The sequence below is a fragment of the Lithobates pipiens genome, unplaced genomic scaffold, assembly GCF_037356315.1.
Source record: "Lithobates pipiens isolate NorthernLeopardFrog02 unplaced genomic scaffold, aLitPip1_a1.2 Scaffold_25, whole genome shotgun sequence".
NCBI classification, from domain to species: domain Eukaryota; kingdom Metazoa; phylum Chordata; class Amphibia; order Anura; family Ranidae; genus Lithobates; species Lithobates pipiens.
In genome coordinates this window covers 116625026-116697114 of record NW_027507787.1, presented here as the reverse complement: position 1 = coordinate 116697114, position 72089 = coordinate 116625026, and the positions used below count along the sequence as shown (strand labels likewise).

Below are 72089 nucleotides of genomic sequence, written 5' to 3'. Positions count from 1 at the left end.
CCAACACATATCACTGGATTGGGGGTACCATTTATGAGTCTTGTCAGGTGTGACATACCAACAGGTAAGTACTTTATACGCGGTTTCCTGCAGTCTTGTGCTGATAGAGCATTTGTGGGCTAATATACAGGCCTTCTCCCATTGAGCGTCTGAGAAATCTATTTCTAAATCTGCCGACCACCTCTCTCTGAACCTATCTCTCGTCCCCGTCGCCAGGTGTTGCAGCCAATCGTATGCTGTAGAGGTAGTTTTTGATACCTGTTCCCCTTTAAGGCACACCGACTCCAACTCTGTAAGTTCTCTAATAAAATGTTCCCTGCGTGGTGGTTTGTTAACGAAGGATCGTATTTGAAAGTACGCCCATAGGGGCAGAGAGGGGATGTCATTATCCGACTTCAACTTCGCGAAGTCCTTCATCACCCCTTTATCAAAGCAGTGCATAGCTAAAAGTGGAAGTCGTTTGTCGGTAGGCCTTAATGTTTGATTCCCCAGTCCTGGAGCAAAGTCGGGGTTATGTTGTAGCGGAGTAAGCGGGCCTCCAGGGGAAGAGAGCATGTTTAGCTTGGACAGTTGATGAAAGATTTCCAGGGTGGTCCCTATTAAAGGGTGTTTCGTCAGTGTCGGGGGGTATGTGGCTTTCGGAATCCACGGGGAGAAAGGCAGGGGTACTGGGACTGAGTCCCTCTCTAGCGTCACCCAGTCCTTTATTGCAGCATGACAATGCCAGTCCACAATTCTCGCAATATGGGAAGCTCGGTAGTAGTTCCGAAAATTAGGTATTCCCAGTCCACCAAAACTCTTGGGTTTCATTAGTAAAGAGAATTTAATACGGGGCGTTTTATGGGCCCATATAAATCTCAGCAATATGGCCTGGAGGGATCTAAAAAAACTTTGCGGGATCCTAATGGGCAAGGCTCGAATTAGGTATAATACCCTAGGCAGGACATTCATTTTGCATGTGGCCGTTCTTCCAAACCAGGAAATAGGCTTAGTATGCCAGTGTTGTAAATCTCTGTCAATGGTCTTAAGTAGAGGCGTGAAGTTACGGGCGAAAACAGAGTCTATCTTGGGTGTTAGCCACACTCCCAAATATTTAATGGCATGGGACACCCACTTGAAGGAGCTATTCTCCATTGATCTGTGCAATATAGGAGCTGGTAGAGTAATGTTCATCGCCTCCGACTTAGAGTAATTAATCTTGAGATTAGAGATGTACCCATAGACCGATAATTCCTTCACAAGTGATGGTATAGACATGTGCGGCTCAGTAATGAAAAACAGGAGATCATCGGCATAAGCCCCCACTTTGAACTCCCTTCCTTCCACCCTGAAGCCCCGCACTGAGCTGTTAGCCAAGACTCTCCTAATAAAGGGTTCCAGGGAGATAATAAACAACAGAGGAGACAGGGGGCACCCCTGTCTCGTGCCATTCCTTATGTCTACCCTGTCCGATAAAGCACCATTGATTTTAAGTTTAGCTGAAGGATTCTGATACAGGGCTGTTATCCAGCTCATCAAACAAGGTCCCAGTCCTATGTGTCTACATGACTCAAACATGTAGTCCCAGGCTACTCTATCGAAGGCCTTCTCCGCGTCGGTAGACAGGAGAAGGCCCTCGATGTTTCGCACATGGGCAGCGTGTATCAAATCCAAGGCCTTGGTGACATTGTCCCTAGCTTCTCTACCTGGCATAAAGCCCACCTGGCTCGGTCCAATCAGTTTACTGAGGAAGGGGGACAATCTCGTTGCAATTATTTTCGCCAATATCTTAACATCTAAGTTCAACAATGAAATCGGTCTATAACTTGCGCAGTGTGTGGGGTCCTTGTCCGGTTTTGGGATGACTGCAATGTGCGCAGACAAAAATTCAGGAGGGACCCTACCACCTTTCGTCAAGGAGTTTAGCGCCGAATGTAAATGTGGGGTCAGGGTGTCCATAAATGTCTTATAGTAAATGGCTGTGTAGCCATCAGGCCCAGGGCTTTTACCCGTTTTAAGTCCTTTAATAGCTAATCTGATTTCTCCCTGGTCTATAGGGGCATCCAGTATCTCCGAGTCCTCCTTTGAAAGTGAAGGTAGACCCGATCCCTCCAAGTAGTCCCGTATGTTTTGAAGTCTCCCATTACCCATGTCAGGGGGCCTATGTTGTGGCGGGAGGTTATAGAGTTTCGAGTAGAACTCATGAAAATGTTGGGCTATAGCATCAGTCGTTCTGTCTAAACGTCCCTCCTGATTCCGAATTCCCGGGATGTCTGTCTTGGTGGTGAGGTCTCTCAATGCCCTGGCAAGTAGGCGGCCCGCTTTATCCCCCTGTCCATAATACATCTTCTTCCGCAGAAATAAAAGTCTCCTGGTCTGCAGGTCCAACGTCTGTCGGAGGGCCAACCGGGCCTCAAGAAGCTCCTTCGCTGACCTCTCCGACAGAGATTGTTTGTGAAGAGTTTCTAAACGTCGAATTGTGTGGGTAAGTCTGCTTATATCTTTCTCCCTATCTCTTTTCCTTTGTGCCCCTAATGACATCAACAACCCCCTGACCGTACATTTGTGGGCCTCCCAGATCGAAAAGGGGTCCATACCTGGGGTCACATTGTGCTCAAAAAATTCCTTCAGGGTCGATTCAATTTTGGGAAACGAAGATGGGTCAGTCAATAGGGAGGAATTCAGCCTCCACATAGGTGTCTTTTTAGGAGTATCAAAATGATTGAGGCAAATGGAAATTGGAGCGTGATCGGAAAGAGACTGAATTCCTATATGTGATTGTTGCACCCTGTGTAAGTCTCTTTGGGTAATAAATACATAGTCAATCCTAGAGTGACGGTCGTGAGGAATCGAGTAAAACGTAAAGTCTTTGTCGGATGGATGTAAGTAACGCCAGGCGTCCACTAAATCCAGGGAGTGAAGAAGAAGCTTAATGGCCTTCAGGGTATGGAAGGAAACCGCTGTCTTCCCTGTGGACGTATCCAAGAGAGGTTCCAGCGGGATATTGAAGTCACCCCCTAAAAGCAAACAGCCCGTCCCAAACTCTTCAAGCTGTCGCACCAGCGTTCTACAGAACGTCAAGTGCGAGGCGTTAGGGAAATATACATTGGCAAGCGTCGTAGGGACCCCTCCGAGGGTACCCTTAAGAAAAATAAACCTCCCCTCTGGATCCACCTTTTTGTCTGTGAGCTCAAAGGAGGCTCCTCTACTTAGTAAAATGGAGACCCCCCTGGATTTAGAAGTATCATTAGTTGCGTGGTGTGCATCTGTGAAGTAGGAGTCGGTGAGCTTAGGGACCTGACCAGTTTTGAAATGTGTCTCCTGCAGGAAGACAATGTGCGGTTTACCTTTTTTCAGTTCCCGGAGCAGGGTAGAACGCCTCTCCGGTATATTCAAGCCTTTCACGTTGTGAGACACTAACGTCGGTGACGTGCCAAGAGCTGAGTAAGCCATCTGTAGGGACAGAGAGAAATGGTAGGCTTTGCCTACAGTCACCACCTGCAAGACTCAAAGATTATTATGTTGAGACACTCCTACTATATCTGTTTTACAGCGGCCAAGAGAGGCAAGAAAGAGCTACAGAGAAGGAAATAAGGACAGAAACAGAAAAGTCAAAGTAAAATGAAGGGTTAGAGGTAACGACCCCCGGCGGCCAGTAAGTCGGCCAGGTAGGTCAAAAATCCGGCACCCGGGAGGGGAGAAAAATCCCCGCCCAGCCACCGGGCCACGTGTGGGAACAAGGGAGACACGTAGCTTCAATAGCAACCGTTGTCAGATGCAAATAAACAGTAACGGTGTGGTATACTAATAACATGTAGAAGGAAGCCAAGCCTTGGCCCCCTGTAGCTGGTATATCAAGCATATAAACATCTCTGCCATAAAAAAAAAGAGATAAAAATATATATAACTTAAACGAGTAGAACAAACATACAAGCATAAAGAGAAACTCAGCACAAAGCAGTGACCCGATAAAAATGAGAGTCGGATACCAAGAGGTGCATCCGGACAGGGAGGGGAAGACAGCCCGTTCCCCCCCCCCAAACGGCCCCCCCCGTGCAGCCTCCCCGAGCATGTGCCTCAGGGGCGAACCCCCCTCCGCCCCCCAAGTCCTAAAGGTCTCACCCACGTGTGGGTAGTAAGTGTTCGTCCATGGACAAACTGCAACAATGTGTCAACTGACTTAAAATCCCCATTGCTCAGGAGCAAATCCCGCCAACCACCTAACCAGAACTCCCGTAGTTCATGTGGGGTTCTCAGCCTTCCTTCCATAGCAGCGGGGTTGGATAGCTAGGGAAACACGACCCAGAGAGCCTTGAATACAAACCTAGAGCATGGGGAAAAAAGCCCCTGGGCGAGTTCCCAAAATCAGAAAAGTCATAGGGCCTTAGTGGTGCCAAGCTCCAGTGAAATCTGTAGTCTGGATCAAAAGGTCTCAGGGGAGTCGCGTAAAACCAAAACAAATTAGCCCAGGAAATATATGGTGAGGGCGGACCACAACAAGGGGGGGACACGATCACCGGGGACCCCAGTGCCAACAGTTAATCATCTGGTGGTGGTCTAGAAGAATGCGCTCTGCTGCGTGGGGTCCCTGCGCCCGGACCATCCTGCCAGGCTGAACGCTGCTTTTTGGCGAGGCGCTTGTCAGGTGTAGTTAGAGGAGAGTGGGGTGGACTCCTCTCTCTAGGCGGTAGGGAGAACTCCTGATACCAATCCGGGAGGTCCACAGGGTCGAGGTGTAGAGCATTGCAAAACTCTGGGAGATCGCTCGGAGTGCGGAGCAGGTATTGCTTGCCATTGTGTGTCACTGAAAGAGCAAAAGGGAAACGCCAGGTATAACGAAGATCTCTCGCTCTGAGTACATCTAGTAAGGGGCGCAAGGCTCTGCGGTTTTTCAAAGTTATCTGCGAGAGATCCTGGAACAGTTTAATGTTCTCACCGTTAAACACGATGTGGTCATTCCTGCGCGCCTTAAACATAATCTCTTCTTTTAGCGAAAAGTTCTGCAAGCAGCATATAATGTCGCGAGGTGGTTGAGCATCGGGTCCCCTAGCTCGGAGGGCTCTATGAGCCCTGACGAATTCGATGGCTGAGTCCTCGGGTCTTTCTAGCACGCTGTTGAAGACCCTCTGGAGGGCAGGCATAATCTGGTCAGCAGTCACCGTTTCCGGCACTCCACGGACCCTAATATTGTTCCGTCTCCCCCTATTGTCAAGGTCCTCCATGTGTCTATTCAGGTCAATAAAGTGTTGAGCGTGTGAAGAAGTAACTGTATCCAGTCTGAGTATTGCTCTGTCTCGGAGCTTCCCTGCAGTGTCCGCCGCGGCCATCTTTTCTGTTAGAACCAGCAGATTGGTTTTTAGGTCCGTTATGGCCGCAGAAAAGGATGCCTTGATGTCGGCAGCGAAGCCGGACATGTCTGCATATGTGAGGGGGTGATCGGGACGAGCAGATCTCCTACCGTGGTCCTCTGAGGCCGACTGAGAGTCCTCACTGAGATCCCCGTCCTCGTGCGACGGCACCATCTTGCCACCTTCCTGGGCCCGCTGCGCGGCTGTTTGTTTCTGGAAGATCTCCGAGATGGATCCTCTCGCAGACACCGCCGTGGATCTGCGGGATCGTGTGTGCTGAGACCCGCGGAACTGCTTGTTCATCCTCGCTAGGCTTTCGGCAGAGAGGTGCTAAGGGCCTCGGGCTTGACGGAGCTCCTCGTTCAGGCTGCCATCTCCGCCGCGCGCCAAGCCACGCCCCCCACTTTCTATTTCTTATTTATATTCATATATGCACCTATATAATAGTACAATATTGTAACACAACATTTTATCTATTCACTTAGAATATCTTGACGTGGAACACTTAATTTATATTTTATTATATTTCATTATTTTTAGGTGTGGCCACCTAGGGTGTGCCAAGAACCTCCTCTTCTGTTCCTCTGGTTCCCCTGGATAAACTCCAGATACTGTCAATTCTTGCAAGTCAGCGATCGATGATTCCCCCCCCCCCCCTTCTTTCCCCCAGTTTGATGGGTGGATGAAGTGGGTTAGCAGGGCAGCGGTACCGGGATGACCCTTCGAGAGAAGACACTAATTTCTTTTTCAGATTTTAATAAAAGTCTCTGGTTGAACAGTAACAGTAGGTGGAACTGGTAAATATTACTGAAATAAGGTATAATAATTAGCTAATTTGTAGGCTAAAAAACTTTTTTATTGAAAGTCTTTTTTCCTTTGACTATTTGCAGAATATACAATATAATCACCCCTTCTGCTTGGGTTTTGTCCCCCCCCCCCTGAAGAAGACCCTGGAGGTCGAAATGCATAGGGGTAGCATGGGTGCTATTTGTAGCTTTTGAAATATTGATGTATTTGTAAACTGTTCCTGTAACAATCTTTGTACCAAATGTTGCATGTTGCATATATCCTTTACCCATCGATATGCTGTAATAACATATACCAGAGTCTGTATTTTAAATTTATGACGGCGATTAAGCCTTCGAACTAATAAAATAAATATATTTTTACAAATTTATTTATGCTTCTTGTCGCTGCCTGAAAACCCCAAGGGGAACCTGTCCTTTCATTCACCACCAGCACTCTTTCCTCTGTGGGAGGAGTAGGTGCCCCTGTCCCACATATGGCCTGAGTTGAGCCCTCTGCGGTTGGTCCAGCCTTATCATAGGTGTATCATACTTGTAAGCTTTGAAATTTTAATTGATGCTCCCTGGCCATCTACCATTTCTTACTCTGCTTCTCACCCCTACCTTCTTCTTCTGTGTCTCCCCTTACTCTGAGCTTCTTGTGGATGCTCTGGGAGGAGAGGATAGAGACTGTTCTCTCCTCCCAATAGTCATCGACCGCCGTGGCTGTTGCTTTTTTTTCCTGACTGATGTTTACTCTTTTTTTTTTGGTTTTCTCTGTGTTTAGCTCCAAGATTACCTTGCGCTGTGTTTATTTTTTCTTTGATTATTACATGCACTTTGTACCACAGATCCTGTACGACAATTGATGTACATTTTTCTTTGTTCTCAATAAAAACCTTTCAACTTAAAAAAAAAAAAAAAAAAGCTTCCAACACATTCAGCTCTTTATCCGATTTTCAAGCTGTATTTTTTTTTTCAAGAACGTGCACTAAGGGCTGCTCCGATTCCTCTGATACCACAGGCTTGAAACCACCCCCCCTCCCCAAAGCCCTCTTAAATCGGCCCAGCGATTTTTTATTTTTTTTTTGGACTTAACACAGCAAAGCGTTTTTAAAACATTACAACACACTTTTTTTTTTTTGTTTATACGCCCAGTGATATCCGACCCAAGGTATTCTATATCACGTGACCCTTTAAGGGTAGACTTTTGACTAATAAGTTGCTGGAAAGATTCAGCCAGTATATTACGGTAATGTTGGCGTTAGCATAACATTCCAATCACTGTGTTTTTCTTCCTATAAAAGATACTTTGCAACCACAGATTAAGAGGGTAGATACTACTATCCTGCTAGCAGGTTGTATACGAATACAAATGGAGCAGTCCCAGTATAGTAATAGCAGTATAATAACTCAAGCACACTCACAGTCAATTTTGTTACCCTCCTTAAGCATGTTTGCTTCTCTTGTGCTGAATCCTGCTGTGTTGCTGCAATCCATATCAGTCCGTCTCTCACTGATGTGAAGGTAGGGGTCCGGTGTGGAAGCAAGGTGGGGGGGAACGGCCGGCCCGGAGATCCGCTCACTCCTTCACTCCTTACCAGTGGCGGGGGTGCGGGGATAGACCGAGCTGCTTGGGATCACGCTGTGGCATCAGGAAGGAGGCTCTTATGCCCATTCTAAACCAAGCCTCCAGCTTCTCCTCTCAACGCCACCTCGCTTGCTCCGTCCCGCCACAGTAAACGCTGGTTAGCCCCTCCCCTCAGGTGGACGCTCCGTCCTCACGTCCTACACCCGCCCATCCTCCCAAACCACACATATTGCTTTTGACACATTATTTCAACAATTCAAACTTCATTAAAAAAAATTTTAATATGTTTACATTTTTAGATTTTTGTATATATAATGCAATGTATGCACATACACATTTATATTTATTTTACCCCATCACACTTTTCACATTTTGCTTTTTACTATTATTTGTTCAGTACTAGCCTTATAAAGGTTTAGTACTTTATTACATTTTATTTTACATCACTTTATTTTCCCTTGTCACATATATATGCATTTTAGATTTTCTTTATGGGCACATCAATTATTCACAGTTGTTCTGTGTTACACATAATGTGATTTCAGGTGACCAACCAAGTTTAATTGGCTAATTAACCAATTAAAGTGAAATTTCTAATTACATGGTACACAATGAAAAAGCATTTATACTATGTTAATTTCTTACATTGAAGTGTGAAACACATTAGCTCCGGCCTGTTCCTGCTGTAGCTTGTATTTTTGTTCACAAGAATTTTTGAATAAAAGGCAAAAAATATTTTTTGGAGTGCGGCTGTCCAGATCTTCTTCCTGGGATGACAAAGGTATTTTCTTCTCCTCAGTCTTCACGAGGGAATCGGGGGGCTTCCGTAGCCAAAACTGCAATGTTTATCCTTATGACACATCACAGGAAGCACCTCCTTGGTTAACAGAGAACAGAATTAAAATTAGACTTGGGAAACTTAACATTAATAAATCACCGGGACAAGATGGCTTGCACCCGAGGGTACTTAGGGAACTCAGTCAAGAAATTGCCAGACCATTGTTCCTAATTTTTACTGACAGTCTACTGACTGGAATGGTACCAGCTGATTGAAGAAAAGCCAATAGCACCAATATTTAAAAAGGGCCCAAAATACATCCCTGGGAATTACAGACCAGTTAGCCTAACATAAATAGTATGTAAACTCTTGGAGGGGATGATAAGGGACTATATAAAAGATTGAGTAATGAGAACAGTATCATTAGCAGTAATCAGCATGGATTCATAAAGAATCGTTCTTGCCAAACCAATCTACTAACCTTTTATGAGGAGGTGAGTTGCCAGCTAGATAAAGGAAGGCTGTAAGGTCGCTTTCACACGGACGGCTGTTCTGCCACAGTTTAGCATGTTTATTTTTTTCTGTGAAATTCAAGACTCCAGGCACAGCGATTACCTACTTTTACGTGCGTTTCTGTGCACTTGCGTTCAGCTGCAGTGTCATTCCCATAACAACCCTTTTTATTTATTTATGTTTTTGGTCCCTGGAATCTACCCATGATGCATTTCAGTGCTCTGCATTTCAAACCTGTTTCTTTGTTCACTGGCTGAGTGTGTGTTGGAGTTTTGCAGGGAGAAGAGAGATCAGTTTTGTGCCTGAGATTTTTTGAAAAAGTAATGCAAATATGAGTAGTTTGTTGGCAATACTCATATTGCTGATGATGAGGATGAAGACGAGAAGAGAGATTCAGTGTAGGCGACGTCCCCATCGTTACTGGGTCCATCCCTTAACGTCCCAGCGTCTATCGATCGGCTACTTTGCCCTCATGTTCGGTAAGCTGAGAACTCACGGAGACAAGTTCCATAATTACACAAGAATGTCAGTGGCAAGCTTCGATGAACTGTTAGGACTTGTTAGAGGACGCCTGAGCAGAACCAGGACCAACATGAGAAGAAGCATTAGTGCAGAAGAATGGCTGTTACTTACTTTAAGGTAGGTTTTCCATATGTTGAACAAATGCTTAAAATTCATGTACATGCAGGTGTACCAATATTATTGTGTCACAGATCAGCTGCTGAGCTGATCTGTGTCTCAACTTTACTGCAGTGGGTCGGCTGGCATCTGTAGTCCACTGTCTGGTGTTCAGCTCTGTGCACTCTCCAGCTATGGGTGTCGACGCCCTTCACCTGTTGTCTAATATATGATTCCTTCCTGCTACTTCCTGTCCAGCCCTCATGTGCTTCTCTATGTAAACCCCTTTCAAACCTGCTACTGGTTTCTTGAGCAACGTTTGTTCCTAGCTCCCCTGTGTAATCTGTTTACCTGTCTTCTCGTGATCTGATCTTCTGTGTACCGACCCGGCTTGTTCTGATTACGTTGTCTGCAGCCCGTCCTGACCTTGGCTTACTACCTGGCTTTCCTTGCTTCATCCATCCATCCTTGTCTACAGTGTCTTCGGGTACTTCCCTGGCGAGCAGGGTGAACCCGGGGGTCGTGACCTGGGGTCAGCACGCAGCTAAGTCCAAACCTTCGTGAGAGGATCACTGGCGGAACACCAGCTGACTCTTAGATTCCACACCCTGGGGGATCCCGTGTCACCTGCTTGCCTGAGGGTTCGCTAAGTAATACCGTGACAGTTTGCTCAAGCCATGAGCGTCTCTGAGAATCGGCCATTGACCGAGCATCCAATGCAACATCTAGTTCAGAGACTTAACTCCCAGCAAGCTAATCAAGAGCAAGTAATGCTGGTTCTCCAGGATCTTGCCTCTCATCTGGATCGTCTGCAACTCGCTGCAACTTCAGCTCCTCCCGTTCCTGCTCCCGCTTCAGTTGCTCCGGTCTTACCTGCTGCACCTGGCAATCCCTGCCTGCATCTGCCATCACCACCTCGGTTCTCCGGTGGTCCTAAGGCTTGTCGGGGCTTCGTTAATCAGTGTTCCATCCACTTTGAACTTTCCAGCCACCATGTTCCTACTGATCGCACCAAAGTCGCATACATCATCTCTCTCCTCTCCGATGATGCTTTAGCTTGGGCCTCTCTACTCTGGGAATCACACGTTCCTATCCCCTCTGACCTCCAGCTCTTTTTGGATGTATTTCGGAAAACTTTTGATGAGCTTGGCAGAGCGTCTTCGTCTGCTGGGGCCCTCCTTCGTCTTCGTCAGCAAGAAATGACAGTCGGCCAATACACAGTTCGATTCCGTACGCTGGCCGCTGAACTCAAATGGAATAATGAGGCTCTTACTGCTACCTTCTGGCAAGGCCTATCTGACCGTGTCAAGGATGAACTCGCTGGACGCGCCATTCCTACCACATTGGATGACTTAATCGCATTGAGCATTCAAATTGACATTCGCTTCCAGGAACGGGCTCTGGAGAAATCCAGATCCAGTCATCCCCCGGCTGGCCGTCCAGCACAGGTAGTCCAAAGATCGGTGCAATCCTCTCCGTCTTCGACCTCTCACGTGTTGGAAGAACGTATGCAGCTTGGGCGAACCCGCCTCACTCCTGAGTAGCGTGGCTGACGCATGGGACTGGGTTTGTGCCTTTATTGTGGCGATAAGAGACATCTTCTGAACTCCTGTCCACTCCGTCCAGGACTCCAGGGTCTAGCTCACTCAGAGGGAGGTGATCTAGACTGATCCGTTAATTTTCCTCGTTTCCCTCGTTTCACCCTTCCCGTAGCTATCCGCTGGGCTCTGAATGCTTATCAACTCTCTGCATACGTGGATTCTGGTGCTGCCGGGAATTTCATTGAACAGTCTGTAGCCTCCGAGTTGGGCATCGCCTTTGTTGCCTTTGCTATGCCTCTCTCTGTGACCGCAGTAGACGGCTCCTTCTTGCCTATGACTCCAATCCGTTTTAAAACCTCTCCTATAGAGTTACGCATTGGGGCTTTGTATAGAGAGGAGATCTCTTTCCTAATATTGCCTAAATCTTCCAGTCCCATCATCCTGGGCCTCCCATGGTTGCAGAAACACTCCCCACATCTGGACTGGAATTCTGGACAAGTATTGGCTTGGAGCCCTCCATGCCAACATTGGTGTATTTCCAGGGTGCTACCTCCTTCTTCCATTCCTCTTGCTGAGACCTCCACAACTCCCATGTTGCCTGCCCAATATCAATCCTTCCAAGATGTTTTCTGCAAAAAGTCCGCCAATCGCCTTCCTCCTCATAGAGACTTTGACAGCTCCATTGAGCTTTTACCTGGGACCACTCCTCCCCATGGCCGAGTATACCCTCTATCTATCCCCGAGACACAAGCCATGTCTGAATACATTTGGGAAAACCTGCAAAAGGGTTTCATCAGGAAATCTAACTCACCTGCCGGAGCCGGGTTCTTCTTTGTAGCGAAAAAAGATGGTTCACTCCGTCCAGGCATCGACTACAGGGGTCTTAACGCCATCACCGTGAAGAACCGATACCCTCTTCCTTTAATTTCCGAACTCTTTGACAGACTGCGAGGTTCTCATATCTTTACTAAATTGGATCTTAGAGGGGCCTACAATTTAATAAGAATCCAGGAAGGAGACGAATGGATGACCGCCTTTAACACCAGGGATGGGCATTATGAGTATCTTGTGATGCCCTTCGGCTTATGCAATGCCCCAGCGGTCTTCCAAAATTTTGTTAACGAGATCTTTTGTGACCTTCTGTATGTCTGTGTTATCGTATATCTGGATGATATCCTAATTTTCTTGCCAGACTTACCTACCCATCGTCTTCACGTAAAAACTGTGCTACAGCGTCTACGGGACAATTGTCTATACGCAAAATTGGAGAAGTGTCTATTTAAACAAACACAAGTTTCATTCCTGGGCTATATAATCTCGTCACAAGGTCTCTTCATGGACCCAGCCAAACTTCGGCCCATCTCTAAATGGCCTCAGCCCTCTGGTCTTAAAGCCACCCAACGCTTTTTGGGCTTCACCAATTACTACCGCCAATTAATTCGCAACTACTCCACCTTGGTGGCTCCTATTACATCGCTCACCCACAAAGGTGCAAATGCTCGGCTCTGGTCCCCTGAAGCCATTGAAGCTTTCTGCAAACTCAAGGCAGCCTTCCTCTCTGCCCCTATTCTTCTACGCCCGGACATTACTAAACCCTTTTCTTTGGAGGTAGATGCCTCTTCTGTAGGAGTCGGGCCGTCCTACTCCAAATTCAGCAGGACAAGTCTCAACCTTGCAGATTCTTTTCCAAGAAGTTTTCTGATGCTGAGAAAAACTATACCATTGGGGACCGAGAGCTACTCGCCATTAAACTAGCTCTTCAAGAATGGCGACATCTTCTAGAGGGTTCTCCCCATTGTATTACCATCTATACTGATCATAAAAAGCTGCAGTATTTACAATCAGCAAAACGCTTGAACCCACGTCAAGCTCGCTGGGCCCTCTTTTTCGCCTGCTTCAATTTTAACATTACTTTCCGTCCAGGTGCCAAGAACCTTCAAGCCGATGCCTTGTCCAGGTCGTTTGATGTCAATGATTCAGAGAATCACCTAGATCCTGGTTCCATCATTCCTCCGCATCGTATTCTAGCCATCACTCAGCTCCAGTCTACGCAGCCTCCTCCTGGTAAAACTTTTGTAGCCCCTGCACTTCGTCCCAAACTCCTTGCTTGGGCACATGACTCCAAGTTCTCTGGAAATCCTGGCATTCCTCGTACTTGTGACCTTCTTCAGCGTCATTAATGGTGGCCTTCTCTTCGTAAGGATGTCAAGGAATACGTTCAAGCTTGTTCGGTTTGTGTACTTTCCAAATCTTCCACGTCCGCCCCTGCTGGGTTGCTTTTGCCCTTACCAGTGCCCGATGTACCTTAGCGCTGTATTGCCATGGACTTTATCTCTGATCTGCCTCCCTCAACAGGTTCTACAGTCATCTGGGTAGTGGTGGATCGGTTCTCCAAAATGTGTCACTTGATTCCTCTCCCAGGCCTACCTTCTGCTCCCAGTCTTGCCACAACTTTCATAGAAACCTGGTTTTAATTCCTTTGGAATATTGAAAATTCTCTTTTAGTTTCAAGTATATATTGACTCAGTACAACAGATAACACGAGTCCCAACCCCCCCCCCCCCCCCCCCGCCCCAAAAATACAGTATTCCTAAAGTGCTGTTAACCATTTTTTTACTTTACAGCTGGACACTGAGTGCAGTAAACAGCTCAGAAATATTTGGCTAGATGGAAAAAGTGCAAAAGATTTCTCCATGTACACTGCACTGTGTAGATGGGGTAATCTCCCACTGGGCCAAGCTTCAGTATCTTTCTAGTCGGCTCCGCTGGCTCTCAACCTAAACAATGCTTGCACCCAAACAGAATGTTCAGGTATTGTGAGAGCAAGCGGGGCCAATTAGTAAGATATGTAAGCTTGGGACAGTGGGAGATTCTTCCATCTGTACAGTTCATGTAGGTAACAATATCATTAAATTAACACAACAAGAAAGCCAGCCAGTACAGCCAGTATCCAGGCCTATCGGGGGATTAACAGGAAGTCTGGCCTCAGGCCCAACTGAGGCAATATCATTTTGGGCATTTTTTCAAAAAAATTTGCAATATGCAGCAGGATAGGATGATGTGCCTGATTTTGTAGTCAGACATATGGATTGCTGTCAAACAGGCGGAACCGGCTGGCCATTATCCCAAAGGTATTCTCAACAATTCTTCTCGCTCTGGCCAGCCGGTAGTTAAAAAAACCTCCTCTCTGGGGTGAGGGTCCTTTGGGGGAATGGCCTCATCAGGTGCTCGCCCAGACTGAACGCTTCATCAGCAATAAAGACGAACGGCAGTCCTTCCACATTGTCCGTATCAGGTGGCAATGCCAGGCCACCAGTCTGGAGACGTTGGTAAAACTCTGTCTGGGCAAAGACTTCTCCATCCAATATCTGGCCATTCTTCCCCACGTCCACATAGAAGAACTCATATAGTGCCGACAACACCGCCATTAAAAGTGATATATATGAGTCACTGGCGCAAAAAAGTATGATAAAATATAAAAATATATAATTACTATTATTTGTGTCAAAAATATCTTTAAACCTGGTTGCTGCAGTGAAAAAATACCTTCAATATGTGAAATAAAAATAAAAAAATAGGTAGTGTCAACTGTGCTACCCCAAATGTTAAATACACCACACTTTATCAAACATGGAATCAAACAAAAATTCCCCCCAAAAAATCCTAAAAAACACCAATTGTGAACAGTTTATATCGTTTAACACATACTATTCAATTGTAAACTGAAACTGACATATACTTCAATATAACTCCAATATAAACACCCAATATTGTGCATTTAATTCTATAGTGTCCTGTTTATACACTGTGACAGTATCCACAGGGGGTCCCCATGCGGGTCATCCACTGTGAATATGTTATTCCTGTGCTCTTAAATTCACATCCGTGATTGCCTGTGACTATTCCACCACTCCAGTGACAACACCACCACCACACGGATTGGCCACTCACCAGAAAATGGCACAATAACCTTAATTTTTTTTAAATTAGGTTAAAAATAGACTGTACACTCGAATTTTCTAGTGCCCATATGCTGGCACCAAGCTTTTCCTGCAGTTTGGATGGGTGTATAGATGTCGCCGCGTGTTTCCTAAACCGGCGTGCGGTGCAAGCCTCGTTTTCACTTGGCTTGCGGTTCAAGCCTCACTTTCGCCCGTACCACAAATGACATAGTGATGTAATGTAATCTCCCAGCAGCCTCTACGCGTTTCACAATAATGATTGCGTAATCAGGAAGCTCACCCACCACCATTAACACTATACTATTATACCCCTTATAGTTATAATAGTAAGACCCCGAATGGGGTGGTAGCACCTCCACAGTTGAGAAAGGCCCAATGGTTGGCAAAATGGGATGCCACAGTCTGCCATTCCTGTGGCGTTGAAGGAAACTGTAGAGTCAAAACACAAACAAAATATAAGTACTTTACTATAACATTGCATGCAGATTAAACAAAAACATGCTTGGCCAACGTCAGTATAACATTTTTTTAAGGAGTATCTAAAGACAAAAATATGAGGTCCACTTATCAGATTCCTCACCCCCTCTGATGGCCTATTGTAAAAAATGTGGGGGGGGAGGGTTTGAGGTGACTTTGGGGGCCAAAAAAAAGCCTCTGGCACTCTGCCGTAATTTAAGGACACACATAACATTTGGACACATTTTAGGGGGTGTTTTGGGTAAAGCACTACAATGGAGCTGACAAAATACATTGTTAAGTGACTAGGAAATAGGTGTATATGGGCTAGCATAGCATGCTGGGGAGGTTATGCATGTAGTCTAAAAAAGGAGCATTAAAAGATTCAAGCATGCATGAGGATAAAGGGAACATTCACAGCATATTCCAATCATGGTAATTATAGAATGATGAAATAAATGACATTAGCAAATATTAAATACATATCATTTGATGTTAAAGGATACAACTTACCCTAATATAGCCCTTCTGCAGGACCTGAACAGGTCTCTGAGAATCATGATCCCCAGAGCCTGGGGGGAGATGCCTGTCGAGAACTTGAGGTCCTGTAGACTTCTCCCAGTCACCAAGTACCGCAAGGTGGTGACGAGCCTCTGCTCCGAAATGATGGCTTGCCGCATGCAGGTCTCCTGCTTCATAATATAAGGGGTGAGCAAAGCCGACAGATGGTGAAAAACGGGGTCCGTCATCCGGAGAAAATTCCTTAAATCATCAGGATTATTCTCCTAGATCTCACACAGCAGAGGCATATGAGGGAATTGCTCACGCTGGAGTAACCAATTCTTGGTCCATGAACTCCTTCTCACCCTGTTCATGGACTGGGCTTGGGTCAAAGTATAAAACCCAACACCAAGGCCCCACACAGCACGAACTCTACAATGAGTAAGTACCCACAACATGGTTTCAAAATGGTGGGCTGGTCATAACGAACTTAGCAGAAGGCACTGAAGAACAGCAAGGCCTGTGAAGAGCAAGCTGAAAATCAGCAACGTGCAGACAAAAACGCACTGAAAAACAGATATGAACTGACTACACGCACTGAAAACCAGATACAAACCCACAAGCACAAACTGAACAGCAGTAAAACTTTCTGAAAAAGCAGGAGTCAGAAAAGCGCAAATCATCTCTAAGCAAACTTCTACTAACATGAAATTAGCAGAAGGAGCCCAAAGGGTGGCGCACTAGGTATTGAACTTCCTTTTTCTAGTCCCGTAGTTCGTGTTGTACGTCACCACGTTCTTGACGGTCGGGCTTTGGTGTGATCGTGTGTATGCAAGACAGTTTCTGTCGGAACTCCGTCGGAAAAAACTTCAGCGTTTATTCTGACAGGAAAACCAGTCGAATGTACGGGGCATTAGAATTTGTTGTGGAGTGTCTTTATTTTAATCATTATGGGCATGATGTGAAACCACCTGTATTAACCACACTTGATGTCGTACATAATTTGAAATGTCCATTACACATGCACAGACACTTTTGCTTGCAGACATGTCGGTACCTCCTGGATGAAGCACTTTTTTTATAGTGAATGTGGTGTATAGCAAATGCAATAGGTCATTATTGCCTGCTTTCTTTATATTTTTTCCTGCCATGTCATAGAAGGTGTGAAAGGACCATTATATAGGCACAGGCATTTGTGTTTATTTAAAATAAAATATAACTGCGCTACCAGAAATTCAAAATACAAGCAGCCAACATTGACAATAATACAATTGTATAAAACATAAAAACCAAAAAAATGTAGCGCTTAAAATAAAAACACCTCATGGAGAGAAGTGTTATTATAACACACAAAAAATATAAATGTAATAGATAGCGTAGCCAAGCTACACCAAATAAAGGCAAGTGCACTTAGTATAACTACACAAGTGTGAAAAAGTATTTGTGACTCGTGACATGAAAAAACAAAAAAAGTTCAAATAATGGATGTACCAAGTGGCCTGGGACTATACCAAGACCCTACGTAAGAAAAGACAATAGTCTCTATAATCCTAGATGATCACTTCATGGTAGAGAGTAGTCAAGATCTGTTGCAATACCACACGTCAAAATACCCCAGAGGTGAAGACAGCAGCTGGATGTCACCCTTCATACAGATACCACGTTATAAACAGGAAAGGTAATGGATACGCTTACCTGAAGGTGTGGACCCACACACCTTGGTGGTGAGTCATTCAGACATCAAATTGCGATAGACAGCAATTCCTTCATCCAGGTGATGTAAATCTCAGCTATGCCAATACACCATCCAATCTCGGGGTATCCAATCCCGGACGTTTTTTTGGCTCCAAGGTGGTAAAAAGGACAATCACGCCCCAATAGGTGCGTAAAAAATGCAAACAGAAAAAGAGGAAAAAAAACAAAAAGCCTCTTCATAGAGCAGATTAATCTGAGGAAATGTTTTATTAAAACAAATTTAAAAAACAAGATACATGTATGTACAAACCCACAATGAAGAAGGGTACAAAAGGGTCAAGAAAGTCTGCAGGCTATGTACCCGACATGTTTCGCAATAAACTTGCTTCAACTGCCCCAGTTGAATTAAATCTGTTTTAATAAAACATTTCCTATCGGATTAATCTGCTCTATGAAGAGGCTTTTTGTTTTTTTCCCTCTTTTTCTGTTTGCATTTTTTATGCACCTATTGGGGTGTGATTGTCCTTTTTACCACCTTGGAGCCAAAAAAACGTCCCGGATTGGATACCCCGAGATTGGATGGTGTATTGGCATAGCTGAGATTTACATCACCTGGATGGAGGAATTGCTGTCTATCGCAATTTGATGTCTGAATGACTCACCACCAAGTGATCATCTAGGATTATAGAGACTATTGTCTTTTCTTACGTAGGGTCTTGGTATAGTCCCAGGCCACTTGGTACATCCATTATTTGAACTTTTTTAGTTTTTTCATGTCACGAGTCACAAACGCTTTTTCACACTTGTGTAGTTATACTAAGTGCACTTGCCTTTATTTGGTGTAGCTTGGCTACGCTATCTATTACATTCATATTTTTTGTGTGTTATAATAACACTTCTCTCCACGAGGTGTTTTCTATTTTAAGTGCTACATTTTTTGTTTTTTATTTGTGTTTATTTCACTTTTCTTGCAGCCTTGTTAGCACCTCATCAGACTTTGCTGTGGCCTGTAGTTTTTCCTGTATTAATATAATTTATAGTTCTAGTCGAACATTCGTTCGTGTTTTTTCTGTATGTTTTCTTTTCCGGTTCAAACTTTCTGGGGATTCATGCGCAGTTCTGTTTCTTAGGTCAAATTGTCCAACTCTGCCATTAACTATACGAAGTTTGGATGATTTTCATCAAAACATCCAACATGTTGGATCTGTCAATTTGGGCTGTCATACGAAAATCGCGTGTCACACATTGTAGTACGGGTCTATATTTATAATTGATTTACAAAGAACTTGGTATTATGAGCTATTAACTATGATAGTTTTAAAGTGAATACTTCTATATATGCAAGTATGTATGTTCCTGCATACATTGATTTCACTGAGCTCACAGATGGTCACTCACAGATGGTTACATTGTCTCGGAACCATTATGGCTAGTCTTTTGTAAGTACCAGATAAAACCAGCATTTTCACGCTTATTTCAAGCCTATAAAAGATCACACAATGCACAAGGGCAGTGAACTTCACCCAGGACGGATGTGCCTGGGACTAGCATAGATTGTCGGAATTTCAGAACTTCTGAAGATTTCAGAAGTTGAGGGGTTCCCTGGATTGCATGCTGAATTTATTCCTGTATTATATCATCTGTAATACATCTTTAACCGAAGCTAAGTAAATCTCCTTTTTATTACATTCTTTGTATGTGTTTTAATCCTTGCATTTACTGACCACATATCTAAAAGGGTAAATATATGAATGAACCTATGATCAAATGTAACACATAATTTAATCCCTTATTACATAATGGCGCCGTGAGCAGGATATTTAACCCTTTCAGTGCTGGTTTGAAGTGCAGTGATTAATTCTAGTAATACTGTTGTGAATTGTAATTTTTTTTGACAATTGGGAAACTGTATTATTAGTGTGCACTGTGATAGCAGGTTTGTTGTTAGCTTTGCTTTGGTGGCGTTATAGTGGTTTAGCACGTGGTGTACACATAGTGAAGAGGGAGGATGTTTAACTGGATAAAAAGAGTGAAGGGGGGAGACAGTCAAAAGAGCCTTATCCCTGAGTGGGAAGATTCTAGACACTGGTCTACTCTGGCTCGTGAATTGATCAAGTATCAGGATGCATTTAAAGTGGAAGACACCCGCCATTGTCTCCTGAACCTTGATTTGTCTTGATATTCAAAATCAGAGCAGAAAGCTGCATCTTTATTAGGATGGATATTTTTGCAGGCGCTCGTAGATGAGACAAAAAGGAGAGAAGCTGTTAATGTTGAGCTGGCAGTAACAGATTGACTTCAAATCCCAAAGGAATGCTTTAGATCTTCTGAAAAGCACAAGGAAGAAATGGAAACATAGTTTTCAGAGTATGTAGTGAGAACTGTAAATAAGCAGCATAGAAAGAACCTTAGGAGGAGATTACCAGGAAACAATGCTGCAGTGAAAGCATGCACCCTGGTTACCAGAGGAGATTGGGATGAATTAACATATTGGTCAGGATCAGATACAGATGAAGAGATAGAAATTGATCAGTTAGAAGCAGGCAAGGCTCGTTGTTACGACGAGACAAAGGAGAGAAGTGACTGAAAGAGCCAGTTCAAGCGGAAGTAATGTTCTTTCATCTGAAGAGCCATCTCACCCAGCATAGGCAGCTGAACAACAATATACAGAAGCAGGGCCGTCTTTAATTTTGATTGGGCCCTGGGCAAACATTTTCTTGGGGCCCCCCCTCCATTCTGAGACATACAAAAAATAGCAGGTAGACTCAAAATCAGTTTACTGCAGCAGATCATGCAGTGATTGCAATTGTTTGCCAGAGGTTACAGCCTATCCTTACTGCTCGCTGGCTGGTTGTTAGAGGTTACAACACATAATTTCTGCTTGCCGATTGGTTGCTAAAGGTTAATGCACATCATTACCACTTACTGATTGGCTGCTAGAGATTAAAGCAGATCACTACTGTTCGCTGATTGGTTGCTACAGGCTAATACACATCATTACCTCTCATTGAGCAGTGGAGCAATCCTAAATAATTGAGCAAGTAAAGGGGCACAATAATACACATACTACAGGAGAGTGTCAGAGAGTGCAGACATACTACAGGAGAGGTTCAGAGACTGCAGACATACTACAGGAGACAATCAGAGACTGCGGACATACTGCAGGAGACAATCAGAGACTGCGGACATACTGCAGGAGACAATAAGAGACTGCGGACATACTGCAGGAGACAATCAAAGACTGCGGACATACTGCAGGAGACAATCAGAGACTGCGGACATACTACAGGAGACAATCAGAGACTGCGGACATACTGCAAGAGACAATCAGAGACTGCAGACATACTGCAGGAGACAATCAGAGACTGTGTACATGCTACAGGTGATGGTCAGAGAACTTTTAGCAACGCTTGACAGTTGAATAACACAGCTCAGAGTTTAAACAGTCAGGCATTTTATGGGTGCAAGGACATACCTGAGCAGCCAAACACACTACATACATTTAGAGGTATGTGGGCGGGGCTTCCATTCTCTGATCTCACTATAACAGCCGGGAGCTCCACTGATGCTTTGTAGGGGGGCTCTGTTACCCGTGAATTTGGGCCCCAATTAAGGTTTTGCAGAGTGCACAGAGGACACGGGAGGCTGTATTCCCACGCTAGCCAGCTGAGAGGGTGCGGGGCCGGGAGCTCCACTGATGCTCTGACCTCGCCCCCATGCAGCCTGTATGCTCGGACCAGAGCGGCTGTAGTGAGAGCCAGTGATCGGAGTGGGAGCGTCAGTGGAGCTCCCGGCCCCGTCCCCTCTATACTGGCTGGGGAATACAGAGGTCCGGGGGGCGGGGCCGGGAGCTCCACTGACGCTCCCACTCCGATCACTGGCTCTCACTACAGCTGCTCTGTTCTGAGCATACAGGCTGCACGGGGGCGGGGCCAGAGTGTCAGTGGAGCTCCCGGCCCCGCCCCCTCTCAGCTGGCCAGCACGGGAATACAGCTTCCCGTCCTGTGTCCTCTGTGCACTCTGCAAAACCTTCATCGGGGCCCCAATTCACGGGTAGCAGCGTGGGCCCCCCTACAAACATTGGGCCCAGGGCAGGTGCCCCGTTTGCCCTGCGCTAAAGACGGCCCTATACAGAAGAGACAAGGTCTTACACAGCAGGGGAGCTTATGGAGCTAGGACAGAAATTTGCCCAGAGACCCAATGAATGCTTATTGTCATGGGTTTTGCATGTGTGGGACCTGGGAGGAGATGGAATACTTTTTTCTAATAGAGAGGCAGTGTGGTTAGGCAGCATGGCCAAAGAGCCCAGAGTAAGACTTCATCTGCGAAGAGCTAGAGATACTATCGTTGTATTCTCCCTTTTGCATCTGATAAGAGATTCTATAGTCCAAGTTCATGACACTCCTACAGAACTTATGGATTTAACTCCTTGGTGTACAATAGGGGAAGGAATTCACAGGCTGCTAGAATATGGGTGTGTAAGTGGATTGATTGCATACCCTCTAATAGAAACTCCTACTGTGCATGATAATTGCACAGGACCTGATATGGCTTTGTTCACGGCACACATGAGAAATAAATTGCTTGCTAATGCCCCGTCCCATTTAAAGGCGCCATTGTTTACAATGTTGAGTGCTAGTGATGCAAAGAAAGGAAAAGTTCACGAGGCAGCTGCTTTACTGGGACAATTAGGAGAACTGGAGAGATTTGGAGACAGGGTTAAACAAAGGAGTGTGGAAGAGAAAAATCCTGTAGAGAGGTTGAAGATTACACGAAAACAATTATTTTTAGATCTCGTGCAGAGCGGTGTACCAATATCAGAGATTGATGGCATACCAACAGGCTTTCTTTTAAAACGATCTAAAGAATTAAAATCACAAGGGAAATTAAAATCTAGCTTGCCTAAGGGGGTGGCAACCAGTCATGTAGAGGATGTCCCTGTGTTTACTTGCCCCTCCTGTGGAGAGAGAGTCAAACCCTTATGGGGCGGCAGCAGAAGAGTTAATGAGACACAAAAAGAAATTTGGGAGCAGAGGATGGGAAGTGCCCACTCCTCTGGAATGACAGGAGGATGGATCCTCTGTGCCACTGGTTCAAGTTAACATGCTGAAATCTGGGGATCACAGCCCATATGTATCAGTGACAATATATTGGCAAGGACAACATAGACCACAAAGGGTTACTGCATTGTTAGACACAGGAGCTGAAGTGACTTTGTTTCACAGCATCAAAAGTCCAAAACATCAGACCACAGGGGTAGTGGCAGTTGAAGGGCTGGGAGGACAACACACATGGGCGCACAATGTATACTGCAGATTGCAAATTGGAAAAGGCCCCATATTTAAGGCACAAGTTTTAATATTTGAGCTACCTGATAACATACTGGGAATGGATATCTTGAGGGGTCAGACAATCCAAACTGATGCAGGTGTGTTTTCATTTGGTAACTCAGTGCGTTCTTTCTTTGTGTCTGCAGTAAAACCTATCATCGGGGGACATGTAAAGTGGATGCCAGTGTATATCTCTCCGCCCAAACAGCCTGTCAATCTCAAGCAGTACCGTATACCTGGAGGACACCAAGAAGTGACTGACACAATAAAGGCCTTGCTGGATGTAGGAGTATTCAGACCTGCGGTAAGCCCCTTTAATTCGCCTATTTTTCCTTTAAGGAAACCGGATGGAACTTATAGGATGACTGTAGACTATCAAGCGTTAAACAAAGTGGCTCCACCCCTTGCAGCAGCTGTCCCAGATATGATGTCACTTGTAGAGACTATTTCTCAAACTGCTGGAGAATGGCATGCAGTACTGGATTTAACAAATGCATTTTTCTCCATTTCTATTGATGAGGAATCACAAGATCAATTTGCTTTTTCTTGGGATGGAAAACAGTATACAGCCAATGTTGTCCCTCAGGGCTATTTGCATAGTCCAACAATTTGCCATGGTATGGTAGCCAGAGATCTGGATATGTTACCAAAACCGGACTGTAACCTGCATCATTACATTGATGATATCATGCTCTCTGGTAGTACAGAGGAACAAGTAAGATAAGACTTGACTACAGTGCAGGCCCATATACAGAAAAGAGGATGGGTCATTAACCCTACAAAGATCCAAGGACCAGCTACAAGTGTCAAATATCTAGGAATGATTTGGCCTGGGCCCATCAAGACTATTCCAAAACCTGTATTAGACTCTATTACAGCATTGAAGCCTTCCAAAAATGTGAAAGAGGCTCAAAGTTTACTCGGTTTACTGGGTTTTTGGAGACCTTTCATTCCTCACTTGGGCCTGATTCTCAGGCCAATCTATAATTTCACTCAGAAAAAGACTGTATTGTTTATGGGGACCAGACCAGCAGTTGGCACTAGACACTGCCAAATAGACTGTAAGAATACAGCACTCTTTAGGCCCCTTGAAACCAGATCAGCCTTTCATTTTAGATGTGACTGCAATTGAACATGGGGTGTCGTGGGGTCTGTGGCAGAAAGGCCAAAATCCAAGGGATCGGAAGATACCATTGGGATTCTGGTTCAAACAGTTCACCACTGAACAGAGAAAGTACAGCCCCTTGGAGAAGCAGTTGCTGGCTGCCTACACTGCATTACAACACGTGGTAGTAACAACAAAGCAGCAGTTTGTGACAGTGAGGACTGACCTACCCATTTCTGGTTGGGTGAGACAAGAAGGTTTCCAGGCTCATACAAGTGTGGCACAAAAGCAGACACTACAGAAATGGAAATTGTACTTAAGTGAAAGGGCTAATATTTCATCTCAGGATCCCAGTTAGCTATCACAACAACTGGCTGGACATGTGGACTTTGAATCAAAAGTTCCTGAGTTGCCTCCAAGGCAAGTGGGAGAATCACCTTTCAAGAAATCACCTCTTTTTATTGAGCTGTCGGGTGAAGACAAACAAAATGCTTGGTTTACAGATTGATCGGCCAAAATCACCCCTCAGGGTAGAGTATGGACTGCAGCAGCTTTCCAGCCAGGTACTGAAACGGTGTTTCACCAAAGTGGTCAGGGTAGATCGAGTCAATATGCTGAGCTCCAAGCTGTGTATATGGTGGTGCAAGATATACCAGGAAATTTTATCATCTTTACAGATAGTTGAGCAGTATTTAAAGGACTAACTACTTGGCTAAGAGCATGGAAACAAGACAACTGGCAAGTAAATGGAAAAGAACTGTGGGATGGGATTTTTGTGACAAAAAGGTCACAATCGAATTATTCAAATCAGACATGTCCATGCCCATAGTGGGGATCTTAACAATGATACGGTTGATGGCCTGGCACAAGTGTCTGTTGCTAACCAAGAGAATGACACTATTTTGGAAATCTGGGGAAAATGGGCACACAGTCAATTCGGACAAAGAGGTGCACAAAGCACGTGGCAATGGACGCAACACAAGGGCATACCATTAACTCTATTTACCATTAAGGCAAAAGAAATTGTAGCCCAGTGCCCCCTCTGCCAAGAAGCAAAGAAATGGCTGTGAATGACACCCATGCCAGGAAATATTTACAGAGGTCAGCAACCAGGACAAGTCTGGCAAGTAGACTTCATAGGCCCCCTGCCAGGAGGAAGAGGCGGATTGTAATATGGTGCCACAGTTGTGGACACATATAATGGACTTTTGCAAATTTCAGCTACTAAGCATGCGGATCAGAAGACAACCTTGAAACTTATGCAATTGCTGACACAGCATTATGGAGTGCCTCAAGAAATCCAATCAGACAATGGCACACATTTTACAGAACAAGCCATTAACCACTTTCAGACCGGACCATTTTGCTGGTAAATGACCAGAGGTCTTTTTACACTTTGGCACTGCGCTGCTTTAACTGGTAATTGCGCGGTCATGCAATGTTGTACCCAAACAAAATTTGCGTCCTTTTCTTCCCACAAATAGAGCTTTCTTTTAAAGGTATTTGACTGACTCTGCGATTTTTTTTTTTGCGATATAAACGTAAAAAGACCGCAAATTTTGAAAAAAAATGATATTTTCTACTTTTTGTTATTAGAAAAATCCAATAAACTCAATTTTAGTCATACATTTAGGCCAAAATGTATTCAGCCACATGTCTTTGGTAAAAAAAAAGTCAATAACTGTATATTTATTGGTTTGCGCAAAAGTTGTCACATCTACAAACTAAGGTACGTTTTCTGGAATTTACGCAGCTTTTAGTTTACGACTGCCTATCTCATTTCTTGAGGTGCTAAAATGGCAGGGCAGTACAAAACCCCCCCAAATGACCCCATTTTGGAAAGTAGACCCCCTAAGGAAATTGATAAGTGGCATGTTGAGCCCATTGAATATTTTATTTTTTTGCCTCAAGCGATTGAATAATGACAAAAAAAAAAATTTTTTTTTTTTTACACAAAGTTGTCACTAAATGATATATTGCTCACACATGCTATGGGCATATGTGAAATGACACCCCAAAATAAATTCTGCTGCTTCTCCTGAGTACGGGGATACCACATATGTGGGACTTTTTGGAAGCCTAGCCGCGTACGGGGCCCCGAAAACCAAGCACCGCCTTCAGGCTTTCTAAGGGCGTAAATTTTTGATTTCACTTCTCACTACCTATTACAGTTTTGAAGGCCATAAAATGCCAAGATGGCACAAAACCCCCACAAATGACCCCATTTTAGAAAGTAGACACCCTAAGCTATTTGCTGAGAGGCATGTTGAGTCCATGGAATATTTTATATTTTGCCACAAGTTGCGGGAAAATTACAAACTTTTTTTTTTTTTCACAAAGTTGTCACTAAATGATATATTGCTCACGCATGCCATGGGCATATGTGAAATGACACCCCAAAATAAATTCTGCTGCTTCTCCTGAGTACGGGGATACCACATATGTGGGACTTTTTGGGAGCCTAGCCGCGTACTGGGCCCCGAAAACCAAGCACCGCCTTCAGGCTTTCTAAGGGCGTTACAGTTTTGAAGGCCATAAAATGCCAAGATGGCACAAAACCCCCACAAATGACCCCATTTTAGAAAGTAGACACCCCAAGCTATTTGCTGAGAGGCATGTTGAGTCCATGGAATATTTTATATTTTGCCACAAGTTGCGGGAAAATTACAAACTTTTTTTTTTTTTCACAAAGTTGTCACTAAATGATATATTGCTCACGCATGCCGTGGGCATATGTGAAATGACACCCCAAAATAAATTCTGCTGCTTCTCCTGAGTACGGGGATACCACATATGTGGGACTTTTTGGGAGCCTAGCCGCGTACTGGGCCCCGAAAACCAAGCACCGCCTTCAGGCTTTCTAAGGGCGTTACAGTTTTGAAGGCCATAAAATGCCAAGATGGCACAAACCCCCCCCAAATGACCCCATTTTGGAAAGTAGACACCCTTAAATTTAGGGGTGCACTAGTGAGACTAGGTAATAAATGGCGGGTGCCCTGAAACTATAAAAAAATAACTAACCAACCAGCGTCACCTGTAACAGTTATATGGTGATCACTGGTGAAAGGGTTAACTAGGGGGCAATCAGGGGGCTTTATGCGGTAGTATATGGGGGTCCCTGGCGCTATAAAAAGCTGCGGCGAACCTAAATACCTACCTGCCTAACTAGCGTCACCTGTGACACTAATACAGCGATCAGAAAAACGATCGCTTATTAGGCTGGGTTCACACTGGAGCGATGCGGGAACGCCACGAATCCACGGCGGGTTCCCGCATCGCATGCCTCCCGGCGGCAGTTCACACTGCCCTATGCGAACTGCTGGGAGTGTCAGTGAAATGTTAATGACACCCCCAGATTAGTTCGCATATCGCAGTGCGATCTGCAAACTCGGATCGCATGGTGTGAACACCCATGCGATCCGATTCTGCTGCGGACCAAAAAAAGGGTCCCGTGCGAGTTTGCGGCGGGTGCGGCGGGTGCAACGCGAATTCAGCCATACTATCTGTATGGCTGAACTCGAATCGCACAGAGATCGGATGTGATTTGCACTGCAGTGCGGTGCGAATCACATCCGTTCTCATAAACCGCTGCAATGTGAACCCAGCCTTAGTGACACTGGCGACGGGGGTGATCACGGGGTTAAACCTTTATTGGGGGGGTTAGGGGGGTACCTTAGAACTAAAGGGGGCTAACCCTAACTGCCCTAACAGTTATTACAGTCACAAATGACACCCGCCGGGTGATCAGGGGGTTAAACTTTTATTAGGTAATAAATGGCGGGTGCCCTGAAACTATAAAAATATAACTAACCAACCAGCGTCACCTGTAACAGTTATATGGTGATCACTGGTGAAAGGGTTAACTAGGGGGCAATCAGGGGGCTTTATGCGGTAGTATATGGGGGTCCCTGGCGCTATAAAAAGCTGCGGCGAACCTAAATACCTACCTGCCTAACTAGCGTCACCTGTGACACTAATACAGCGATCAGAAAAACGATCGCTTATTAGGCTGGGTTCACACTGGAGCGATGCGGGAACGCCACGAATCCGCGGCGGGTTCCCGCATCGCATGCCTCCCGGCGGCAGTTCACACTGCCCTATGCGAACTGCTGGGAGTGTCAGTGAAATGTTAATGACACCCCCAGATCAGTTCGCATATCGCAGTGCGATCTGCAAACTCGGATCGCATGGTGTGAACACCCATGCGATCCGATTCTGCTGCGGACCAAAAAAAGGGTCCCGTGCGAATTTGCGGCGGGTGCGGCGGGTGCGGCGAATGGCTGAACTCGAATCGCAGAGATCGGATGTGATTTGCACTGCAGTGCGGTGCGAATCACATCCGTTCTCATAAACCGCTGCAATGTGAACCCAGCCTTAGTGACACTGGCGACGGGGGGTGATCACGGGGTTAAACCTTTATTGGGGGGGTTAGGGGGGTACATTAGAACTAAAGGGGGCTAACCCTAACTGCCCTAACAGTTATTACAGTCACAAATGACACCAATGCAAAAAAAAAAAAAATGCATTGGTGTCACTGTGACTGGGGGGCAGGGTTAATTGGGGGGGTGATCGGGGGGTAAAGGGGGGGTGTGAGTGTGCCTGGCATGTTCTACTGTGAAGTGTCATGTTGGTGCAACTCCCCGATCCTCTCTCCTCGGTGTCGGAACGAAAAATACCGACACGGAGGAGAGATTACATCACTTCCTCTCCTGTGTTTACATTACAGGAGAGGAAGTGATGTCACGAAGGATTTCCATTTGTCGGGAGCGATCGCGAGGGGGTGGCCATGAATGAATGGCCGCCCCCTCATCCCGCATCGCTCCCGAACGAATACCGACCGCCACAGGCACCGGGGGGGGGCCCGATCGGGCCCCCCACCCGCGGGAAGGCAGGGACGTACAGGTACGCCCATATGCCTGCCCGTGCCATTCTGTCGACGTACATCGTCGTGCGGCGGTCGGCAAGTGGTTAAACAATGGGCGGAGGAACATGGTGTACACTGGGTGTTTCACATTACCTATCATCCACAAGCAGCAGGTTTAATTGAGAGAATTAATGGTTTGCTTAAAGAGCAAATATGGAAATTAACACCTACACGCACACTCAGGGGGTGGGATAAGGTGATACAAGAAGCAGTGTACATTCTGAACAACAGATTGGTAGGGCAGAACACTCCTATGCAGTGAATGTTGGGAAGTGGTGTTGAAAGTGCAGGAGAATGGGTAGTTACTCTAACTACTAAAGGTCCAACAATTCTTGTAACTCAACCCATACCAGTTACAATTCTCCAAGATGTGGAAGTAAGAGGGGGTGAGGGGGATGTGGATCCTAGCCCTGACTCCTACATATCAGTACCCACTGGCATTTTACAGTTAGATCCCACATACGATTTGCAGTTCATTCCAGACTCTAAGTTGACTGAGTGGTGTCAGTGGGATACAGAAGTAAAAAAAGATGCACTGGGAGAATATTGTGTTACCCTAGTACCTTTAGAAATGGGATGTCTGAAAAAAGGACAACAAATAGGACAGATAATAATTATACCTAAACGTCTACGGGTACATGGGAAAATGTATTCTGTACAATTAGGTACCAAGGTGTGGGTAGCCCCAAGTGTAACTGAAAGGGGAAGAGCTAAAGGAAGGAAGGGAGAAATTGTGGCCTGGGGACCTGGGTCCACAGCTTTAGTTTTAATTGAACTGGAAGACCAACCTATTTATGTTCCTATCCACAGATTGTTGCCGTTGCCATGAGGACAATACTATGGTTTCAGATGATGACCAGCCTCATTTCTGGTGGAACAGCACAGAAGAGCTTCCTCCATGAGACTGTGAAAGCACCAGCTCATGTTTTTAACATTACAAACTGTTGGGTGTGTGGACAAACACCCTGTGCTGCACCTGAGGGCATTCCATTATATGGACTACCAGTTAACATTAGCTGGTTGCCTTTGGATGATCCTTGGAGAATAGCAATAATGAATAGAGCTATGGACAGTTTGACTAATTTTGGCCCAGAGGAATATTCTATAGTTATCCCGAAAGCCACTGGTGTATTGTGTGTACAAAGACCTAGTACCAATGACTCATATTCCACAGAATTGGGAAATAATAATTGTGATTAACCCCTTATTACACACATACCACACTAACGATACAAAAAATGGTTGATTTTACTTTCGATTGGATTTTTGTTCGAAATTCGCATCGTGTATAGCCGGCATTAGACTCATATAGCACCTGCAGATTACCAGTTGAAAATAATTCTTAATCAACCGCAATCATTGTAGAAAACGCTCCAGATGTGGCAGTGGGAGACTGATGGAGAGGGTTAGATTGAGGTTTAGTGTCAAAGGTGACACGGTTAGGTGGAGATGTGGGAGAGAGAGGAATGGTAGCTGGAGAGAGTAGAGTAGGGTTGATTACATTGGTGATGGCAGAAGCATCAGAGGAAACTACAACAGATCCAGTGTTGGTGGACCAGCCTGCCTCAGCAGAGTTAACCTAGAAAGAGCCTCTTCCGCTTCCAGCATTGAATCACCAATCACTGCTATCCCCTTGACCCAAGTGTATATAATGCGGTTCTTCCGGACTGAAAGCGTCTTCTATTGTCATGGATCTGCCACCTAGGGGTTAAAATAATGCAGACAAATTTCACTGATTGGCAACAGGCTGCCTTATTTAAACACCTCAGCAGCAACTGTCTTTGCTGTCTGGTCTGCAGCTCTGATCTAAACTGCTTGATATCCTGTTGGTTATCTTTGCCTGTATCCTGACCATTCTCTGCTTGTCGTCTATATCTACATCTGATCATCTGTTACCAAACCCGGCTTGTCTGACTACGTATTCAGTGCCTCCCCAGCTTACCAGCCTGCTTCCTGTTTCCTGCTGCACCAGCTGAACTGACAAGACCCAAGACGAACCACGCACCCATACACCGCCAGTCTCTTGCAGCCACTGTTGCAACACTGGTGGCCCTTGAGCCGGGGTTGTATGAGACAGCCACCCCACTGCACATCAGGCTCATCCGGCAGGTATGTAACATCTATATACCTTGCCGGTTTACCATAATAGACTTCTGAAGCCACAGCTGAGCTACATTCAAGGTCTTTGATGCCCAAAATCTAGGTTTAAACTCAGTTATGAATTTCTCCCACCTCCATGCATCAAATGTCCCCTCCAGAGGGATACCCCAAGTAGTATCCTTAGACCACCTATGCCATTCTTTAAGGGGTTTCATGGCCTATGCCCCAAAACTAGACTTCATGTACTGTGCAGCCGTCTGACTGTGGGAAGCCTCGCATTCCTTCCCTTGCATAGAGTGACAATTACCCACAGCGATTTAAATTGGCTTATAGTCTTACCCCTGCATCCAGGGAAACCCTTGCACCTATTTAAAAGAGCACTGCCTGGTGCCTTCTTCTACGGTGGATTGACGGACTACAACTACTATATCTGGTCCAGTCCCCCGACTATATTCCCTAACCAAGGCGTAATTTAACTCTATGGCTTGTTGTCCCAACACTTTTGGTACAGAACTACAGAGTACCATTCTTTTACACTGCAATACCCATAATAACAACCAAATATTAACTATGCCAAATGATTAGTCAACAACCACAGATCACCCCCCGAATTATGTCTCTACCCCTCACAGTGTATGTTGTGTATGACCGTGCACTGCATCGCCAGACTAAACTGCACAGCAAATTTACGCCCGATTTCTCTACAAAACAATGTGGCTTCTCTAAATCACAAAAAAATGGGGATAGCCCTCTGCTGTCTATTTCAAGAGTTGTATGATGTCTCATTAGTCACACAATAAAACGCCTAATAAACTAACAGTCAGGGCGTGAAAAAAAAAATGTACTACATGCTGTGCAAAAGCAACTCTATATAATAAAGTGAATATAAAACAAGTTTTAAAACCAAAGCCTTTCGTTTGTACCGCAAGCTATACAATATTCAGCTAACGCGATAAAACCCAAAACAATGGGGGAGGGGCATGAATTGCCCTGTGAGAAACTCAAAGAAAATGCCCAAACAATAAAAAATAAAAAATAAAGATAAAAAACACACACACACCGCTAAAAGTACAAAAACTCAGTTAAAGTTAGTCTTATTAACTATTGAAATTCAGTGCAAAGTAGAGATTTCACTTAAAAACAAAATTCAATACAAAAAAACATGCAATAGTTTTACTGAAAAATATGTAAGTACAAAAATAGCTAAGCCTGAAAAGATTGAATTCACTTAAAAGGAAATGGTGCCTAGAGACAAGATTGTGGCTCAGACCACATGACTTCACACACACACACACACAAAGGAAAACAAAACGGAGCCTGCACCATGTGCAGTGACAAAATGGTGTCTTCAAAATCCAAAAGTGAAAAAACAATTTAAACCAATGAATTTAACATTAAACAAAACAGTTTCTCAGTTCCTGGTGTTTCACCCCTGAATTTGGAGCAATTTCTACTCTGGGATAGGGATGGCCGAACGGTTTGCCCGGCGGTCGTTTCGCAGTGAATTTCGGCTGTTCGCCGTCCGCCCGATCGGCGGACTATTGCCGCCGTTTTCCCGGCGGACTTCCGTGTTTACTGTGTAAAAGAACTTTGACCTATGATGACACATCCATCATGGGGTACAGGACAGCCAATTGAGACATTACAGCACATGGACACTTGGACATTCCCCCTAACTTATAAATAGATCCGATCCAGCAGCCATTTTACATTCTTTCTTCTGTCACTATAGGGAGAGGTTGCTGTGTGGAGCAGGGAGAGACTGCAGTGACCCAAATCGCTAGCTATTTGGTCCACAAAAGTTCTTTTCAGGACTGGTATAGGTGTTAGGTGTAGTTCAGGATATAGGTTTGAGGCACTGCTGTGCTACTGATTTTTGCAGCAGCCTGTCTTTTCACAGTGTAGAGAGAGGGACAGGACGCTGTGTGCTGCAGGGGCAGTCAGTTTAATCATTAGCTGTTACTATTAGGTCCACAAAAGTGCTATTCAAGTTATTGTTCCAGCAGCCTCTGTTTTGTCAGTTTAAATAGGGACAGGCAGGAAGCTGTGTGTGAGGCAGTGAGGGACAGTCAGTTTAATCAGTAGCTGTTACTATTAGGTCCACAAAGGTTCTTTTCAGGACTGGTAAGGTAATAGGCTTGTACACGTATAATATTATTTCTTACAAATATAGAAAGAATATTATACTTGACTGCTGCCCTTCTGCTGCAGTAGTCCTTTATCAGTATAGGGACTGAGGTACAGTCTGCTAATCATTCACAACCTACTTGTTCCACAAAGGTCCTTATAAGGACTGGTAAGGTATAGGGTACTACCGTACATAGGGTTGGGTGAGGTACAGTCTGCTATTCCTTAAGGACTGGTATAGATCCACAATACATAGGGTTGAGGTACACTACTGCTGACTGCTGCCCTTCTGCTGCAGTAGTCCTTTATCAGTATAGGGACTGAGGTACAGTCTGCTAATCATTCGCAACCTACTTGTTCCACAAAGGTCCTTATAAGGACTGGTAAGGTATAGGGTACTACAGTACATAGGGTTGAGTGAGGTACAGTCTGCTATTCCTTAAGGACTGGTATAGGTCCACAATACATAGGGTTGAGGTGCACTACTGCTGACTGCTGCCCTTCTGCTGCAGTAGTCCTTTATCAGTATAGGGACTGAGGTACAGTCTGCTAATCATTCACAACCTACTTGTTCCACAAAGGTCCTTATAAGGACAGGTAAGGTATAGGGTACTACAGTACATAGGGTTGAGTGAGGTACAGTCTGCTATTCCTTAAGGACTGGTATAGGTCCACAATACATAGGTTTGAGGTGCACTACTGCTGACTGCTGCCCTATACTGCAGCAGTCCTTTATCAGTATAGGGACTGAGGTACAGTCTGCTAATCATTCACAACCTACTTGTTCCACAAAGGTCCTTATAAGGACTGGTAAGGTATAGGGTACTACAGTACATAGGGTTGAGTGAGATACAGTCTGCTATTCCTTAAGGACTGGTATAGGTCCACAATACATATGGTTAAGGTGCACTACTGCTGACTGCTGCCCATCTGCTGCAGTAGTCCTTTATCAGTATAGGGACTGAGGTACAGTCTGCTAATCATTCACAACCTACTTGTTCCACAAAGGTCCTTATAAGGACTGGTAAGGTATAGGGTACTACCGTACATAGGGTTGGGTGAGGTACAGTCTGCTATTCCTTAAGGACTGGTATAGATCCACAATACTTAGGCCGCGTACACACGCGGGGACTGTTCGCCCAACTTTGTCCGTCAAACAGTTTCAGCAAACAGTCCGCTCAAAATTAGCATGGACGGACATGGCCACACACGACGAACGAACAGTTTGCTGAAACCGTGCGCGATGACGTGAACGGCACGTACGACGGGACGAAAAATACGACGTCCTATACACTGCATTATAACTTTCGGCGTGTAAATCCTTTCTGAGCATGCGCGGAACTTAGTTTGACGAACAAGCCTACACACGAGGGGACTGTTCGCTGAAACAAAGTTTCAGAGGACAGTTTTTCGGAATTTCCGAAAAACCTTGTTCAGCGGACTGTTCGCTGAAACTGTCCGCTGAAAGCCCACACACGGGCGGACTGTCCGCCGAAACACTGTTCAGCGGACAAAGTTGGCCGAACAGTCCCCGCGTGTGTACGCGGCCTTAGGGTTGAGGTACACTACTGCTGACTGCTGCCCTTCTGCTGCAGTAGTCCTTTATCAGTATAGGGACTGAGGTACAGTCTGCTAATCATTCGCAACCTACTTTTTCCACAAAGGTCCTTATAAGGACTGGTAAGGTATAGGGTACTACAGTACATAGGGTTGAGTGAGGTACAGTCTGCTATTCCTTAAGGACTGGTATAGGTCCTCAAAACATAGGTTTGAGGTGCACTACTGCTGACTGCTGCCCTATACTGCAGCAGTCCTTTATCAGTATAGGGACTGAGGTACAGTCTGCTAATCATTCACAACCTACTTGTTCCACAAAGGTCCTTATAAGGACTGGTAACGTATAGGGTACTACAGTACATAGGGTCGAGTAGGGTACAGTCTGCTATTCCTTAAGGACTGGTATAGGTCCACAATACATAGGGTTGAGGTGCACTACTGCTGACTGCTGCCCTTCTGCTGCAGTAGTCCTTTATCAGTATAGGGACTGGGGTACAGTCTGCTAATCATTCACAACCTACTTGTTCCACAAAGGTCCTTATAAGGACTGGTAAGGTATAGGGTACTACAGTACATAGGGTTGAGTAAGGTACAGTCTGCTATTCCTTAAGGACTGGTATAGGTCCACAATACATAGGGTTGAGGTGCACTACTGCTGACTACTGCCCTTCTGCTGCAGTAGTCCTTTATCAGTATAGGGATTGGGGTACAGTCTGCTAATCATTCACAACCTACTTGTTCCACAAAGGTCCTTATAAGGACTGGTAAGGTATAGGGTACTACAGTACATAGGGTCGAGTGAGGTACAGTCTGCTATTCCTTAAGGACTGGTATAGGTCCACAATACATAGGGTTGAGGGGCACTACTGCTGACTGCTGCCCATCTGCTGCAGTAGTCCTTTATCAGTATAGGGACTGAGGTACAGTCTGCTAATCATTCACAACCTACTTGTTCCACAAAGGCCCTTATAAGGACTGGTAAGGTATAGGGTACTACAGTACTTAGGGTTGAGTAAGGTACAGTCTGCTATTCCTTAAGGACTGGTATAGGTCCACAATACATAGGGTTGAGGTGCACTACTGCTGACTGCTGCCCTTCTGCTGCAGTAGTCCTTTATCAGTATAGGGACTGAGGTACAGTCTGCTAATCATTCACAACCTACTTGTTCCACAAAGGTCCTTATAAGGACTGGTAAGGTATAGGGTACTACAGTACATAGGGTTGAGTGAGGTACAGTCTGCTATTCCTTAAGGACTGGTATAGGTCCACAATACATAGGGTTGAGGTGCACTACTGCTGATTGCTGCCCTATACTGCAGCATTCCTTTATCAGTATAGGGACTGAGGTACAGTCTGCTAATAATTCGCAACCTACTTGTTCCACAAAGGTCCTTATAAGGACTGGTAAGGTATAGAGTACTACAGTACATAGGGTTGAGTAAGGTACAGTCTGCTATTCCTTAAGGACTGGTATAGGTCCACAATACATAGGGTTGAGGAGCACTACTGCTGACTGCTGCCCTTCTGCTGCAGTAGTCCTTTATCAGTATAGGGACTGGGGTACAGTCTGCTAATCATTCACAACCTACTTGTTCCACAAAGGCCCTTATAAGGACTGGTAAGGTATAGGGTACTACAGTACATAGGGTTGAGTGAGGTACAGTCTGCTATTCCTTAAGGACTGGTATAGGTCCACAATACATAGGGTTGAGGTGCACTACTGCTGACTGCTGCCCTTCTGCTGCAGTAGTCCTTTATCAGTATAGGGATTGAGGTACAGTCTGCTAATAATTCACAACCTACTTGTTCCACAAAGGTCCTTATAAGGACTGGTAAGGTATAGAGTACTACAGTACATAGGGTTGAGTAAGGTACAGTCTGCTATTCCTTAAGGACTGGTATAGGTCCACAATACATAGGGTTGAGGTGCACTACTGCTGACTGCTGCCCTTCTGTTGCAGTAGTCCTTTATCAGTATAGGGACTGGGGTACAGTCTGCTAATCATTCACAACCTACTTGTTCCACAAAGGCCCTTATAAGGACTGGTAAGGTATAGGGTACTACAGTACATAGGGTTGAGTGAGGTACAGTCTGCTATTCCTTAAGGACTGGTATAGGTCCACAATACATAGGGTTGAGGTGCACTACAGCTGACTGCTGCCCTTCTGCTGCAGTAGTCCTTTATCAGTATAGGGACTGAGGTACAGTCTGCTAATCATTTACAACCTACTTGTTCCACAAAGGTCCTTATAAGGACTGGTAAGGTATAGGGTACTACAGTACATAGGGTTGAGTGAGGTACAGTCTGCTATTCCTTAAGGACTGGTATAGGTCCACAATACATAGGGTTGAGGTGCACTACTGCTGACTGCTGCCCTATACTGCAGCAGTCCTTTATCAGTATAGGGACTGAGGTACAGTCTGCTAATCATTCACAACCTACTTGTTCCACAAAGGCCCTTATAAGGACTGGTAAGGTATAGGGTAGTACCGTACATAGGGTTGGGTGAGGTACAGTCTGCTATTCCTTAAGGACTGGTATAGATCCACAATACATAGGGTTGAGGTACACTATTGCTGACTGCTGCCCTTCTGCTGCTGTAGTCCTTTATCAGTATAGGGACTGAGGTACAGTCTGCTAATCATTCGCAACCTACTTTTTCCACAAAGGTCCTTATAAGGACTGGTAAGGTATAGTGTACTACAGTACATAGGGTTGAGTGAGGTACAATCTGCTATTCCTTAAGGACTGGTATAGGTCCACAATACATAGGGTTGAGGTGCACTACTGCTGACTGCTGCCCTTCTGCTGCAGTAGTCCTTTATCAGTATAGGGACTGAGGTAACGTCTGCTAATCATTCACAACCTACTTGTTCCACAAAGGTCCTTATAAGGACTGGTAAGGTATAGGGTACTACAGTACATAGGGTTGAGTGAGGTACAGTCTGCTATTCCTTAAGGACTGGTATAGGTCCACAATCCATAGAGTTGAGGTGCACTACTGCTGACTGCTGCCCTTCTGCTGCAGTAGTCGATTATCATTATAGGGACTGAGGTACAGTCTGCTAATCATTCACAACCTACTTGTCTCACAAAGGTCCTTATAAGGACTGGTAAGGTATAGGGTACTACAGTACATAGGGTTGAGTGAGGTACAGTCTGCTATTCCTTAAGGACTGGTATAGGTCCACAATACATAGGGTTGAGGTGCACTACTGCTGACTGCTGCCCTATAGTGCAGCAGTCCTTTATCAGTATAGGGACTGAGGTACAGTCTGCTCATCATTCACAACCTACTTGTTCCACAAAGGTCATTATAAGGACTGGTAAGGTATAGGGTACTACAGTACATAGGGTTGAGTAAGGTACAGTCTGCTATTCCTTAAGGACTGGTATAGGTCCACAATACATAGGGTTGAGGTGCACTACTGCTGACTGCTGCCCTATACTGCAGCAGTCCTTTATCAGTATAGGGACTGAGGTACAGTCTGCTAATCATTTACAACCTACTTGTTCCACAAAGGTCCTTATAAGGACTGGTAAGGTATAGGGTACTACAGTACATAGGGTTGAGTAAGGTACAGTCTGCTATTCCTTAAGGACTGGTATAGGTCCACAATACATAGGGTTGAGGTGCACTACTGCTGACTGCTGCCCTTCTGCTGCAGTAGTCCTTTATCAGTATAGGGACTGAGGTACAGTCTGCTAATCATTCACAACCTACTTGTTCCACAAAGGTCCTTATAAGGACTGGTAAGGTATAGGGTACTACAGTACATAGGGTTGAGTGAGGTACAGTCTGCTATATCTTAAGGACTGGTATAGGTCCACAATACATAGGGTTGAGGTGCACTACTGCTGATTGCTGCCCTATACTGCAGCATTCCTTTATCAGTATAGGGACTGAGGTACAGTCTGCTAATAATTCGCAACCTACTTGTTCCACAAAGGTCCTTATAAGGACTGGTAAGGTATAGAGTATTACAGTACATAGGGTTGAGTAAGGTACAGTCTGCTATTCCTTAAGGACTGGTATAGGTCCACAATACATAGGGTTGAGGAGCACTACTGCTGACTGCTGCCCTTCTGCTGCAGTAGTCCTTTATCAGTATAGGGACTGGGGTACAGTCTGCTAATCATTCACAACCTACTTGTTCCACAAAGGCCCTTATAAGGACTGGTAAGGTATAGGGTACTACAGTACATAGGGTTGAGTGAGGTACAGTCTGCTATTCCTTAAGGACTGGTATAGGTCCACAATACATAGGGTTGAGGTGCACTACTGCTGACTGCTGCCCTTCTGCTGCAGTAGTCCTTTATCAGTATAGGGATTGAGGTACAGTCTGCTAATAATTCACAACCTACTTGTTCCACAAAGGTCCTTATAAGGACTGGTAAGGTATAGAGTACTACAGTACATAGGGTTGAGTAAGGTACAGTCTGCTATTCCTTAAGGACTGGTATAGGTCCACAATACATAGGGTTGAGGTGCACTACTGCTGACTGCTGCCCTTCTGTTGCAGTAGTCCTTTATCAGTATAGGGACTGGGGTACAGTCTGCTAATCATTCACAACCTACTTGTTCCACAAAGGCCCTTATAAGGACTGGTAAGGTATAGGGTACTACAGTACATAGGGTTGAGTGAGGTACAGTCTGCTATTCCTTAAGGACTGGTATAGGTCCACAATACATAGGGTTGAGGTGCACTACTGCTGACTGCTGCCCTTCTGCTGCAGTAGTCCTTTATCAGTATAGGGACTGAGGTACAGTCTGCTAATCATTCACAACCTACTTGTTCCACAAAGGTCCTTATAAGGACTGGTAAGGTATAGGGTACTACAGTACATAGGGTTGAGTGAGGTACAGTCTGCTATTCCTTAAGGACTGGTATAGGTCCACAATCCATAGGGTTGAGGTGCACTACTGCTGACTGCTGCCCTATACTGCAGCAGTCCTTTATCAGTATAGGGACTGAGGTACAGTCTGCTAATCATTTGCAACCTACTTGTTCCACAAAGGCCCTTATAAGGACTGGTAAGGTATAGGGTACTACAGTACATAGGGTTGAGTGAGGTACAGTCTGCTATTCCTTAAGGACTGGTATAGGTCCACAATACATAGGGTTGAGGTGCACTACTGCTGACTGCTGCCCTATACTGCAGCAGTCCTTTATCAGTATAGGGACTGAGGTACAGTCTGCTCATCATTCACAACCTACTTGTTCCACAAAGGTCCTTATAAGGACTGGTAAGGTATAGGGTACTACAGTACATAGGGTTGAGTAAGGTACAGTCTGCTATTCCTTAAGGACTGGTATAGGTCCACAATACATAGGGTTGAGGTGCACTACTGCTGACTGCTGCCCTATACTGCAGCAGTCCTTTATCAGTATAGGGACTGAGGTACAGTCTGCTAATCATTTACAACCTACTTGTTCCACAAAGGTCCTTATAAGGACTGGTAAGGTATAGGGTACTACAGTACATAGGGTTGAGTAAGGTACAGTCTGCTATTCCTTAAGGACTGGTATAGGTCCACAATACATAGGGTTGAGGTGCACTACTGCTGACTGCTGCCCTTCTGCTGCAGTAGTCCTTTATCAGTATAGGGACTGGGGTACAGTCTGCTAATCATTTACAACCTACTTGTTCCACAAAGGTCCTTATAAGGACTGGTAAGGTATAGGGTACTACAGTACATAGGGTTGAGTGGGATACAGTCTGCTATTCCTTAAAGAGGAAGTAAACCCTGATGGGTTTACTTCCTCTTTTTTTCCCTGCAAAGGTAAAGCATAATGGACTACTATGCATCGCAGAGTAGCTCATTATGTGTCACTTACCTGACACAGGAGCCAGCGAAGTCGCCGCTGTCCCCTGTAGTCCGCTGCATCCATCTTGCTGGTGGTGTCTCGCAGCTCCGACGAATCACAGCGGCGAAGCCGCGATGACGTCATTCCCGCGCATGCGCACGGGAGTCGCGTCTCGCAGCTCCGCCGCTGCCATTCGGCGAAGCCGCGATGACGTCACTCCCGCGCATGCGCATGGGAGTCGACAAATCAGGCAAATCCATTCTTGGACTTGCCGCATTTAGTGCGCCTGCATGCCGCTGTCTACGGCGCATGCGCCGTAGACAGCGGTGCCCATTTTCGGGCAAATATCTCCTGAACCATATAGGTTTAGGAGATATTGCTTGGACCTACAGGTAAGCCTTAATCTAGGCTTACCTGTAGGTCAAAGTGGTTTGAAAGGGTTTACTTCCTCTTTAAGGACTGGTATAGGTCCACAATACATAGGGTTAAGGTGCACTACTGCTGACTGCTGCCCATCTGCTGCAGTAGTCCTTTATCAGTATAGGGACTGGGGTACAGTCTGCTAATCATTCACAACCTACTTGTTCCACAAAGGTCCTTATAAGGACTGGTAAGGTATAGGGTACTACAGTACATAGGGTTGAGTAAGGTACAGTCTGCTATTCATTAAGGACTGGTATAGGTCCACAATACATAGAGTTGAGGTGCACTACTGCTGACTGCTGCCCTTCTGCTGCAGTAGTCCGTTATCAGTATAGGGACTGGGGTACAGTCTGCTAATCATTCCCAACCTACTTGTTCCACAAAGGCCCTTATAAGGACTGGTAAGGTATAGGGTACTACAGTACATAGGGTTGAGTGAGGTACAGACTGCTATTCCTTAAGGACTGGTATAGGTCCACAATACATATTGTTGAGGTGCACTACTGCTGACTGCTGCCCTATACTGCAGCAGTCCTTTATCAGTATAGGGACTGAGGTACAGTCTGCTAATCATTCACAACCTACTTGTTCCACAAAGGTCCTTATAAGGACTGGTAATGTATAGGGTACTACAGTACATAGGGTTGATTAAGGTACAGTCTGCTATTCCTTAAGGACTGGTATAGGTCCACAATCCATAGGGTTGAGGTGGACTACTGCTGACTACTGCCCTTCTGCTGCAGTAGTCCTTTATCAGTATAGGGACTGAGGTACAGTCTGCTAATCATTCACAACCTACTTGTTCCACAAAGGTCCTTATAAGGACTGGTAAGGTATAGGGTACTACAGTACATAGGGTTGAGTCAGGTACAGTCTGCTATTCCTTAAGGACTGGTATAGGTCCACAATACATAGGTTTGAGGTGCACTACTGCTGACTGCTGCCCTATACTGCAGCAGTCCTTTATCAGTATAGGGACTGAGGTACAGTCTGCTAATCATTCACAACCTACTTGTTCCACAAAGGTCCTTATAAGGACTGGTAAGGTATAGGGTACTACAGTACATAGGGTTGATTAAGGTACAGTCTGCTATTCCTTAAGGACTGGTATAGGTCCACAATCCATATGGTTGAGGTGCACTACTGCTGACTGCTGCCCTTCTGCTGCAGTAGTCCTTTATCAGTATAGGGACTGAGGTACAGTCTGCTAATCATTCACAACCTACTTGTTCCACAAAGGTCCTTATAAGGACTGGTAAGGTATAGGGTACTACAGTACATAGGGTTGAGTGAGGTACAGTCTGCTATTCCTTAAGGACTGGTATAGGTCCACAATACATAGGGTTGAGGTGCACTACTGCTGACTGCTGCCCTATACTGCAGCAGTCCTTTATCAGTATAGGGACTGAGGTACAGTCTGCTCATCATTCACAACCTACTTGTTCCACAAAGGTCCTTATAAGGACTGGTAAGGTATAGGGTACTACAGTACATAGGGTTGAGTAAGGTACAGTCTGCTATTCCTTAAGGACTGGTATAGGTCCACAATACATAGGGTTGAGGTGCACTACTGCTGACTGCTGCCCTATACTGCAGCAGTCCTTTATCAGTATAGGGACTGAGGTACAGTCTGCTAATCATTTACAACCTACTTGTTCCACAAAGGTCCTTATAAGGACTGGTAAGGTATAGGGTACTACAGTACATAGGGTTGAGTAAGGTACAGTCTGCTATTCCTTAAGGACTGGTATAGGTCCACAATACATAGGGTTGAGGTGCACTACTGCTGACTGCTGCCCTTCTGCTGCAGTAGTCCTTTATCAGTATAGGGACTGGGGTACAGTCTGCTAATCATTTACAACCTACTTGTTCCACAAAGGTCCTTATAAGGACTGGTAAGGTATAGGGTACTACAGTACATAGGGTTGAGTGGGATACAGTCTGCTATTCCTTAAAGAGGAAGTAAACCCTGATGGGTTTACTTCCTCTTTTTTTCCCTGCAAAGGTAAAGCATAATGGACTACTATGCATCGCAGAGTAGCTCATTATGTGTCACTTACCTGACACAGGAGCCAGCGAAGTCGCCGCTGTCCCCTGTAGTCCGCTGCATCCATCTTGCTGGTGGTGTCTCGCAGCTCCGACGAATCACAGCGGCGAAGCCGCGATGACGTCATTCCCGCGCATGCGCACGGGAGTCGCGTCTCGCAGCTCCGCCGCTGCCATTCGGCGAAGCCGCGATGACGTCACTCCCGCGCATGCGCAAGGGAGTCGACAAATTAGGCAAATCCATTCTTGGACTTGCCGCATTTAGTGCGCCTGCACGCCGCTGTCTACGGCGCATGCGCCGTAGACAGCGGTGCCCATTTTCGGGCAAATATCTCCTGAACCATATAGGTTTAGGAGATATTGCTTGGACCTACAGGTAAGCCTTAATCTAGGCTTACCTGTAGGTCAAAGTGGTTTGAAAGGGTTTACTTCCTCTTTAAGGACTGGTATAGGTCCACAATACATAGGGTTAAGGTGCACTACTGCTGACTGCTGCCCATCTGCTGCAGTAGTCCTTTATCAGTATAGGGACTGGGGTACAGTCTGCTAATCATTCACAACCTACTTGTTCCACAAAGGTCCTTATAAGGACTGGTAAGGTATAGGGTACTACAGTACATAGGGTTGAGTAAGGTACAGTCTGCTATTCATTAAGGACTGGTATAGGTCCACAATACATAGAGTTGAGGTGCACTACTGCTGACTGCTGCCCTTCTGCTGCAGTAGTCCGTTATCAGTATAGGGACTGGGGTACAGTCTGCTAATCATTCCCAACCTACTTGTTCCACAAAGGCCCTTATAAGGACTGGTAAGGTATAGGGTACTACAGTACATAGGGTTGAGTGAGGTACAGACTGCTATTCCTTAAGGACTGGTATAGGTCCACAATACATATTGTTGAGGTGCACTACTGCTGACTGCTGCCCTATACTGCAGCAGTCCTTTATCAGTATAGGGACTGAGGTACAGTCTGCTAATCATTCACAACCTACTTGTTCCACAAAGGTCCTTATAAGGACTGGTAATGTATAGGGTACTACAGTACATAGGGTTGATTAAGGTACAGTCTGCTATTCCTTAAGGACTGGTATAGGTCCACAATCCATAGGGTTGAGGTGGACTACTGCTGACTACTGCCCTTCTGCTGCAGTAGTCCTTTATCAGTATAGGGACTGAGGTACAGTCTGCTAATCATTCACAACCTACTTGTTCCACAAAGGTCCTTATAAGGACTGGTAAGGTATAGGGTACTACAGTACATAGGGTTGAGTGAGGTACAGTCTGCTATTCCTTAAGGACTGGTATAGGTCCACAATACATAGGTTTGAGGTGCACTACTGCTGACTGCTGCCCTATACTGCAGCAGTCCTTTATCAGTATAGGGACTGAGGTACAGTCTGCTAATCATTCACAACCTACTTGTTCCACAAAGGTCCTTATAAGGACTGGTAAGGTATAGGGTACTACAGTACATAGGGTTGATTAAGGTACAGTCTGCTATTCCTTAAGGACTGGTATAGGTCCACAATCCATATGGTTGAGGTGCACTACTGCTGACTGCTGCCCTTCTGCTGCAGTAGTCCTTTATCAGTATAGGGACTGAGGTACAGTCTGCTAATCATTTACAACCTACTTGTTCCACAAAGGTCCTTATAAGGACTGGTAAGGTATAGGGTACTACAGTACATAGGGTTGAGTGAGGTACAGTCTGCTATTCCTTAAGGACTGGTTTAGGTCCACAATCCATAGGGTTGAGGTGCACTACTGCTGACTGCTGCCCTTCTGCTGCAGTAGTCGATTATCAGTATAGGGACTGAGGTACAGTCTGCTAATCATTCACAACCTACTTGTTCCACAAAGGTCCTTATAAGGACTGGTAAGGTATAGGGTACTACAGTAGATAGGGTTGAGTGAGGTACAGTCTGCTATTCCTTAAGGACTGGTATAGGTCCACAATACATAGGGTTGAGGTACACTACTGCTGGCTGCTGCCCTATACTGCAGCAGTCCTTTATCAGTATAGGGACTGAGGTACAGTCTGCTAATCATTCACAACCTACTTGTTCCACAAAGGTCCTTATAAGGACTGGTAAGGTATAGGGTACTACAGTACATAGGGTTGAGTGAGGTACAGTCTGCTATTCCTTAAGGACTGGTATAGGTCCACAATACATAGGGTTGAGGTGGACTACTGCTGACTACTGCCCTTCTGCTGCAGTAGTCCTTTATCAGTATAGGGACTGAGGTACAGTCTGCTAATCATTCACAACCTACTTGTTCCACAAAGGTCCTTATAAGGACTGGTAAGGTATAGGGTACTACAGTACATAGGGTTGAGTGAGGTACAGTCTGCTATTCCTTAAGGACTGGTATAGGTCCACAATACATAGGGTTGAGGTGCACTACTGCTGACTGCTGCCCTTCTGCTGCAGTAGTCCTTTATCAGTATAGGGACTGGGGTACAGTCTGCTAATCATTCACAACCTACTTGTTCCACAAAGGTCCTTATAAGGACTGGTAAGGTATAGGGTACTACAGTACATAGGGTCGAGTGAGGTACAGTCTGCTATTCCTTAAGGACTGGTATAGGTCCACAATACATAGGGTTGAGGGGCACTACTGCTGACTGCTGCCCATCTGCTGCAGTAGTCCTTTATCAGTATAGGGACTGAGGTACAGTCTGCTAATCATTCACAACCTACTTGTTCCACAAAGGTCCTTATAAGGACTGGTAAGGTATAGGGTTCTACAGTACATAGGGTTGAGTGAGGTACAGTCTGCTATTCCTTAAGGACTGGTATAGGTCCACAATACATAGGGTTGAGGGGCACTACTGCTGACTGCTGCCCATCTACTGCAGCAGTCATTTATCAGTATAGGGACTGAGGTACAGTCTGCTAATCATTCACAACCTACTTGTTCCACAAAGGTCCTTATAAGGACTGGTAAGGTATAGGGTACTACAGTGCATAGGGTTGAGTAAGGTACAGTCTGCTATTCCTTAAGGACTGGTATAGGTCCACAATACATAGGGTTGAGGTGCACTACTGCTGACTGCTGCCCTTCTGCTGCAGTAGTCCTTTATCAGTATAGGGACTGGGGTACAGTCTGCTAATCATTCACAACCTACTTGTTCCACAAAGGCCCTTATAAGGACTGGTAAGGTATAGGGTAGTACAGTACATAGGGTTGAGTAAGGTACAGTCTGCTATTCCTTAAGAAATGGTATAGGTCCACAATACATTGGGTTGAGGTACACTACTGCTGGCTGCTGCCCTATACTGCAGCAGTCCTTTATCAGTATAGGGACTGAGGTACAGTCTGCTAATCATTCACAACCTACTTGTTCCACAAAGGTCCTTATAAGGACTGGTAAGGTATAGGGTACTACAGTACATAGGGTTGAGTGAGGTACAGTCTGCTATTCCTTAAGGACTGGTATAGGTCCACAATACATAGGGTTGAGGTGGACTACTGCTGACTACTGCCCTTCTGCTGCAGTAGTCCTTTATCAGTATAGGGACTGAGGTACAGTCTGCTAATCATTCACAACCTACTTGTTCCACAAAGGTCCTTATAAGGACTGGTAAGGTATAGGGTACTACAGTACATAGGGTTGAGTGAGGTACAGTCTGCTATTCCTTAAGGACTGGTATAGGTCCACAATACATAGGGTTGAGGTGCACTACTGCTGACTGCTGCCCTTCTGCTGCAGTAGTCCTTTATCAGTATAGGGACTGGGGTACAGTCTGCTAATCATTCACAACCTACTTGTTCCACAAAGGTCCTTATAAGGACTGGTAAGGTATAGGGTACTACAGTACATAGGGTCGAGTGAGGTACAGTCTGCTATTCCTTAAGGACTGGTATAGGTCCACAATACATAGGGTTGAGGGGCACTACTGCTGACTGCTGCCCATCTGCTGCAGTAGTCCTTTATCAGTATAGGGACTGAGGTACAGTCTGCTAATCATTCACAACCTACTTGTTCCACAAAGGTCCTTATAAGGACTGGTAAGGTATAGGGTTCTACAGTACATAGGGTTGAGTGAGGTACAGTCTGCTATTCCTTAAGGACTGGTATAGGTCCACAATACATAGGGTTGAGGGGCACTACTGCTGACTGCTGCCCATCTACTGCAGCAGTCCTTTATCAGTATAGGGACTGAGGTACAGTCTGCTAATCATTCACAACCTACTTGTTCCACAAAGGTCCTTATAAGGACTGGTAAGGTATAGGGTACTACAGTGCATAGGGTTGAGTAAGGTACAGTCTGCTATTCCTTAAGGACTGGTATAGGTCCACAATACATAGGGTTGAGGTGCACTACTGCTGACTGCTGCCCTTCTGCTGCAGTAGTCCTTTATCAGTATAGGGACTGGGGTACAGTCTGCTAATCATTCACAACCTACTTGTTCCACAAAGGCCCTTATAAGGACTGGTAAGGTATAGGGTAGTACAGTACATAGGGTTGAGTAAGGTACAGTCTGCTATTCCTTAAGAAATGGTATAGGTACACAATACATAGGGTTGAGGTGCACTACTGCTGACTGCTGCCCTTCTGCTGCAGTAGTCCTTTATCAGTATAGGGACTGAGGTACAGTCTTCTAATCATTCACAACCTACTTGTCCCACAAAGGTCCTTATAAGCACTGGTAAGGTATAGGGTACTACAGTACATAGGGTTGAGTGAGGTACAGTCTGCTATTCCTTAAGGACTGGTATAGGTCCACAATACATAGGGTTGAGGTGCACTACTGCTGACTGCTGCCCTATACCGCAGCAGTCCTTTATCACTATAGGGACTGAGGTACAGTCTGCTAATCATTCACAACCTACTTGTTCCACAAAGGTCCTTATAAGGACTGGTAAGGTATAGGGTACTACAGTACATAGGGTTGAGTAAGGTACAGTCTGCTATTCCTTAAGGACTGGTATAGGTCCACAATCCATAGGGTTGAGGTGCACTACTGCTGACTGCTGCCCTTCTGCTGCAGTAGTCCTTTATCAGTATAGGGACCGAGGTACAGTCTGCTAATCATTCGCAACCTACTTGTTCCACAAAGGTCCTTATAAGGACTGGTAAGGTATAGGGTACTACAGTACATAGGGTTGAGTGAGGTACAGTCTGCTATTCCTTAAGGACTGGTATAGGTCCACAATACATAGGGTTGAGGTGCACTACTGCTGACTGCTGCCCTTCTGCTGCAGTAGTCCTTTATCAGTATAGGGACTGAGGTACAGTCTGCTAATCATTCACAACCTACTTGTTCCACAAAGGTCCTTATAAGGACTGGTAAGGTATAGGGTACTGCAGTACATAGGGTTGAGTGAGGTACAGTCTGCTATTCCTTAAGGACTGGTATAGGTCCACAATACATAGGGTTGAGGTGGACTACTGCTGACTACTGCCCTTCTGCTGCAGTAGTCCTTTATCAGTATAGGGACTGAGGTACAGTCTGCTAATCGTTCACAACCTATTTGTTCCACAAAGGTCCTTATAAGGACTGGTAAGGTATAGGGTACTACAGTACATAGGGCTGAGTGAGGTACATTCTGCTATTCCTTAAGGACTGGTATAGGTCCACAATACATAGGGTTGAGGTGGACTACTGCTGACTACTGCCCTTCTGCTGCAGTAGTCCTTTATCAGTATAGGGACTGAGGTACAGTCTGCTAATCATTCACAACCTACTTGTTCCACAAAGGTCCTTATAAGGACTGGTAAGGTATAGGGTACTACAGTACATAGGGTTGAGTGAGGTACAGTCTGCTATTCCTTAAGGACTGGTATAGGTCCACAATACATAGGTTTGAGGTGCACTACTGCTCACTGCTGCCCTATACTGCAGCAGTCCTTTATCAGTATAGGGACTGAGGTACAGTCTGCTAATCATTCACAACCTACTTGTTCCACAAAGGTCCTTAAAAGGACTGGTAAGGTATAGGGTACTACAGTACATAGGGTTGAGTAAGGTACAGTCTGCTATTCCTTAAGGACTGGTATAGGTCCACAATACATAGGGTTGAGGTGCACTACTGCTGACTGCTGCCCTTCTGCTGCAGTAGTCCTTTATCAGTATAGGGAATGAGGTACAGTCTGCTAATCATTCACAACCTACTTGTTCCACAAAGGTCCTTATAAGGACTGGTAAGGTATAGGGTACTACAGTACATAGGGTTGAGTAAGGTACAGTCTGCTATTCCTTAAGGACTGGTATAGGTCCACAATACATAGGGTTGAGGTGCACTACTGCTGACTGCTGCCCTTCTGCTGCAGTAGTCCTTTATCAGTATAGGGAATGGGGTACAGTCTGCTAATCATTCACAACCTACTTGTTCCACAAAGGTCCTTATAAGGACTGGTAAGGTATAGGGTACTACAGTACATAGGGTTGAGTGAGGTACAGTCTGCTATTCCTTAAGGACTGGTATAGGTCCACAATACATAGGGTTGAGGTGCACTACTGCTGACTGCTGCCCTTCTGCTGCAGTAGTCCTTTATCAGTATAGGGACTGAGGTACAGTCTGCTAATCATTCACAACCTACTTGTTCCACAAAGGTCCTTATAAGGACTGGTAAGGTATAGGGTACTACAGTACATAGGGTTGAGTGAGGTACAGTCTGCTATTCCTTAAGGACTGGTATAGGTCCACAATACATAGGGTTGAGGTGGACTACTGCTGACTACTGCCCTTCTGCTGCAGTAGTCCTTTATCAGTATAGGGACTGAGGTACAGTCTGCTAATCGTTCACAACCTATTTGTTCCACAAAGGTCCTTATAAGGACTGGTAAGGTATAGGGTACTACAGTACATAGGGCTGAGTGAGGTACATTCTGCTATTCCTTAAGGACTGGTATAGGTCCACAATACATAGGGTTGAGGTGGACTACTGCTGACTACTGCCCTTCTGCTGCAGTAGTCCTTTATCAGTATAGGGACTGAGGTACAGTCTGCTAATCATTCACAACCTACTTGTTCCACAAAGGTCCTTATAAGGACTGGTAAGGTATAGGGTACTACAGTACATAGGGTTGAGTGAGGTACAGTCTGCTATTCCTTAAGGACTGGTATAGGTCCACAATACATAGGTTTGAGGTGCACTACTGCTCACTGCTGCCCTATACTGCAGCAGTCCTTTATCAGTATAGGGACTGAGGTACAGTCTGCTAATCATTCACAACCTACTTGTTCCACAAAGGTCCTTATAAGGACTGGTAAGGTATAGGGTACTACAGTACATAGGGTTGAGTAAGGTACAGTCTGCTATTCCTTAAGGACTGGTATAGGTCCACAATACATAGGGTTGAGGTGCACTACTGCTGACTGCTGCCCTTCTGCTGCAGTAGTCCTTTATCAGTATAGGGAATGGGGTACAGTCTGCTAATCATTCACAACCTACTTGTTCCACAAAGGTCCTTATAAGGACTGGTAAGGTATAGGGTACTACAGTACATAGGGTTGATTAAGGTACAGTCTGCTATTCCTTAAGGACTGGTATAGGTCCACAATCCATAGGGTTGAGGTGGACTACTGCTGACTACTGCCCTTCTGCTGCAGTAGTCCTTTATCAGTATAGGGACTGAGGTACAGTCTGCTAATCATTCACAACCTACTTGTTCCACAAAGGTCCTTATAAGGACTGGTAAGGTATAGGGTACTACAGTACATAGGGTTGAGTGAGGTACAGTCTGCTATTCCTTAAGGACTGGTATAGGTCCACAATACATAGGTTTGAGGTGCACTACTGCTGACTGCTGCCCTATACTGCAGCAGTCCTTTATCAGTATAGGGACTGAGGTACAGTCTGCTAATCATTCACAACCTACTTGTTCCACAAAGGTCCTTATAAGGACTGGTAAGGTATAGGGTACTACAGTACATAGGGTTGATTAAGGTACAGTCTGCTATTCCTTAAGGACTGGTATAGGTCCACAATCCATATGGTTGAGGTGCACTACTGCTGACTGCTGCCCTTCTGCTGCAGTAGTCCTTTATCAGTATAGGGACTGAGGTACAGTCTGCTAATCATTCACAACCTACTTGTTCCACAAAGGTCCTTATAAGGACTGGTAAGGTATAGGGTACTACAGTACATAGGGTTGAGTGAGGTACAGTCTGCTATTCCTTAAGGACTGGTATAGGTCCACAATACATAGGGTTGAGGTGCACTACTGCTGACTGCTGCCCTATACTGCAGCAGTCCTTTATCAGTATAGGGACTGAGGTACAGTCTGCTCATCATTCACAACCTACTTGTTCCACAAAGGTCCTTATAAGGACTGGTAAGGTATAGGGTACTACAGTACATAGGGTTGAGTAAGGTACAGTCTGCTATTCCTTAAGGACTGGTATAGGTCCACAATACATAGGGTTGAGGTGCACTACTGCTGACTGCTGCCCTATACTGCAGCAGTCCTTTATCAGTATAGGGACTGAGGTACAGTCTGCTAATCATTTACAACCTACTTGTTCCACAAAGGTCCTTATAAGGACTGGTAAGGTATAGGGTACTACAGTACATAGGGTTGAGTAAGGTACAGTCTGCTATTCCTTAAGGACTGGTATAGGTCCACAATACATAGGGTTGAGGTGCACTACTGCTGACTGCTGCCCTTCTGCTGCAGTAGTCCTTTATCAGTATAGGGACTGGGGTACAGTCTGCTAATCATTTACAACCTACTTGTTCCACAAAGGTCCTTATAAGGACTGGTAAGGTATAGGGTACTACAGTACATAGGGTTGAGTGGGATACAGTCTGCTATTCCTTAAAGAGGAAGTAAACCCTGATGGGTTTACTTCCTCTTTTTTTCCCTGCAAAGGTAAAGCATAATGGACTACTATGCATCGCAGAGTAGCTCATTATGTGTCACTTACCTGACACAGGAGCCAGCGAAGTCGCCGCTGTCCCCTGTAGTCCGCTGCATCCATCTTGCTGGTGGTGTCTCGCAGCTCCGACGAATCACAGCGGCGAAGCCGCGATGACGTCATTCCCGCGCATGCGCACGGGAGTCGCGTCTCGCAGCTCCGCCGCTGCCATTCGGCGAAGCCGCGATGACGTCACTCCCGCGCATGCGCAAGGGAGTCGACAAATTAGGCAAATCCATTCTTGGACTTGCCGCATTTAGTGCGCCTGCACGCCGCTGTCTACGGCGCATGCGCCGTAGACAGCGGTGCCCATTTTCGGGCAAATATCTCCTGAACCATATAGGTTTAGGAGATATTGCTTGGACCTACAGGTAAGCCTTAATCTAGGCTTACCTGTAGGTCAAAGTGGTTTGAAAGGGTTTACTTCCTCTTTAAGGACTGGTATAGGTCCACAATACATAGGGTTAAGGTGCACTACTGCTGACTGCTGCCCATCTGCTGCAGTAGTCCTTTATCAGTATAGGGACTGGGGTACAGTCTGCTAATCATTCACAACCTACTTGTTCCACAAAGGTCCTTATAAGGACTGGTAAGGTATAGGGTACTACAGTACATAGGGTTGAGTAAGGTACAGTCTGCTATTCATTAAGGACTGGTATAGGTCCACAATACATAGAGTTGAGGTGCACTACTGCTGACTGCTGCCCTTCTGCTGCAGTAGTCCGTTATCAGTATAGGGACTGGGGTACAGTCTGCTAATCATTCCCAACCTACTTGTTCCACAAAGGCCCTTATAAGGACTGGTAAGGTATAGGGTACTACAGTACATAGGGTTGAGTGAGGTACAGACTGCTATTCCTTAAGGACTGGTATAGGTCCACAATACATATTGTTGAGGTGCACTACTGCTGACTGCTGCCCTATACTGCAGCAGTCCTTTATCAGTATAGGGACTGAGGTACAGTCTGCTAATCATTCACAACCTACTTGTTCCACAAAGGTCCTTATAAGGACTGGTAATGTATAGGGTACTACAGTACATAGGGTTGATTAAGGTACAGTCTGCTATTCCTTAAGGACTGGTATAGGTCCACAATCCATAGGGTTGAGGTGGACTACTGCTGACTACTGCCCTTCTGCTGCAGTAGTCCTTTATCAGTATAGGGACTGAGGTACAGTCTGCTAATCATTCACAACCTACTTGTTCCACAAAGGTCCTTATAAGGACTGGTAAGGTATAGGGTACTACAGTACATAGGGTTGAGTGAGGTACAGTCTGCTATTCCTTAAGGACTGGTATAGGTCCACAATACATAGGTTTGAGGTGCACTACTGCTGACTGCTGCCCTATACTGCAGCAGTCCTTTATCAGTATAGGGACTGAGGTACAGTCTGCTAATCATTCACAACCTACTTGTTCCACAAAGGTCCTTATAAGGACTGGTAAGGTATAGGGTACTACAGTACATAGGGTTGATTAAGGTACAGTCTGCTATTCCTTAAGGACTGGTATAGGTCCACAATCCATATGGTTGAGGTGCACTACTGCTGACTGCTGCCCTTCTGCTGCAGTAGTCCTTTATCAGTATAGGGACTGAGGTACAGTCTGCTAATCATTTACAACCTACTTGTTCCACAAAGGTCCTTATAAGGACTGGTAAGGTATAGGGTACTACAGTACATAGGGTTGAGTGAGGTACAGTCTGCTATTCCTTAAGGACTGGTTTAGGTCCACAATCCATAGGGTTGAGGTGCACTACTGCTGACTGCTGCCCTTCTGCTGCAGTAGTCGATTATCAGTATAGGGACTGAGGTACAGTCTGCTAATCATTCACAACCTACTTGTTCCACAAAGGTCCTTATAAGGACTGGTAAGGTATAGGGTACTACAGTAGATAGGGTTGAGTGAGGTACAGTCTGCTATTCCTTAAGGACTGGTATAGGTCCACAATACATAGGGTTGAGGTACACTACTGCTGGCTGCTGCCCTATACTGCAGCAGTCCTTTATCAGTATAGGGACTGAGGTACAGTCTGCTAATCATTCACAACCTACTTGTTCCACAAAGGTCCTTATAAGGACTGGTAAGGTATAGGGTACTACAGTACATAGGGTTGAGTGAGGTACAGTCTGCTATTCCTTAAGGACTGGTATAGGTCCACAATACATAGGGTTGAGGTGGACTACTGCTGACTACTGCCCTTCTGCTGCAGTAGTCCTTTATCAGTATAGGGACTGAGGTACAGTCTGCTAATCATTCACAACCTACTTGTTCCACAAAGGTCCTTATAAGGACTGGTAAGGTATAGGGTACTACAGTACATAGGGTTGAGTGAGGTACAGTCTGCTATTCCTTAAGGACTGGTATAGGTCCACAATACATAGGGTTGAGGTGCACTACTGCTGACTGCTGCCCTTCTGCTGCAGTAGTCCTTTATCAGTATAGGGACTGGGGTACAGTCTGCTAATCATTCACAACCTACTTGTTCCACAAAGGTCCTTATAAGGACTGGTAAGGTATAGGGTACTACAGTACATAGGGTCGAGTGAGGTACAGTCTGCTATTCCTTAAGGACTGGTATAGGTCCACAATACATAGGGTTGAGGGGCACTACTGCTGACTGCTGCCCATCTGCTGCAGTAGTCCTTTATCAGTATAGGGACTGAGGTACAGTCTGCTAATCATTCACAACCTACTTGTTCCACAAAGGTCCTTATAAGGACTGGTAAGGTATAGGGTTCTACAGTACATAGGGTTGAGTGAGGTACAGTCTGCTATTCCTTAAGGACTGGTATAGGTCCACAATACATAGGGTTGAGGGGCACTACTGCTGACTGCTGCCCATCTACTGCAGCAGTCCTTTATCAGTATAGGGACTGAGGTACAGTCTGCTAATCATTCACAACCTACTTGTTCCACAAAGGTCCTTATAAGGACTGGTAAGGTATAGGGTACTACAGTGCATAGGGTTGAGTAAGGTACAGTCTGCTATTCCTTAAGGACTGGTATAGGTCCACAATACATAGGGTTGAGGTGCACTACTGCTGACTGCTGCCCTTCTGCTGCAGTAGTCCTTTATCAGTATAGGGACTGGGGTACAGTCTGCTAATCATTCACAACCTACTTGTTCCACAAAGGCCCTTATAAGGACTGGTAAGGTATAGGGTAGTACAGTACATAGGGTTGAGTAAGGTACAGTCTGCTATTCCTTAAGAAATGGTATAGGTCCACAATACATAGGGTTGAGGTACACTACTGCTGGCTGCTGCCCTATACTGCAGCAGTCCTTTATCAGTATAGGGACTGAGGTACAGTCTGCTAATCATTCACAACCTACTTGTTCCACAAAGGTCCTTATAAGGACTGGTAAGGTATAGGGTACTACAGTACATAGGGTTGAGTGAGGTACAGTCTGCTATTCCTTAAGGACTGGTATAGGTCCACAATACATAGGGTTGAGGTGGACTACTGCTGACTACTGCCCTTCTGCTGCAGTAGTCCTTTATCAGTATAGGGACTGAGGTACAGTCTGCTAATCATTCACAACCTACTTGTTCCACAAAGGTCCTTATAAGGACTGGTAAGGTATAGGGTACTACAGTACATAGGGTTGAGTGAGGTACAGTCTGCTATTCCTTAAGGACTGGTATAGGTCCACAATACATAGGGTTGAGGTGCACTACTGCTGACTGCTGCCCTTCTGCTGCAGTAGTCCTTTATCAGTATAGGGACTGGGGTACAGTCTGCTAATCATTCACAACCTACTTGTTCCACAAAGGTCCTTATAAGGACTGGTAAGGTATAGGGTACTACAGTACATAGGGTCGAGTGAGGTACAGTCTGCTATTCCTTAAGGACTGGTATAGGTCCACAATACATAGGGTTGAGGGGCACTACTGCTGACTGCTGCCCATCTGCTGCAGTAGTCCTTTATCAGTATAGGGACTGAGGTACAGTCTGCTAATCATTCACAACCTACTTGTTCCACAAAGGTCCTTATAAGGACTGGTAAGGTATAGGGTTCTACAGTACATAGGGTTGAGTGAGGTACAGTCTGCTATTCCTTAAGGACTGGTATAGGTCCACAATACATAGGGTTGAGGGGCACTACTGCTGACTGCTGCCCATCTACTGCAGCAGTCCTTTATCAGTATAGGGACTGAGGTACAGTCTGCTAATCATTCACAACCTACTTGTTCCACAAAGGTCCTTATAAGGACTGGTAAGGTATAGGGTACTACAGTGCATAGGGTTGAGTAAGGTACAGTCTGCTATTCCTTAAGGACTGGTATAGGTCCACAATACATAGGGTTGAGGTGCACTACTGCTGACTGCTGCCCTTCTGCTGCAGTAGTCCTTTATCAGTATAGGGACTGGGGTACAGTCTGCTAATCATTCACAACCTACTTGTTCCACAAAGGCCCTTATAAGGACTGGTAAGGTATAGGGTAGTACAGTACATAGGGTTGAGTAAGGTACAGTCTGCTATTCCTTAAGAAATGGTATAGGTACACAATACATAGGGTTGAGGTGCACTACTGCTGACTGCTGCCCTTCTGCTGCAGTAGTCCTTTATCAGTATAGGGACTGAGGTACAGTCTTCTAATCATTCACAACCTACTTGTCCCACAAAGGTCCTTATAAGCACTGGTAAGGTATAGGGTACTACAGTACATAGGGTTGAGTGAGGTACAGTCTGCTATTCCTTAAGGACTGGTATAGGTCCACAATACATAGGGTTGAGGTGCACTACTGCTGACTGCTGCCCTATACCGCAGCAGTCCTTTATCACTATAGGGACTGAGGTACAGTCTGCTAATCATTCACAACCTACTTGTTCCACAAAGGTCCTTATAAGGACTGGTAAGGTATAGGGTACTACAGTACATAGGGTTGAGTAAGGTACAGTCTGCTATTCCTTAAGGACTGGTATAGGTCCACAATCCATAGGGTTGAGGTGCACTACTGCTGACTGCTGCCCTTCTGCTGCAGTAGTCCTTTATCAGTATAGGGACCGAGGTACAGTCTGCTAATCATTCGCAACCTACTTGTTCCACAAAGGTCCTTATAAGGACTGGTAAGGTATAGGGTACTACAGTACATAGGGTTGAGTGAGGTACAGTCTGCTATTCCTTAAGGACTGGTATAGGTCCACAATACATAGGGTTGAGGTGCACTACTGCTGACTGCTGCCCTTCTGCTGCAGTAGTCCTTTATCAGTATAGGGACTGAGGTACAGTCTGCTAATCATTCACAACCTACTTGTTCCACAAAGGTCCTTATAAGGACTGGTAAGGTATAGGGTACTGCAGTACATAGGGTTGAGTGAGGTACAGTCTGCTATTCCTTAAGGACTGGTATAGGTCCACAATACATAGGGTTGAGGTGGACTACTGCTGACTACTGCCCTTCTGCTGCAGTAGTCCTTTATCAGTATAGGGACTGAGGTACAGTCTGCTAATCGTTCACAACCTATTTGTTCCACAAAGGTCCTTATAAGGACTGGTAAGGTATAGGGTACTACAGTACATAGGGCTGAGTGAGGTACATTCTGCTATTCCTTAAGGACTGGTATAGGTCCACAATACATAGGGTTGAGGTGGACTACTGCTGACTACTGCCCTTCTGCTGCAGTAGTCCTTTATCAGTATAGGGACTGAGGTACAGTCTGCTAATCATTCACAACCTACTTGTTCCACAAAGGTCCTTATAAGGACTGGTAAGGTATAGGGTACTACAGTACATAGGGTTGAGTGAGGTACAGTCTGCTATTCCTTAAGGACTGGTATAGGTCCACAATACATAGGTTTGAGGTGCACTACTGCTCACTGCTGCCCTATACTGCAGCAGTCCTTTATCAGTATAGGGACTGAGGTACAGTCTGCTAATCATTCACAACCTACTTGTTCCACAAAGGTCCTTAAAAGGACTGGTAAGGTATAGGGTACTACAGTACATAGGGTTGAGTAAGGTACAGTCTGCTATTCCTTAAGGACTGGTATAGGTCCACAATACATAGGGTTGAGGTGCACTACTGCTGACTGCTGCCCTTCTGCTGCAGTAGTCCTTTATCAGTATAGGGAATGAGGTACAGTCTGCTAATCATTCACAACCTACTTGTTCCACAAAGGTCCTTATAAGGACTGGTAAGGTATAGGGTACTACAGTACATAGGGTTGAGTAAGGTACAGTCTGCTATTCCTTAAGGACTGGTATAGGTCCACAATACATAGGGTTGAGGTGCACTACTGCTGACTGCTGCCCTTCTGCTGCAGTAGTCCTTTATCAGTATAGGGAATGGGGTACAGTCTGCTAATCATTCACAACCTACTTGTTCCACAAAGGTCCTTATAAGGACTGGTAAGGTATAGGGTACTACAGTACATAGGGTTGAGTGAGGTACAGTCTGCTATTCCTTAAGGACTGGTATAGGTCCACAATACATAGGGTTGAGGTGCACTACTGCTGACTGCTGCCCTTCTGCTGCAGTAGTCCTTTATCAGTATAGGGACTGAGGTACAGTCTGCTAATCATTCACAACCTACTTGTTCCACAAAGGTCCTTATAAGGACTGGTAAGGTATAGGGTACTACAGTACATAGGGTTGAGTGAGGTACAGTCTGCTATTCCTTAAGGACTGGTATAGGTCCACAATACATAGGGTTGAGGTGGACTACTGCTGACTACTGCCCTTCTGCTGCAGTAGTCCTTTATCAGTATAGGGACTGAGGTACAGTCTGCTAATCGTTCACAACCTATTTGTTCCACAAAGGTCCTTATAAGGACTGGTAAGGTATAGGGTACTACAGTACATAGGGCTGAGTGAGGTACATTCTGCTATTCCTTAAGGACTGGTATAGGTCCACAATACATAGGGTTGAGGTGGACTACTGCTGACTACTGCCCTTCTGCTGCAGTAGTCCTTTATCAGTATAGGGACTGAGGTACAGTCTGCTAATCATTCACAACCTACTTGTTCCACAAAGGTCCTTATAAGGACTGGTAAGGTATAGGGTACTACAGTACATAGGGTTGAGTGAGGTACAGTCTGCTATTCCTTAAGGACTGGTATAGGTCCACAATACATAGGTTTGAGGTGCACTACTGCTCACTGCTGCCCTATACTGCAGCAGTCCTTTATCAGTATAGGGACTGAGGTACAGTCTGCTAATCATTCACAACCTACTTGTTCCACAAAGGTCCTTATAAGGACTGGTAAGGTATAGGGTACTACAGTACATAGGGTTGAGTAAGGTACAGTCTGCTATTCCTTAAGGACTGGTATAGGTCCACAATACATAGGGTTGAGGTGCACTACTGCTGACTGCTGCCCTTCTGCTGCAGTAGTCCTTTATCAGTATAGGGAATGGGGTACAGTCTGCTAATCATTCACAACCTACTTGTTCCACAAAGGTCCTTATAAGGACTGGTAAGGTATAGGGTACTACAGTACATAGGGTTGAGTAAGGTACAGTCTGCTATTCCTTAAGGACTGGTATAGGTCCACAATACATAGGGTTGAGGTGCACTACTGCTGACTGCTGCCCTTCTGCTGCAGTAGTCCTTTATCAGTATAGGGAATGGGGTACAGTCTGCTAATCATTCACAACCTACTTGTTCCACAAAGGTCCTTATAAGGACTGGTAAGGTATAGGGTACTACAGTACATAGGGTTGAGTAAGGTACAGTCTGCTATTCCTTAAGGACTGGTATAGGTCCACAATACATAGGGTTGAGGTGCACTACTGCTGACTGCTGCCCTATACTGCAGCAGTCCTTTATCAGTATAGGGACTGAGGTACAGTCTGCTAATCATTCACAACCTACTTGTTCCACAAAGGTCCTTATAAGGACAGGTAAGGTATAGGGTACTACAGTACATAGGGTTGAGTAAGGTACAGTCTGCTATTCCTTAAGGACTGGTATAGGTCCACAATACATAGGGTTGAGAGGCACTACTGCTGAATGCTGCCCATCTGCTGCAGTAGTCCTTTATCAGTATAGGGACTGAGGTACAGTCTGCTAATCATTCACAACCTACTTGTTCCACAAAGGTCCTTATAAGGACTGGTAAGGTATAGGGTACTACAGTACATAGGGTTGAGGGAGGTACAGTCTTCTATTCCTTAAGGACTGGTATAGGTCCACAATACATAGGTTTGAGGTGCACTACTGCTGACTGCTGCCCTATACTGCAGCAGTCCTTTATCAGTATAGGGACTGAGGTACAGTCTGCTAATCATTCACAACCTACTTGTTCCACAAAGGTCCTTATAAGGACTGGTAAGGTATAGGGTACTACAGTACATAGGGTTGAGTAAGGTACAGTCTGCTATTCCTTAAGGACTGGTATAGGTCCACAATACATAGGGTTGATGTGCACTACTGCTGACTGCTGCCCTATACTGCAGCAGTCCTTTATCAGTATAGGGACTGAGGTACAGTCTGCTAATCATTCACAACCTACTTGTTCCACAAAGGTCCTTATAAGGACAGGTAAGGTATAGGGTACTACAGTACATAGGGTTGAGTAAGGTACAGTCTGCTATTCCTTAAGGACTGGTATAGGTCCACAATCCATAGGGTTGAGGTGCACTACTGCTGACTGCTGCCCTTCTGCTGCAGTAGTCCTTTATCAGTATAGGGACAGAGGTACAGTCTGCTAATCATTCGCAACCTACTTGTTCCACAAAGGTCCTTATAAGGACTGGTAAGGTATAGGGTACTACAGTACATAGGGTTGAGTGAGGTACAGTCTGCTATTCCTTAAGGACTGATATAGGTCCACAATACATAGGGTTGAGGTGCACTACTGCTGACTGCTGCCCTTCTGCTGCAGTAGTCCTTTATCAGTATAGGGACTGAGGTACAGTCTGCTAATCATTCACAACCTACTTGTTCCACAAAGGTCCTCATAAGGACTGGTAAGGTATAGGGTACTACAGTACATAGGGTTGAGTGAGCTACAGTCTGCTATTCCTTAACCACTTGAGATCCGCGCTATAGTAAAAAGACGTCTACAGCGCGGATCTCAATTTCCGGGACTACGTCTATTGACGTCGTCCCCTTTAAGAGTTCCCCGCGCGCTCCCGGGAGCGCGCATCGGGGAAAATCTGTGTTGGCCGTGTCCGCTGGACACAGCCAATCACAGATCGCTGTAAACGGCCAATCACAGCGGCCGTTTACAGCGCGATCGCCTCCTCCAATGGGTGATGATCTCAAATGTAAACAAATGAGATCATCACCCATTGCCGAACGTGTCTCCTCACACAGCGATAGCGTGTGAGGAGACCGAAGGTGTTAGTGAGTTTTGAACATATAAAAAGTGACAGTAAACCTATAAAAACCCCACCTGTGCCCAGATCTACTCTGCCAGTGCCCAGATCTACCCTGCCAGTGCCCAGATCTACCCTGCCAGTGCCCACCTGTGCCCACCTGTGCCCACCTGTGCCCACCTGTGCACCGCCAGTGCTCCATCTGTGCACCACCAGTGCCCGCCAGTGCCCGCCAGTGCCAGCCAGTGCCAATCGGTGCCCATCTGTACCAATCGGTGCCCATCTGTGCCTCAGCAGTGCCCATCTGTGCCGCCTAAGCAGTGCCCATCTGTGCCGCCTCAGCAGTGCCCATCTGTGCCGCCTAAGCAGTGCCCATCTGTGCCGCCTAAGCAGTGCCCATCTGTGCCCATCTGCTGCCTTATCAGTGCACATCCGTGCAATAAATCAGTGCACATCTGTGCCGACCTATCAGTGCCCATCTGCCGACTCAGCAGTGCCCATCTGTGCCGACTCAGCAGTGCCCATCTCTGCCGCCTCAGCAGTGCCCATCTGCCGCCTCAGCAGTGCCCATCTGCCGCCTCAGCAGTGCACATCCGTGCAATAAATCAGTGCACATCCGTGCAATAAATCAGTGCACATCTGTGCCGACCCATCAGTGCCCATCTGCCGCCTCAGCAGTGCCCATCTGTGCCGCCTCAGCAGTGCCCATCTGTGCCGCCTCAGCAGTGCCCATCTGCCGCCTCAGCAGTGCCCATCTGCCGCCTCATCAGTGCACATCCCTGCAACAAATCTGCACACCTGTGCAATAAATCAGTGCACATCTGTGCCGACCCATCAGTGTCCATTTGTGCCACCTCAAAAGCGCCCATCTGTGCCACCTCAAAAACGCCCATCTGTGCCACCTCATCAGTGCCCATCAGTGCTACAATGGCTAAACGCGTCTTTTCCGCTGAGGAGGCATACCAAATTATTTCCGCGGGGCCGACGAGAGCAACGGGGAGCTCTCCTCTTCCGATTCCTTTTCGGATTCGGATTCTGAAGACGTAACTTATGAGCCAGTCCTCAGCAGTGAAACACTGACTGATGAATCCGAGGAGGAAGATATCCGGCCCATCAAGCGAAGGCGTTCTAGTGAGGCAATGCCGTCCACCAGCACCGCAGTGCCGTCCACCAGCACCGCAATGCCGTCCACCAGCACCGCAGTGCCCCAGCAAGAAAGGCCAAGTACCAGTGGGGTGTCATCTCAGCCCCAAAGGGTTAGGAGCCATGCTGGCCTTCCCTATGCCCTTCAGAACCCCTTGTGGCTTCCTCCTAATTCAGGAGAGGCCAATGTTCCCCCTTTCACCGCCCAGCCAGGAGTCCAGGTGGACACGGAGAATTTTAGCCCCATCGATTTTTTTAATTTAATTTTTACGGAGGACATGTTGGCGTCAATTGTGGCCCAGTGCAACCTGTATGCACAACAATTTATTTTTCAAAATCCGACCTCCTATTATGCCCGTCCCTACGAATGGAGAGACCTAACGGTGGAGGAGTTCAAGCTTTTTTTAGGCCTCACATTTAATATGGGACTCAACAAAAAAAAACAATTACGTACCTACTGGTCAACCCACCCCCTCCACCACTCACCGCTCTTCTCCGCGGTAATGCCCAGAACCAGATATCAGATGATCCTGAGGTTCTTACATTTCAGTGACAATTCCCAATGCCTTCCACGAAATGATCCAAATTATGACCGCCTTTACAAAATTCGACCAATACTAAATTATTTTTCTGAAATATTCCCCAAATTGTTTACCCCGGACCAACACATATGTGTGGATGAGTCCCTTATTAAATTTAGTGGCAGGCTTAGGATGAAGCAATTTATGCCCAGCAAAAGGGCCCGCTATGGGGTGAAGGTCTACAAATTATGTGACCGAGCCACAGGGTACACATACTCATTGAAGGTGTACGAAGGGAAGGACACCCAGCTACAGCCCCCTAATTGTCCGGATTATTTGGGATCCAGCGGAAAAATTGTTTGGGACCTCATATACCCCCTACTGGATAAAGGCTACCACCTCTATGTAGACAACTTCTACACATCTCTGCCCCTGTTCCACAACCTTCACCGGAAGAAGACGCCAGCATGTGGCACTGTAAAAAAGAACCGGAAGGGCTTTCCTCAAAGTCTGGTGAACAAGAAGCTGCGGAAAGGAGAAACCGCAAGTCTAAGAAACAAGGAGGTTCTGGCAGTGAAGTGGAGGGACAGAAGGGATGTGTATATGTTGTCTTCTATCCACAACGATACCTTCGTAGAAATCCCCAGAAGGAATGGCCCCGTAAAGAAACCCAAATGTATTTCAGAGTATAATTTGTTCATGGGAGGAGTCGACTTCAACGACCAAATGATGGAACCATATCTGGTCTCAAGACGGACATATCATTGGTACAAAAAAGTAGTAATTTATTTTTTTCAATTGGCCATTTACAATTCATATGTAATTTACAGCAACGCCACCCAAAACCCCAAACGTTTCTTTGGCTACCAGGAGGAAGTTTTCACAGCCCTTATTTTCCCAAACGGCCCACCAGAAAATATCAGATCAGACGTTGTTAGTCGACTCTCCGAGCGCCACTTTCCGGATAAAATTCCCCCCACACCAGCAGGCAAAAGACGCCAAAAAAGATGTAAGGTGTGTACCAAAGCAGGAGTCAGAAGAGACACATCTTATTATTGTGCACAATGTCCTTCCCAACCAGGCCTCTGTATAGGCGACTGTTTTCGGCGTTACCATACTTCAATAAATTTTTAGTGAAGTATGGTAAACATAATCCTCAGTTCCTGCCTTCATACACCTTCACACCCCTTATGCCACTGCCTGCTCTGTAACGGACCCTGGCTTGTTATTTGACCACTCTTATGCCTGCCGATTCTGTACATACCGCTGCCTGATCTGGAACTGACCCTGGACTGTTATTCGACCACGCTTCTGCCTAACGATTCTGTACATACCTCTGCCTCATCTGGAACTGACCCTGGACTGTTATTCGACCATGCTTCTGTCTAACGATTCTGTATATATCTCTGCCTGATCTGGAACTGACCTTGGACTGTTTGACCACAATATTTGCCTGCCTCTTGGACTGATCTTGTATTCTGCAACTGGACTAGTGGGATTCAACACGGGGTCTCACATATGTGAGGGGCTCCAGTATAGTTTTTCTGGAAGAAGAAAACAATTTTCTTTGTTTTCTTATTCCTAGATTAGGGTCTGGAGACTCGGAGGCTTCAAAGAGATTTGGGAGGGAGAAGCCTCTACCCCTATCCCCATTCTGTCCTGAACGAGGCTCTACTTTTGTCTGCTGCCTGTAGAACTTACTGCCATCATGCCGCACTGACCACACCACAAGGACCTGTCTACTACCAGGACCAATATTTTTGGCACTGCTGACATCTCTGCACTAACCCTGGACTGTAATATGGACAGTATCCCTGCCTGCTGCCTGAAAAACTGTGTTCGCTGTTGCTGACCAAGTCCCTGCCTGCTGCCTGGACCAGTGATATCCTCCTGTGGACAACTGCGCTTCTAAACCCACAGGTAATCTTTTCTTTACCCTTTGCTCAGCATAATGTATTTTGGGGTGTAATTCTTGGTATGTGCAGGCTATGTGTCCCTGGAACGCTGACGGTGTTTCTTGCATGTTGCGCCTCTGTATTTGGTCAGGCTGTGTAAAAGTCTCACACATGTGGTATCGTTATACTCAGGAGGAGTAGTAAAACGTATTTTGGGGTGTTATTTTTGCTATGTAAATGCTATGCGTTGGAAATATCTTATAAACAGACAACTTTGTGTAAAAAAAAATTGCGTTTTCATTTTTTTCCACATTTTCCGAAAACTTTTGGAAAAAAATGAACCATTGAAAAGACTCATTATGCCTCATAGATTATACGTTGGGGTGTTAGCTTTCCAAAATGGGGTCATTTTCTGGACGTTTCCATTGCCCTGGTGTTCCAGGGCCTTCAAAACTGTAATAGGTGGTTGAGAAATGAAATGTGTAATTTATGCTCCTAGAATGCCTGAAGGTGCTACTTCAAAATTAGGCCTCTGTATGTGGTCAGGCTGTGTAAAAGTCTCACACATTTGGTATCGTTATACTCAGGAGGAGTAGTAGAACGTATTTTGGGGTGTTATTTTTGCTATGTAAATGCTATGCGTTGGAAATATCTTATAAACGGACAACTTTGTGTAAAAAAAAATGCGTTTTCATTTTTTTCCACATTTTCCGAAAACTTCTGGAAAAAAATGAACCATTGAAAAGACTCATTATGCCTCATAGATTATACGTTGGGGTGTTAGCTTTCCAAAATGGGGTCATTTTCTGGACGTTTCCATTGCCCTGGTGTTCCAGGGCCTTCAAAACTGTAATAGGTGATTGAGAAATGAAATGTGTAATTTATGCTCTTAGAATGCCTGAAGGTGCTACTTCAAAATTAGGCCTCTGTATGTGGTCAGGCTGTGTAAAAGTCTCACACATTTGGTATCGTTATACTCAGGAGGAGTAGTAGAACGTATTTTGGGGTGTTATTTTTGCTATGTAAATGCTATGCGTTGGAAATATCTTATAAACGGACAACTTTGTGTAAAAAAAAATGCGTTTTCATTTTTTTCCACATTTTCCGAAAACTTCTGGAAAAAAATGAACCATTGAAAAGACTCATTATGCCTCATAGATTATACGTTGGGGTGTTAGCTTTCCAAAATGGGGTAATTTTCTGGACGTTTCCATTGCCCTGGTGTTCCAGGGCCTTCAAAACTGTAATAGGTGATTGAGAAATGAAATGTGTAATTTATGCTCTTAGAATGCCTGAAGGTGCTACTTCAAAATTAGGCCTCTGTATGTGGTCAGGCTGTGTAAAAGTCTCACACATTTGGTATTGTTATATTCAGGAGGAGTAGTAGAACGTATTTTGGGGTGTTATTTTTGCTATGTAAATGCTATGCGTTGGAAATATCTTATAAACGGACAACTTTGTGTAAAAAAAAATGCGTTTTCATTTTTTTCCACATTTTCCGAAAACTTCTGGAAAAAAATGAACCATTGAAAAGACTCATTATGCCTCATAGATTATACGTTGGGGTGTTAGCTTTCCAAAATGGGGTCATTTTCTGGACGTTTCCATTGCCCTGGTGTTCCAGGGCCTTCAAAACTGTAATAGGTGGTTGAGAAATGAAATGTGTAATTTATGCTCCTAGAATGCCTGAAGGTGCTACTTCAAAATTAGGCCTCTGTATGTGGTCAGGCTGTGTAAAAGTCTCACACATGTGGTATCGTTATACTCAGGAGGAGTAGCAGAATGTATTTTGGGGTGTTATTTGTGGTATGCACATTCCGTGTGGGAGAAATAAGCTATTACAATGAAAATTTTGTGAAAAATAAATAAATAAAAAATCGTAATTTTGCAAAGAATTATGGGAAAAAATGACAACTTAAAATAACTAACCATGCCTCTTACTAAATACATTGGAATGTCTACTTTCTAAAAAGGGGTCATTTGGGGGGCATTTGTACTTTCCTGGCTTGTTAGGGTCTCAAGAATGGAGATAGGCCTTAGTACATCAGATGTGATCTTTTTTTGCAAATCTTTATGATTTGCACCATAGCTTGTAGACTCTATAAATTTCACACAGATCATATAATATGCAAAAATGTGGGTTATTTTTACCAAAGATGTGTAGTAGTATAAATTGTGGCCAAAATTTATGAAGAAAAATTGCTAATTTGCTAAATTTTGTCACAGAAACGAAGAAAAATTCATTTTTTTTCAAAATTTTCGGTCTTTTTTCATTTATAGCGCAGAAAATAAAAAACCGAGAGGTGATCAAATACCACCAAAAGAAAGCTCTATTGGTATGAAGAAAAGGACAAAAAAATCATTTGGTTACAGTGTTGCATGACTGAGTAATTGTCATTCAAAATGTGAGAGCACTGAAAGCTGAAAATTGGTCTGGGACTGAGGGGGGTTTAAGTGCCCAGTAAGCAAGTGGTTAAGGACTGGTATAGGTCCACAATACATAGGGTTGAGGTGGACTACTGCTGACTACTGCCCTTCTGCTGCAGTAGTCCTTTATCAGTATAGGGACTGAGATACAGTCTGCTAATCATTCACAACCTACTTGTTCCACAAAGGTCCTTATAAGGACTGGTAAGGTATAGGGCACTACAGTACATAGGGTTGAGTGAGGTACAGTCTGCTATTCCTTAAGGACTGGTATAGGTCCACAATACATAGGTTTGAGGTGCACTACTGCTGACTGCTGCCCTATACTGCAGCAGTCCTTTATCAGTATAGGGACTGAGGTACAGTCTGCTAATCATTCACAACCTACTTGTTCCACAAAGGTCCTTATAAGGACTGGTAAGGTATAGGGTACTACAGTACATAGGGTTGAGTAAGGTACAGTCTGCTATTCCTTAAGGACTGGTATAGGTCCACAATACATAGGGTTGAGGTGCACTACTGCTGACTGCTGCCCTTCTGCTGCAGTAGTCCTTTATCAGTATAGGGACTGGGGTACAGTCTGCTAATCATTCACAACCTACTTGTTCCACAAAGGTCCTTATAAGGACTGGTAAGGTATAGGGTACTACAGTACATAGGGTCGAGTGAGGTACAGTCTGCTATTCCTTAAGGACTGGTATAGGTCCACAATACATAGGGTTGAGGGGCACTACTGCTGACTGCTGCCCATCTGCTGCAGTAGTCCTTTATCAGTATAGGGACTGGGGTACAGTCTGCTAATCATTCACAACCTACTTGTTCCACAAAGGTCCTTATAAGGACTGGTAAGGTATAGGGTACTACAGTACATAGGGTCGAGTGAGGTACAGTCTGCTATTCCTTAACCACTTCCCACCCGGCCAATGCATATATACGGCCGGGTGGGAGCCGTCTACTCCTGATAGGACGTTCAGGAACGTCATTCAGGAGTAGCGGGATCGCGCGCGTGCCCGCGCAGCGGCGCGATCCCGATGTGCTCGTGTCACCCGGACACGGCACATCTCAGATCGGCAGGAGGGCTCTGTGATTGGCCCTCCTGATCACATGACGGCCGTGTCCAATCACGGCCGTCATGTGATGTAAACAAACAGCCGGTTGCTAGGCAATCGGATCTCCTCTCCTCACACGGAAGTCACCGCTGAGGAGAGGAGAGCAGAACGCTGCAGTCGGCTGATGATCAGTGAGTATGGGCTGCTTTTTACAGCTTTTTACTCACTGATCATCAGTGTAGTGTACACACACAACACACCACACAGTACAAACACAGTCCCCACATATGTCCCCAAAACACACATGTCCCCAAAACATACATGTCCCCAAATAATAAAAACACATGTCCCTAATAATAAAAACATGTCCCCCACATATGTCCCACTAAAATCACATGTCCCAATGATTATCTGCACACATATGTACGTGATCACCTGCACACATATGTACATGATCATTTGCGTACATATGTCCGTGATCACACAAACCAATTATTATACACTTAACGGAATTTTTTTTTACCAAAAACATGTAGCAGAATACATTTTGGCTTAAATTTATGACAAAATTTGATTTTATTGGATTTCTTTTCAAATAGAAAAAAGAAAATATTGTTTTTTTTCCAAATTTCCGCTATTTTTGCGCTTATATCGCAAAAAAAACAAAAAACGGAGTCGTGAATAAATAACACCAAAATAAAGCTCTATTTGTGCGAACAAAATGATAACAATTTCATTTGGGTACAGTGTAGCATGACCGCGCAATTGTCACTGAAAGCGCGAGAGCGCTGAACGCTGAAAATTGGTCTGGGAAGGAAGGGGGTGAAAGTGCCCTGTATTGTAGTGGTTAAGGACTGGTATAGGTCCACAATACATAGGGTTGAGGGGCACTACTGCTGACTGCTGCCCATCTGCTGCAGTAGTCCTTTATCAGTATAGGGACTGAGGTACAGTCTGCTAATCATTCACAACCTACTTGTTCCACAAAGGTCCTTATAAGGACTGGTAAGGTATAGGGTACTACAGTACATAGGGTTGAGTAAGGTACAGTCTGCTATTCCTTAAGGACTGGTATAGGTCCACAATACATAGGGTTGAGGTGCACTACTGCTGACTGCTGCCCTTCTGCTGCAGTAGTCCTTTATCAGTATAGGGACTGGGGTACAGTCTGCTAATCATTCACAACCTACTTGTTCCACAAAGGCCCTTATAAGGACTGGTAAGGTATAGGGTACTACAGTACATAGGGTTGAGTAAGGTACAGTCTGCTATTCCTTAAGAAATGGTATAGGTCCACAATACATAGGGTTGAGGTGCACTACTGCTGACTGCTGCCCTTCTGCTGCAGTAGTCCTTTATCAGTATAGGGACTGAGGTACAGTCTTCTAATCATTCACAACCTACTTGTTCCACAAAGGTCCTTATAAGGACTGGTAAGGTATAGGGTACTACAGTACATAGGGTTGAGTGAGGTACAGTCTGCTATTCCTTAAGGACTGGTATAGGTCCACAATACATAGGGTTGAGGTGCACTACTGCTGACTGCTGCCCTATACTGCAGCAGTCCTTTATCACTATAGGGACTGAGGTACAGTCTGCTAATCATTCACAACCTACTTGTTCCACAAAGGTCCTTATAAGGACTGGTAAGGTATAGGGTACTACAGTACATAGGGTTGAGTAAGGTACAGTCTGCTATTCCTTAAGGACTGGTATAGGTCCACAATCCATAAGGTTGAGGTGCACTACTGCTGACTGCTGCCCTTCTGCTGCAGTAGTCCTTTATCAGTATAGGGACTGAGGTACAGTCTGCTAATCATTCGCAACCTACTTGTTCCACAAAGGTCCTTATAAGGACTGGTAAGGTATAGGGTACTACAGTACATAGGGTTGAGTGAGGTACAGTCTGCTATTCCTTAAGGACTGGTATAGGTCCACAATACATAGGGTTGAGGTGCACTACTGCTGACTGCTGTCCTTCTGCTGCAGTAGTCCTTTATCAGTATAGGGACTGAGGTACAGTCTGCTAATCATTCACAACCTACTTGTTCCACAAAGGTCCTTATAAGGACTGGTAAGGTATAGGGTACTACAGTACATAGGGTTGAGTGAGGTACAGTCTGCTATTCCTTAAGGACTGGTATAGGTCCACAATACATAGGGTTGAGGTGCACTACTGCTGACTGCTGCCCTTCTGCTGCAGTAGTCCTTTATCAGTATAGGGACTGAGGTACAGTCTGCTAATCATTCACAACCTACTTGTTCCACAAAGGTCCTGATAAGGACTGGTAAGGTATAGGGTACTACAGTACATAGGGTTGAGTGAGGTACAGTCTGCTATTCCTTAAGGACTGGTATAGGTCCACAATACATAGGGTTGAGGTGGACTACTGCTGACTACTGCCCTTCTGCTGCAGTAGTCCTTTATCAGTATAGGGACTGAGGTACAGTCTGCTAATCATTCACAACCTATTTGTTCCACAAAGGTCCTTATAAGGACTGGTAAGGTATAGGGTACTACAGTACATAGGGCTGAGTGAGGTACAGTCTGCTATTCCTTAAGGACTGGTATAGGTCCACAATACATAGGGTTGAGGTGGACTACTGCTGACTACTGCCCTTCTGCTGCAGTAGTCCTTTATCAGTATAGGGACTGAGGTACAGTCTGCTAATCATTCACAACCTACTTGTTCCACAAAGGTCCTTATAAGGACTGGTAAGGTATAGGGTACTACAGTACATAGGGTTGAGTGAGGTACAGTCTGCTATTCCTTAAGGACTGGTATAGGTCCACAATACATAGGTTTGAGGTGCACTACTGCTGACTGCTGCCCTATACTGCAGCAGTCCTTTATCAGTATAGGGACTGAGGTACAGTCTGCTAATCATTCACAACCTACTTGTTCCACAAAGGTCCTTATAAGGACTGGTAAGGTATAGGGTACTACAGTACATAGGGTTGAGTAAGGTACAGTCTGCTATTCCTTAAGGACTGGTATAGGTCCACAATACATAGGGTTGAGGTGCACTACTGCTGACTGCTGCCCTTCTGCTGCAGTAGTCCTTTATCAGTATAGGGAATGGGGTACAGTCTGCTAATCATTCACAACCTACTTGTTCCACAAAGGCCCTTATAAGGACTGGTAAGGTATAGGGTAGTACCGTACATAGGGTTGGGTGAGGTACAGTCTGCTATTCCTTAAGGACTGGTATAGGTCCACAATACATAGGGTTGAGGTACACTACTGCTGACTGCTGCCCTTCTGCTGCAGTAGTCCTTTATCAGTATAGGGACTGGGGTACAGTCTGCTAATCATTCACAACCTACTTGTTCCACAAAGGTCCTTATAAGGACTGGTAAGGTATAGGGTACTACAGTACATAGGGTTGAGTGAGGTACAGTCTGCTATTCCTTAAGGACTGGTATAGGTCCACAATACATAGGGTTGAGGTGGACTACTGCTGACTACTGCCCTTCTGCTGCAGTAGTCCTTTATCAGTATAGGGACTGAGATACAGTCTGCTAATCATTCACAACCTACTTGTTCCACAAAGGTCCTTATAAGGACTGGTAAGGTATAGGGTACTACAGTACATAGGGTTGAGTGAGGTACAGTCTGCTATTCCTTAAGGACTGGTATAGGTCCACAATACATAGGTTTGAGGTGCACTACTGCTGACTGCTGCCCTATACTGCAGCAGTCCTTTATCAGT

At 45.3% G+C, this 72089-nt stretch overlaps 1 long non-coding RNA gene across 2 annotated transcripts; it reads left to right on the top strand.

The window, feature by feature from the left end:
- Nucleotides 1–19300: 19300 nt before the first annotated feature.
- Nucleotides 19301–32120, top strand: LOC143930479 (uncharacterized). 2 transcript variants are annotated; one of them, XR_013262780.1, is made up of 3 exons: nt 19301–19434; nt 23244–23401; nt 29937–32120. It is a non-coding gene; the product is annotated as an uncharacterized LOC143930479 (long non-coding RNA). The 2 variants fall into 2 exon arrangements; XR_013262779.1 differs by lacking the exon at nt 19301–19434 and having other exon boundaries at nt 21844–23401.
- The last annotated feature ends 39969 nt before the right edge of the window (nt 32121–72089 follow it).